The sequence below is a fragment of the Phoenix dactylifera genome, chromosome 5 (assembly GCF_051530095.1).
Source record: "Phoenix dactylifera cultivar Ajwa chromosome 5, Ajwa_hap1_PhDact_Kaust_v1.1, whole genome shotgun sequence".
Lineage (NCBI taxonomy): Eukaryota > Viridiplantae > Streptophyta > Magnoliopsida > Arecales > Arecaceae > Phoenix > Phoenix dactylifera.
Window position 1 is genome coordinate 3,285,183 of NC_143194.1, and position 56,499 is coordinate 3,341,681.

At 39.8% G+C, this 56,499-nt stretch overlaps 4 protein-coding genes across 5 annotated transcripts; all 4 read right to left on the reverse strand.

Annotated features, from left to right (window-relative positions):
* Nucleotides 1–2,420: 2,420 nt before the first annotated feature.
* On the reverse strand, nucleotides 2,421–12,068 carry ER (Leucine-rich receptor-like protein kinase family protein). 2 transcript variants are annotated; one of them, XM_008788418.4, is made up of 27 exons: nucleotides 11,342–12,068; nucleotides 10,611–10,749; nucleotides 10,404–10,475; nucleotides 10,113–10,184; nucleotides 9,704–9,775; nucleotides 9,557–9,628; nucleotides 9,403–9,474; nucleotides 9,185–9,256; nucleotides 9,032–9,103; nucleotides 8,849–8,917; nucleotides 8,659–8,730; nucleotides 8,388–8,459; nucleotides 7,662–7,733; nucleotides 7,498–7,569; nucleotides 7,309–7,380; nucleotides 7,160–7,231; nucleotides 6,308–6,379; nucleotides 6,113–6,184; nucleotides 5,965–6,036; nucleotides 5,802–5,873; nucleotides 5,592–5,660; nucleotides 5,436–5,507; nucleotides 5,070–5,143; nucleotides 4,704–4,832; nucleotides 3,959–4,306; nucleotides 3,330–3,700; nucleotides 2,421–2,970 (listed from the first exon to the last, which is right to left on the reverse strand). In XM_008788418.4, the coding sequence occupies exons 1-27, from the start codon at nucleotides 11,430–11,432 to the stop codon at nucleotides 2,599–2,601; spliced, it is 2,958 nt and encodes a 985-aa protein (XP_008786640.1). In that variant the 5' UTR covers nucleotides 11,433–12,068; the 3' UTR covers nucleotides 2,421–2,598. The 2 variants fall into 2 exon arrangements, with proteins under 2 accessions (XP_008786640.1, XP_038985416.1); XM_039129488.2 differs by lacking the exons at nucleotides 5,436–5,507; nucleotides 5,592–5,660; nucleotides 5,802–5,873; nucleotides 5,965–6,036; nucleotides 6,113–6,184 and having other exon boundaries at nucleotides 11,342–11,962.
* A 25,295-nt stretch (nucleotides 12,069–37,363) lies between these two features.
* On the reverse strand, nucleotides 37,364–39,214 carry LOC103704969 (ENTH/ANTH/VHS superfamily protein). The gene has a single exon (XM_008788512.4). The coding sequence runs from the start codon at nucleotides 39,212–39,214 to the stop codon at nucleotides 37,364–37,366; it is 1,851 nt and encodes a 616-aa protein (XP_008786734.3).
* A 5,554-nt stretch (nucleotides 39,215–44,768) lies between these two features.
* Nucleotides 44,769–46,138, reverse strand: LOC103704911 (uncharacterized). Its single transcript, XM_008788416.5, has 2 exons — nucleotides 45,747–46,138; nucleotides 44,769–45,141 (listed from the first exon to the last, which is right to left on the reverse strand). The coding sequence occupies exons 1-2, from the start codon at nucleotides 45,915–45,917 to the stop codon at nucleotides 45,064–45,066; spliced, it is 249 nt and encodes an 82-aa protein (XP_008786638.1). The 5' UTR covers nucleotides 45,918–46,138; the 3' UTR covers nucleotides 44,769–45,063.
* Nucleotides 46,139–48,161: 2,023 nt separating this feature from the next.
* LOC103704910 (F-box/LRR protein) lies at nucleotides 48,162–55,891 on the reverse strand. The gene is made up of 6 exons (XM_008788415.5): nucleotides 53,871–55,891; nucleotides 53,029–53,462; nucleotides 52,573–52,734; nucleotides 50,493–50,568; nucleotides 48,635–48,793; nucleotides 48,162–48,482 (listed from the first exon to the last, which is right to left on the reverse strand). Exons 1-6 carry the CDS (start codon nucleotides 55,797–55,799, stop codon nucleotides 48,381–48,383), a joined length of 2,862 nt encoding a protein of 953 aa, XP_008786637.4. The 5' UTR covers nucleotides 55,800–55,891; the 3' UTR covers nucleotides 48,162–48,380.
* Between the last annotated feature and the right edge of the window lie 608 nt (nucleotides 55,892–56,499).

Consider the following 56,499-nt stretch of genomic DNA (forward strand, 5'->3'; position numbering starts at 1 on the left):
TCGAGGCTGAATTTGAAAGCAGTATATAAACTGGCTCTATGCATTTGTCCCAGATCATTTAGTCTAGATCCATTGGTTGTCCAATTTAAAGGTGATAAAGATGTTTTGATGGCTCATAAAAGGTTTTAGTTTTTTTAAGCATTGAAAAATTTATTTGAAGCAAGTTTGATCCAGTTCTCCAATCTTGATCCTAAATAGTATTTGGCTGGATTGGGTCCGGACATGTCAATTTAGATTCTCTGTAGCAAGAATTAATTGTTCTCAATTTGCTCAATTTTTAGAATTATTCTCCATGGGTTAAGTTAGGCCTAGACATTACTTTGGCTAGGTTCTAGTATTTTAGATTAAACCAAAATCCCCAGACTATTTTGGGATCAACTGAAATCCTAGTTAAGCCAAAAGATCTGGTTTAAGTTGGGATATTATCTACTGAGAACTCTACAAAGAATACGGCTTAAGATTGGGTAAGCTCTCGAGCCAAATTCAAGAGGTTGGGTTCAACTTGCCTGCAATAATCCAAGTTCTCAATTCAAGAGGTTGGGTTCAACTTGCCTGCAATAATCCAAGTTCTCAATTCAAGCCTAATTGACAATCTGATTAGATATTACGCAGGGTGGGGGCCTCATCGAACGCAAATTAACTTCAAATTGGATTCAAGTTCATCAAGCCAAATTGCACCTCTACTTTTTAGGTTTTTCCTTCCTTTTTTTTTTTTTTGTGCTCAATGTTACAGATCTCGCAATTCGTTTGACCCTCGCAACACTTAGCGAAATCTCCTATGCACAAGTGAATCATCAGCCTCTTGGGTCTTCACTGTGCCCCTTGCTATTGAGAAATTATACCCTACGCTAGATGCACTATGTGGTTGTATATTCTACCAATCATAGCTGCTCACTAGAACGAGCGGCTGTGATTGGTGGCATGCTTAGAAGCAATCGCGCCTTCCCTATAGACAGACAAGCCATTGTAGCATTGTCCAACAACCACTTACAGTTATCCAAACTTAAATAATTGTATACTGTATCCAAACTTAAATAATATTGTACTGGAAGTTAGATTAAGCATCCATATTAACTTCTTAAAAGGAGATCAAGATTTTAAAATTAATGTAGGCTATTCACATTCAATATCAAAATGATTAAACAAAATTTGTATTATTAAAAAATTATAAAAATTAAAATTTATATATTTTAATGATCTCTAATCTACGCATCAAATGCATATAAAAACGAGCGGTATCAATTGCATTAGTACAATTAGATATACGATAAGGCACATACATTAAAGAATTATTTTATGAATTATGATCTATACATTTTAAAATACAGATAACACCAATTCAAATGCACTAGGTTCTGATAGTTAAATTATAATTAAACATAGTATCATACTATTAAAACTATCCATTTTGATATATACTTAAATGGATTAAATCTTCAACTTGTAAAGCCAGTCATTATTTTGGATCATCAACCCCCTCTTTTAAGAACTTCATATAAGATATATAATCTAAATTATATATTTATTATTTAATCATTAACAAATACATTTTACTATCAATATTATATTAGAATATAATAGAAATAAACATAATGTCCATTTTATAGTATATATAGTATGTTATCTATACTATTAAAAAAAAAATCAAAATCAGAAACACTCTCTCTTGATTTCATTTGACAAACTTTGTATCTAAAATACCCCTACTGTACATCTTAAAAATACTTACAAATTAGACCCTGTTCTTTCTCTAATTCAATTATTCAGTTACTCTCAGCGCCTAATCAGATTGAAATTCTCGCTCTCCGTTCTGTCCTCCCTGGAGCATCCAATGCTCAAGCCTATTTGCTACTTTTTCTAAATTTTTTTTATATTAGTGATGTTGATATACGGCACCTACCGAATAAGTAATTCCCAATGGCTGGTTTGGTCACTATCCCAATCCATCCACGGATATCATATCCTTCAGTTTTCCAACGAACCAGTAACTCATTTAGACGACATTTACTCCACCGAAGCCAAAACATGCTCTTAAATGAACCCCATTCTTCATGCCGTTCACAAGAATGGCGAGCCATACAGAGCCCATCGAACACTACTACAAAACGCACGCATCCCATCCTCAGAAATCCCCATTCCGAAGACTCGGACACAGCAATTACTTCAAGTCCCAACCAACCCAAAAATATCACGAGAACCTCCCGTGACAACGACGCATGCCAGGTCCGGACCATTCAAATCAATCATCGCTGGCCCCTCAGCTGAGCCCGGGTACAGCCAAGACCTGACCCAATTGCACCGTAAATAATTTAACTCTCCTTGGGACAAGTGACAAGGTGCTTTCCTCCTCCACAGCAAAGCAGTAATGGTGCCAGAGACAGCTCGCACAGGCCCCACGCAACTCCCCACTCCACAATGTCTTCATCTCAAACAGCACTGGCCGCCAGCTTTTCCTCATACCATCCAAAAACTATTGAAGAGCAGTTCACATGATTCCAATGCTACAACCAGAACACCAGCATCCCAATTTTTACAGTGAGGGCATTTGTACATACAATATCCGCTGCCAAAATGTCATTACACTGGTAAGCTACACAATTACTCAGTGTTCTGCGATATCACCTCGCCAAATTTGAGGAAGAGTTGAGCATCTGAAGTGCTGAGGGAGGCAGTGCAGGTCAGGGTGTTGGGGCTCTTGAGGTTGGCGTACTCGTCGATGTAGCTGGGCACCGACGGGGGCGGCGGCAGGGGAAGCGGCGGCGGGGACTGCTTCGGCGGCGGCCCGGGCTGGACGAGGCATCCCAGGACGCGGGTCACCTCGTGCATGGTTGGCCGGTCCGATGGCTGCCTCTTGGTGCAGAGTAGGGCCAGCTGAAATACTTTCTTGACCTCGCCGAGATCTTTGCATGTGGAGGTGATGTCCGGATCCACCGTCTCCATGACTGCATTGGTTGCTGCCTTTGACAGTATCTGTCGAATAGATGGAAGAATCCACGTTAGCTCCTGCAGGACACAGAAAAAGCTGGCAGAATATTATTGGTGCTCAGAATCAGTGAGTGCTGACGGGCCTTTCTGTGACAAACCACGGATGACCATATAATGGTGATGCACTGCAGCACCACGTAAAATGTACGGCGATGCCCGGAGACTTACCACCCACATGGAATGCTTCAGGTGTTATGGTCCCCAAAGGTTCTACTAATCAAAGAGCAGCATTATAGAGATTATCATTGCAATGACTACTTTTATTTTTGAGGGTTTAGATGATCGTAGTAGTTCATGAATAGTAGCAGCTTGCATGGGGAGGGGAGAAGGATGAGATTCCTTACCAACTGATGGAGATTGCACTCATTGTCCACAGCCTTTTTTCCAGTCAGAAGCTCGAGCAGGACGACTCCATAGCTGTAAACATCAGACTTCTCATTGAGGCGGGAAGTCCGAGCGTACTCGGGATCGATGTAGCCGATGGTGCCCATGACGTAGGTGGAGGTATGGGTCTTGGAGACGCATAGGCTCTTTGCTATACCAAAGTCTGTGAGATGAGACTCATAATCCTTGTCCAAGAGTATGTTTGATGACTTTACATCCCTGTGAATAATTCGAGGGCTGCAGTCATGGTGGAGATAAGCCAATCCCTGTGCCGCTCCCAGTGCAATTCGAAGTCGAGAATCCCAGTCCAGCTTTTTCTTCTTTGTCGGACCTGTAATTGGCAAGAAAAGAGTAGGCTTCTGTGGGATGTTTTGATATTCACAGTAAAAAATCATTTGGCATTGAGAGAAGTTAGGGTTATTGATGGACAGAACTACGTGACTAAATCTGCAGACCATGCAAATCAGAGATTTAACATGCAGGAGAAGTAGTTTGCGTCCAAAACTTTGGAATTTAAAAAGTTCGAAAACAAAGAATCATGAAAAATAACGTTAGGACAGGCACATCGCAACAAAGCTAGCATACAAACCGTGTAGTAGATCCCACAGGCTGCCATTCTCCATGTAGTCGTAGAAGAGTAAGTTGCCAGACGGCGACAAGGAGTAACCTTGAAGGCTAACCAGATTCCGGTGTTTGATGCTCCCAACTGTCTCCAGCTCAGTCTCAAATTCCTTCAGGTTGTGGGGGCAGTGAGAATAAAGCCGTTTGATGGCCACTGGCTTGCAGTTCTTCAGCACACATTTGTACACAGTGCTTGAGGCACCATACCCTATTATGTACTTCTCGCTTAAGTTTTCAGTCATTCTCATTATGTCTTCATATACATGAAGCGCCATGTTCATGTGGAGGATAACAAGTTTTGGCGAGATATTGTTAACTGCACCAATGGACACATGGAACTTGATCTATATCAGAAGGCAATTATGCTTCTACCAAAATAGAATGAAAAATGTGCTAGCTGATACTAGAAAGCAGAGACTACTTGGTCTGCGACGCATAAAAATACATAGCCAACATGAGCACATAATAGGTTCCATCACATGACAAAGGAAATATTTGGTTTTTCTTTTGGGGGTATTTCAGTAAGGGCATTTTCTTTAATACTTCCGACAACATTTGTTTCGAGTACAATTTATAGACAGTAATAGCTATTGTTAAAAATACTATTAGAATGATGAAAATGAACTTCAAACACAAGACGATCGTGATCCTATCTGGATAGACCGCACAGACATGTTACTGATATATTCATGGGCATATGGACCAGAGCTTACCAGGTTTGTTTATAGAGCCATCTGAAAATGGTGGTGGATGGTGTGGCCTGCATGCAGCCACTAGGATCATCAAAAGGATCACAAGTGCACCCAATGCAATGCCCAGAATGGCAGCTTTTGAGATCGAGGCTGTAAGCAAAATAAGGATGATAAGTTTACAGACTACATGCTAAAATTTGAAAACAACTGAGAGAAGTCACTGGTCAGAGTAATCTGCAATGTCACCATTCCCTGTGGATTATATTTCGAGCAACAGAGGTATGCAGCAGCTGATGAGCTTACCAATATTTTCTGGTCAGGAGGCACCAAAGACCGTAGGTTTCTTCGATAAATGCTAATGGGAAATCAAAAGGTTGAAATGCTTACCTCTCTCTGGTGGATGGGATGAATGACATAGAGAACTGATCCAATAGCCACAAAGACCCGGGTTTCCTATGAAGCTGAACACACGAGAAATATTCACTAAATCGAGGGCTGAGAGTATAATAGCTCAAAATTTAACTTTTCAAAAGCAATTCATATAATCCCTTATCATTGTGGCATTTTTTAAATCAATGAAAATTTGCAATCAGAAAAGTAATAAGTGTGATCGCCTTTTTGTTGAGAAATTAGGGTGGCTGCCAATTATCACCCCCCCCCCAAGTTAGCAGCTGGAGATTTTGGCAAGGCATGAATATTTATGGCAATGCATGAATATTTAACCATGTATGTCATTATTATTTGGTTCCCCACCTTTCTGGTGGAAAACGGGAGAAGTTGTTGGCAGTAGGAATATCACCAGCCAAACCGTTGTTCGATACATTCCTGTTCACAGTTGCAGGTTGACAGGTGGTCAGCATATATCCCTTTGTCTACTTAGTTCTGAAAACTCTGGAACAACTAACTTACAGTATAGCAAGACTGAAACAGTTAGTTAACGGCATCAAATCACCTGATAAATTGTTGTTTTCTAAATTTCTGTAAAAGAATCCCAAAACATGGGTAATTAGAAATACAGAACATACTATTAGAATATTCCCCTGTTAAATGGAATGTAGTTCAATTTATCGCTTAATATATTGAACTTTTCTAGTAATGGAGCACGTTATAAAGACTCACAGTAATGTCAGACTTTGTAGCTGGGTAAATTCAGCAGGAATTGGGCCTGAGTGGTGATTATTTGACAAATCACTGCAATACACATTTCCCCAAAAATCAATAGTTAGTCATAAAAAATGTCATCTCAAATCAGAAACCCCACTCTTGGCTATGGAATTCTTACATCTCCATAATACTCCTCAAGTTTCCAAACTCAGCAGGGATGGACCCATTAAGATGGTTGTTGCTCAAGTTTCTAGGGGAGATAACAAGCAATGATGTCAGAACTAGAAAGGAAGCCAAAAAGAAAAACAGATGTTGGCCCAACTTACAATTTCAAGAGATGCTCTAAATTGCCAATGGAAGGAGGAATGGGGCCACTAATCTTGTTACATGAGATATCGCTACAGAAAATTGCTTCATCTTGTTATAAAAGATTTAATTACAAAAAGCAAGTCTAATGACTTCCTGAAACAAAGTATTGATTTGTAAAAGCCCAAAACTTCTACAGACTGTTTAGTACTTACAGAGTATCCAAATTGCCAATTCTTGATAGTTCAATGGGGATAGGGCCTGTCAGATTGTTTGATGAAAGATTCCTGCAGACGACAGTGAGTAAACTAATTGTTACTTATCGGCATTGATAGTTATCTTGAAAGCAGTGGACCATGAGAATGTGCCATGCAATATAGAATAACATTAGAGTCAGTAAAACCATCCTGAACCAGGTGGTTCTGGCCATTTCAAGTCGTACCAGTGGCTCACCGGATATGGTTCCGGCAAGAAAAACAAAACTCATTGATGGAGCCGGAGAAGAAAAAAAGAGAGCGAGCAGGGGGAGGGAGAGGGAGTCAGCCTCCCTCCCCCTTCTCTCTTTTCCTCTCTCCCACAGTACCGTGCCCTCTTCGTCAATGCAGGCCCAGCACGGCCCGTACTGACTTCTGCCATCGGAGAACCGGAACGATGCCCGGCATCGGTTCCTCCGACCTTGAATAAGATTAATTAAAAAAAGATGTAGCATAGAAATCAGGTCCATGGATTTCCTACATGAAGCAGCATTCAATTTATGAAAGGTGATTTTTATGTTACATCTCTTTTTATGTAGGAAAAAAAATATGGTCACAGCTAGCAACTATTGTATCTTGGTGCATAAAATTGGGTGTTGTATACTGAATTGTTTGCCTTGCAGTATAGAGGCCAGCTCCATATAAACAAAATATTAAAACAAAATAATAAGACAAGTTATTTGAGGAACAAAGGGTAATACAATAAGAGCAGATAACATGTAGCAAGTCTTTCCATCACTTGAACATAATGGGTGCACCAACAAAACCACCACCAAAAGTTGGGATATATACAAAGCAGAAGAAAGAACTCACAAGTATGTCATACTTTCAAGATTTCTGAATGCCTGTGGAATGGTTCCATTTAAGTTGTTCCCAGGCGCATTGCTAAGCATAAATCAACATATTAGTAACACTTTGGAGATGGATAAAACTAGAAGGTAAAATGGAAGCAATACACTCACAAGCTAATAAGGTTCGCACATGAGCTCAAGTTCTCAGGAATTGGTCCTTGAAGATTGTTATTAGCAATGTTACTGCAAAATATCACATAATAACATTCTCACATTAACTTGCAGGTGCAGATAAAAGTTCAGCAGTATCGTGTATATTCTATGCTATTAAAAAGATGAAATACACTGGAAAATGCATACAGGTCAAATAAATCAGTGAGGTTCCCAAGCTCTGGTGGGATGTGCCCAGTGAGATTGTTATCATTCAGTTCCCTGCATGTTGAAATTAAAAGATAAAATAAAATTAGATAGCATGACTTGGACAAGACTCAGGGCCCGGAAGGTAGTAATATAATACTTCTTACAGATAACGAAGCCTTGTCATGTTACCAAGCTCTGGGGGAATGGGTCCTGTCAGTTTATTGCCTTGCAGATACCTATAAGATTTGAGGGCTTATTTCATTCCTTCCGTACAAATGTAATACTTCCAAAAAAATGTATATATACTCAGAATGTGAAAAGCCAACATTTCCCAAGAACTTCTTAAACGAACATATCAAACTAAATCAATATCTTGGCCCTTGGTAACTTCTACCATGCATGAATATTCAGATAGCATGCTTGATCGATAAAATAATTACAAATTTCTATGTTTTCCCCACAACGTATCCTCTTCTTGTCTGCCTTCTTCAGGTATAAGTTCATAGTATACAGAACAATGCACAGTGCCTTACATGCACCTAAGTTGAGAACCTTGTTGCTAATTTTGGACGCAATGCATTCAAATTTTCAGTTAATTAAGTTTGTCATTCCGCATGCAGCTTGCTCGGACTTCCGAATACAGATTCCCCAAGCAATTTGTAAGTATTAGATTGGCAGGAAAAATAAGGGCCATGCTATTCTCATTGGTTATAATGGTAAGGTAATCAAGATATATATGAAAAGGAAATAAAATAAGCCCAATTTCGGACAACTCCATGAACCTTCCGATCAATCTAACATTTCAATTTCCAAATTTAAATCACAAGCTCATTAAAACCATCCACACTAAGTTTCCATTCACAAGAAAAATGCTGCAAGTAATTACTTACAGTTTCTCTGTGTATGTCAAGTTGCCCAATATAGGAGGTATTGGCCCAGTTAAAAGATTATTGCTAAGATCTCTGCAGCATGAAAATAAAGACAATAAGCTATCCAGACCAAGCTGTGCACGTGACTTCATGGACTTTGGTCCAAGATGCATGACATCAAGAATATCTTGAATTGAATAACTGTAACCGATAGAAAGTTATATGGTTTGATACATCCACTTCACTTGCAATTGCTTGTTATGGAAAAAGGAGTAGAGGGTTAATAACTTACAGCACTGCAAGAGCCTGCATCAGACCAATCACAGATGGAATGAAACCAGTAAACTTGTTCCCTTGCAAAGATCTGATAAGCAAAGGATATGAAGTAGTCTTAATAACTCTTGTCAATATGTTTTGAATGGGCATCCCAAACCATACAATGACTCCAGATTACATCAGAGCATGAAATATAGGGCACATACAAGGTTGCAACTTGCAAAAACCCGATGTTAAAGGGGATCTCTCCGGTGAGCTGATTATAAGATAAGTCCCTACAATTTGAACAAGGGTTCATAACTACAACTGCTCATGTAGGAAGTTTTGAACACTACAGAAGTAAAAGGCTTTTATACGCTTCTTGAAAAAAATAAGGAATATATACATACAAAACTTGAAAACTGGTGCAGTTCCCAACATTCTTTGGTATGTTCCCAGTCAAGCTGTTGTTCTTCACATCACTGCAAAAAAACGTAGTTCATTATAAACTAAGTATTTGCATGACCGAATGAAGGCCAGTTAAGATAGGAGCGAGAACTCACAAGTACCACAGCCCAGTCAACTGGCACATGTCGGGTGAGAGGGTCCCTTCTAAATTATTCCCTCGCAGGCCCCTGACAAATAATTCCCATCATCAGCGAAAGATAAAGTCTGCATCTCATTCTACCAGAATTATAGTCAAGCAAGTGGAGGACGTATGAATAATCAGAAATATGAATTTATTCACACCTTGCATCATATGAAGGTTAGAATTACTCACAGGTATTGCAAAACTTCATTCCAGTAAATCAGCCTGGGTATTTCCCCACTCAGTTTGTTTTGTGCGAGGTCCCTAGAGTAGAGGTTCACAATATTGAATTGACGCAATCAAAAGTTATCGGGCAGAGAAAAACAATAGAAAGTAGAAGACTTACAAAGTCTTTAGATTGGGAATCTGAGACAGGGTTGATGGGATGGGTCCTATCAATTGGTTGCTCTTCAAAATCCTGAAATAGAAAAGTGTCATCCCTGGCGAGTTCAGCACACGATCTTTGACAATATTATGTTTACCTAACACTTACAAGCTTTCCAATCGCTTCAACTTTGATATTGAAAACGGTATATCTCCATAGATATTGTTGAAGGACAAGTCCCTGAACATTTATTTTAGAAAAAGAAAGCATGTTTAGAGAATTAAAAAGCTATTTCATTACCCCAGACCATTTACATGCTAAAAAGAAAAAAAAATCAAATTGACCTCTAAAACAAAACATGGTGCTGGCTGCATTTAACACACTGTTTTATTACTAGTGAGTCAACCAACTATTAAACAACTAGCAAAAAGAACCAGGTCAGAGCCTTATTATATTCCAGTTGCCCATTTTAAATAGAACATAACAAGAACACCACTTACATGGTTAAGCGAATCTAGATTTGAAAAAGCAAGCATGTATAGCAAAATAAATATTCACAGCTGAAAAATTCACTTACAGTACTTTCAGGGAGGAACAATCGCCAATCTCATCCGGTATCTGTCCGGACAGACGGTTCGCCTTCAAGTCGCTGTTTAAGAACATCAAAGAAACCAAACAAATTAACTGGTAAATAACATAAGCAATATGGGGCCCAAATTACAGTGCAAGGATATAAACACCTAAGCAAGGCAACATGGAACATTTATGAAAGCCATCAAACACATCCTTATCAATATTTCACCTAAAGCTAGACACCAAGAATGACAAATCAACATCTTGGAAACAGACAGAACTTGGTAAATCATACATAGATACAAGGCCTTTCAGATTTCCAAATGCCGGCGCGATCTCTCCATCAAGATTCAACCCTGATAGGTTACTAAATTTTTACAGAAGGGGAAAACCAACCAAAAAAAAAAGAAACCATTAGCTCACAAGTACCGTAAAACAGGAAACGGAAGCCATTGTCTAATCTTTCAGAGCTCAAGAAATTCTTTAGATAGGGCATCCTTACAGAGCAACGACGTTGAAGGTGATGTTGTCGCAGGTGACCCCTCGCCATGAGCAATAGTCCGAACCCGTTGCTTCGGTCCAATCGTACAACACATTCTCTACATTGCGGAACGATTTCTTGATCTCCAAGAGCGTTGCTCCTGGAGGAAGAGAACTGTCAGAGGAAAGCCACTACGCCAAAATCTCGTCTTTAATATGAAATGGGAATCATTCAGAAGCAAATCTATGCCCATGGTAAAGAATTGAAAGATCCCAGCCCCAGGATTTGAAGACGAGAGTAAAGCGTATGAATCTTTTGATAAAAATCAAATCTTTTTCAATCAAGCATGCAACAAAAATCCAGCACATATTCTAAAGCCTTTGCCGGCACATTCAGATTTTATAGCAACTACTAAACTTTCCTATGGTGGATGGAACAAGAGTTTATTGTTAAAAAAATGAAAAATTAAACAGTAAACGAAAGAAAAAAAATGATAAAAGAATGACAAAGTGGAGGAGAAATAAGAATACAAGGAGAAAAAGCGGATTTCTAAATGATACATGGAGATAAAAGATAGAGACGAGGAGCAATAGAAGCTACAAAAAATAAAAAAGCGTACTTTGCGAGCAATAAAATAATAGGAGACGAGAAGGAAATCTCTACCCACCGAACAGAGTATTACAGTCATTAGAATAGAAAAATAGGAACCGATGCGCGAATGCCGGCATCTAGAAGGAAACACGAAAGCTCACCGTCGTTGGTACCGGTATCGCCCACGACGGCGGAGCTCAAAACCCCGAAAAGAACCAAAAGCGCCAGCCATCCTCTCCAGCGACAAGCCATCGCCGCCGTCCGCTACCGTCGGAATCGAAACGGACCGAGAAGCGAGCTTAGACTCATGGAATGGAGACCGACACAAAGAGGGATCGCTGAAACCGCTGCAAGACGCGAGCTTTATCGCAGAGGCTACGTTGGAAGGCGAAGTGGAGTCGGCGGGAGAGAGATGGAGAGTTCCGTATGGTTCTAGAAGGTGGGGGAGGAGGGTGGCAGCTCGGAGCTCTTGGCTCGCCGGCGAGGAGATGAGCTCTTATCCCCGTAGTCCATCTCCCGCTCCTAGCTCCGATAGAGTGAGACTGGGAGAGAGAGAGAGAGAGGGGGGGAGAGAGAAGAAAGAAAGGGAGGGGAAGGGGAGGAGGTTTTAGGGGATGGGGAGGCCTCTCGACCGGTCACATCGGTCTGGCAGCGGCTCTAAATACAGTCCATTGCCTCTCTCTGTCCACTGCGTCGTTTGTAGACACAGAGAGAGAGAGAGAGAGAGAGAGGGGAGAGAGAGAGAGAGAGAGAGAGAGAGAGAGAGAGAGCGGTTTGCAGGTGGTGGCAGGGGGTGCTTTTCGGGCTTTATTATTTCCTTTTCTCTATAATCAAAGTTTTTTTTTTTTTCTTCTTCTCCTCTCGCCAGCTTACTGTCCTAACGGAATTACGAGTGGCCAAAAAAACAAAGGAAAGTTGGGGGGGGGGGGGGGGGGGGGGGGGGGGGACGTGGCTGGAGAAACGCCCGGTTTGGCTGCAGCACAGATGGCGGTGTTTCCATGAAATGAGACGGAGGGAGACCCACAGGTACAATAAATTTTTTATTTTTAATGCACGAGAAGATGGACGTGACCACCGAACTGAGATAAGTCTCCAGTTTACTGAAAGTCTAGCTTAGCAAAAGAATAATCTGATTTTGGATTGTGCTTTCAAGTAAATTAATAAAATCAACCTATATATATATATATATATATATATATATATATATATAAAGTTATAACAAGCCAACTAAGACCTTAGGTTAACTCGAAAATACCTTGCATCTTAGCTTGAGCTCGAGTTGGGTATCTGGTTGATTTGCAAGGCCATGGAAAAGGTTGGTGGCAAAAAGAGGGAGGTGGAGGAATGGATTTTAGATGGAGAGGCAGAAAAGGAGAAAGTCGAAAGATAGCATTGATATCGCCGGAGACAAACAATACTATTGCCACCACTATTTGATACACACAGAGAGAGAGAGAGAGAGAGAGAGAGAGAGAGAGAGGAGGAGAAGAGGAGGATGGGAAGGATGTCACTTATTATATCTAAAGTCTTCACCATTGTTGCTACAATATGGTAGATAGGGAATGAAGAAGAGAAGAGGATGTAGGAGTGGCGATTGATTATATTCAAGCCTGCACTAATTCTCCTAAGATATCTTAAACCACAAGCTTTTTATTACATCTTGGATCTAACTCGTAATAGCCGAGCTGAATGATTGTTTCTTCCTAATATGGATGTATTTTTTTTATGAGCAAGAAATATGAGTGCAATAATTGAAATTAGAATGGTATTATCATACTTTAAAGATATTGAAAATCTTTGATCAGATAGATTTAGAAGATAAAAAATAAATCATTAATTTGAAAATTAATTTTTGTTTATATGGAATTGAATCCACATGAGCTGTAGCTAGCTCACGTTTGGCCTTTTTTTTATTTTTTAATATCTAAAACTTGGTTCACGTTCAGCTAGTTTGCTAGCGGAGTGAGCTCATTTCGAGCCTAAGAATTTTGAGAGAAGATGATTAGATTTAAGCCCATAGCTTATGTAGATAGGAAACATTGCAATACTGATTTATAGAGGCTGACCACAGGCCAATCGTGGTGCTTGTGATTAGATTTGAATGAATTTCAACCTTTAGCCTGATGAAAATATCGGGATTTGAATATAGGGAGTATGTGAGGACACGTATGTGTATGTGTTTAGTCCCATATCGGTTATTTACCAAAAAAATTATGGGTAATTATACAATACTAAGGAATCCAAAAAATAAGCTTAGAGCTATGATTCGTTGGGTTAGGTATAGGACGAGTATAAAAAAGTCGGTTTAAATCAGAGTTACGCAACAAAAGTTTAGTGGAGTAGAAAAGACTAAGTATCCTTATTTATTAAAAAGTGAAGGTATGTTAAATTTCGAGAACGAAACTCTTTTAAGGAAGAAAAATATGAAGGCCTATCGGGCCAGGTCTATTTGACCGGCCCAAGCTCGGCCCAAGGGGGGAAAACCGCGTTCGCCCCGCATATGAGCCGAGGAAGACTCCTGGTCTTCTCCAACAATCTCAGTAGTCAGGAGGAGTCCTAGGGTCACGGGGATCCTAGGGACTTCCCTATAAGAGAGAGTGCCCCAACCCTCATCGAGTGCCACTGCTCCTCTTTTCTCTTATCGAGACCATGCCGCGTTCGCCCCGCGTATGAGCCGAGGAAGACTCCTGGTCTTCTCCAACAATCTCGGTAGTCAGGAGGAGTCCTAGGGTCACGGGGATCCTAGGGAATTCCCTATAAGAGAGAGTGCCCCAACCCTCATCGAGTGCCACTGCTCCTCTTTTCTCTTATCGAGACCATGGTTTTCTGTTCTTATGCCTGCTGGAGATACTGATGGAGTTGAGGTAAAGTTTTGATCTTTCTCCCTTTAGCTTCTTCTTCTTCCCAAGGTCTAAGAGCACCATCACCGGTCGAAGAATCGACTGAACCCGTTCATGCCCTCATTTTCATTTTTTTTCTCTCTTTCTAACCACCGGCGTTCGTCACCGAGGGCCTTACCCTGTCCCTGCATCAACCACAGGCCAAAGTCGGACTCTCCCAATCGTCGACGAACGAATTGGGACCCGAGATAGACCGTGCCATGACTTAGGCCTATGGCCAGCTTGAAGAGGCCAGGCCTAGGCTGATGTCACGCTGCAGCCCAGCCCATGGCCTTATGGGCCAACTCGAAGTGGCCAGGGCCCATTTGGAGCTGAGAGTGCTCTTTTGCATGCAGGAGAAGAAGAAGAAGACTCCAGTTAGGAGTCTTCTTCCTCTTTCGATTTGGACAGGATCGAAGGCCATTCGAGTTTATCTAGAACTCAGGGATCATCTATTTAATGCTCCCTACCTTTTTTTGTCCTCCACCGATGATCATCGAGCTTCCTTCTTTCTATTTTATCCCTTCTAAATCACAGCATTCTGTTATCGTGCCTGCCAAAAATTGGGGCTGCAGCGCTCACCGGAGCCGGTAAGAACCCTGAATCCTTATTCTCCAGCCTTGCCTTTCTCTATTGATCCATTTTCGGTTTGATTCTGCCAAGAAATCGATTGAAAATCGCTATGAAACCCCCTTCCAATTCACCGTCCCTTGTTTCGTTGTTTCTCTCCTTTTGTTTCCAGCCATGTCCATCGTTGGCTTGTTGCCAAAGCTTTCGACCACTCCCTCATGTTGGTCCCTAGTCGAAGCCAAACCCCAGCCACCAGTGAGCAGGTTGGGATCCGAGTACAAACGAGCCAAGGATAATCCAATTTAGCCGTATTTTTAAGATAAATTCAACCGGCCGGCCACCATCTACTGGCCACCATCACCACATGCTGTTACCTTGCTAGACCACAACCTTGGCAGCCACTAGCTCCCCTCCCTTCCTCCTCTATTTACCAAGAAAGAAAGAAAGAAAGAAAGAAAGAAATATGAAGAGAAGAAGAAGGGGAGGAGGAGAGAGAGAGAGTGCCCATCCCTCTCTTATCTTCTCTCTCTACTTTCTCTTTCTAGAAGATTTATGGATCCCAGTATAGGGTTCTGACGATCTAATATAGAAATCTGAGTTGACACCTTGAAAGATACCTTAAATTGTCTTGGTGCCTGGGCTGCCTACTGGACCGATCACCTCGACTCTGTTGAATGTCACTGAAACCCCCATTGATGAACCTTGTTGATGGATCATGGCCCTGATTGAGTCTGATACATTGAGTAAACCGTCTAGACCTGACCTACTCGAAACTACCGTATGTCCAGTCAAGTCTTCCCGTATTATTTTATTAAAATCACCAATTAAAAATTAATTTTATTGTTAATATTTCAAATAGGTTTAGCGTAGTCACCTAGTAAAGTCCGACAGTCTAAGACAAAAGAAGCAAGTAGATCTTAGACTCCTTATCATGTTTTTCAAATTATCATATTTTTCTTGCATAAGTTCACTTGTAGAAATATCATATTTTTCTTAAAATTATGAATCAGCATATGTACTATAAAATTTAGGCTTTATTATAAAAAATAATTTCATGAATATTTAAATAAAATAGCTTTCTTATGAAATATGAATATGATCATGCCTTTTAGTTTTTTTAATCTATTATGTGCATATTTTAAGAAAAAGATATAATTATTTGAAAGACTCTCAAATAGCTATGTTAAGATGGATTTAAAATTTAAATGAAACGTTTGGCTTCGTGTTATCGTAGGTTGTACCTCTCAGTAGTACGACCATGTCATGCTCCGAATCTGAGGTGTGATATTTTGAACACTCGAACAAGTCAAAATGTAACGAACCTACTCATTATATTTCTAAGCCGATCATTAATATATGATGAGAATTTCATGAATAAATTAATTAAATTTTAGCTGATAAGATAAAGTTTAGAATTTGAAGTGGCCCACTTTCAAGTGGTTCTTGGCCGCAATATTCACAACCTGGCAACATAAAAGATGAGGGGGCAAGAAGAAAGGAGAATGTGACCTAAAATAGTTGTATGCATACAAATTTTTTTAATCTATAAAACCTAACTTCAAAGACTTCTCCATGATTACTCTTTGCAAGGTTCTAATAATTGCAATATCTCCAAAACCGAACCACTTCTCAATCATTATTTACCAGTATCACACAAGTAATTACTGCGATATTTTGCCCCATCAGTCATTTAATCACATTTCTTAGGAACAAAATAATATCTGTCAGTCGATTGTTATAAATTATTTTAAGGAGGTATAACAAACTGGAGCAAAATATAAAAATGTTTGTAGATGTTTTGGAATTGAAGGAAATATTTGATATTCAAATATACTATTTTAGCTAATGAATAGTTTATAACTTAAATATTTTTTTATTATCTAACGTTCATTATAATGGGATAACATATAAAGTCATGAATTTTGCTTCTTGATCTTTGTCTAAATCATGCTCTCTTAAATGACTTCCGTAGTCTCTCGAGTGATTCAATTGTGGACTTCCTCCTCCTCCTCCTCTTTCCCTCTATCTATACAACGCTCATCGAATTAATGCAATAAAAAGATTTTATGATGCATTAATAAAGCTATTGCAGCATCGCCATGAATGCTGATTTAAACATTAAGTTGCGGCAATTTCAAAAGCTACTACTGATTCTCAAAGATGTCTAATATTTCATAAACGGCTAAGCTCAATTATTCAAGATGTTCGTCCTAGCTTGGTTGGTTAGCTTGTTTACCAACCAAATATATTTATCCTGATCTTTGTTATAAACTTGAATTTTAATAGGCTAGGTTTGGTTACCAATTTCAATATATCTCGCTAATGGTTCAACCTACAAAGCCGTTCCAAGAGTTTAGAACTGATATAATTCTTGTTCGTTTTTTAGGTGAGATTTTGAGTTATAATAAATGGTGCCATACTGATATCGTCCATCAAATATATGAACTAGGAAATATGTAGCATGAATCTATTTAGGTTGATTCGGATATATTTAAATTTTTAAATTAAAAAATATGTAGAATCTATACAGGCGCATGGTTTACGAACTAGCTCAAAAATGTAAATATAAATGAAATTAACCTCGAACATAATTGCTAACCTTGTCCCAATGTTTTAGGTTAGGACAAGCTTGTCTCAAATGAAGCAGATCAAGTTCAAACTTCCTGATTCTCCGATAGTTTGGTTTATGAAGTATATTTTCCTCCTACTACTCTTTTCTTCTCAAGATTTGGGCTAGTTTAGTTCATATAGAAAGCTGATGTTTGGGAACGGTGTTTTTTCATATTTTGTTGACATAGAATAATAGTGCATTCCGATTTCCAATTACTCATCTATTTTTTTCAGAAAAATTATAAAAAATATATCCATTATATTTTTAATAAAAAGAAAGATTTTATTCTACTCTATCAAAAAGCTTAAGCGTTTTCTTAAAAAAATAATTATCCTAATTTTCAGAAATAAAAATTAATTTTTTTTGATATCCCATATAATTTTTTTATGTAATATAAAACTCTTATTTTTAAAAAAAACATTTTTTATCTCTTTTTATAAAAAAACTCCTATCAAATATAAATATTTTTTTATTTTTCATTGGCCATATTTCTCCTTCCTGCTCTCCCCACGAACTAAGGGTCCATAATTTTTTTTTTTGTTTTTACTAAACTGGATAAATTATATCTGACGAGTACGGATGCATTCAATAAAATCAGAAAATAAAATACCTCGGAGTGCCAAAGACAACTTTTCATCTTCAATCCATAAGGTGCTACCGGTATGACTGGCTACATAAATTGCTATCTAATTCACAGTTTTGTTGGTTCCTCAAAAAAAATATATTTGATTTGAAAAGATCCTTCATTTTTCAAGATTGTCAAGATATTTTTGAGCAATGGTGGTGGCATTTGTTATCCCTTGGACCCCCCTCCATAAATTTTCTTCCCCGGACAAAGTATGCAGAAAACGTTCCCCTTGGCATCTCCTCTAAAACTCGTTTCTGAACACAGTAAAATCCAGCAGCAAGTTCTTGATAGGGTAATTAAGGAGACACAAAAGGAAAAGAAAAGAAAGGTTAAAAATGGGAGGCAAGAGAGGAAAAAAAAAGAAGAAGAAATCTCCCATGTAGAGATAAAAGTGACCCTGGCAAAACTCTGGCTTTACGTGACGTCATACCCGTCGAGTTCTGACACGAATCCATAATTGAGGCAGGGGGAAGGAAGGTGATCATATCGATAGCATTTCTCTTTATCTTTTTGCATGCATCAGCGAGAGCTCACGAAACGCAGATCGCTGGCTGCTTGGATCGATGAGGGCGCAAAGCCCACGGTACGAGTCCTTTTCAGGTTGACAGCCTCTCGGCCTCCTCCCCAACGGGTAATAAATATTAATACCCTCCCTCTCCTATCCTTTCCTTTTTTTTTTTCTTTTTTTTCTTTCCTTCTTTCTCTCTTTTCTTTTAAACTATTCCTTTTCTTTCAATTCTTTTAGTTTTCACCATCCTTTTTCTTCTTCCTTCATTAATGGATCTGGATTCTATCCCATCCACCGGACTTTTCAACCTATCAAACCAAGGCGATGCAAATCCCAGCCAGGGACCCCGCATAAAAGTAGTTATGCTGTCTTTGCCTTGGCAATGCTTTCGTTTGGTTTGAAAATTAAAGAAGAAAATGATGGAAATAACTGTGGTTATTAGAATGCAGCTTTGGAAATAATTATACGCTTGAAATATTGGGTTCGGGCCATGATTAGTAACAATAACGTTTTTTAAACCCAGTATGTTTATAGAGAGATTAATAGAGCTATAAATTACGTATTGCCGATCATAATACTCAAAAATTTATTATTTTTTGACTTTTTTAGATCCATCTATATTAGAAGTGTATGAGCCATCCACGGTAAAAAAAGGGATTTTACTATTGGTTGCAGTTTTAGGTAAAAATAAAAGAAAAAAAATAGTTATATCTATTAGAATGATTATTTTAAAATTGTTTCGCAAAAAATATTACCTATAAAATATAAAATAAATTGATAAATAAGGATATTACAGCAGAAACCACTAACAATGAATTTTTCTAGTTTGCTAATAGCTATGCTTAATTTATCCCGAAAAGATATAGCTATTCTTGATACAAGTAGTTTTAACCACAAAAAAAAAGGGAATACTTCTTATTTATATCCATTTTTGAATACTTATTGATGGGGTTATTTCTAATTTTTGGCTAAACATATAATAGCTTAGTTTTGAATCCGAAATAGAGCCATAATTAGCAGGGGATCGAAGCTTCATCACTGTTTTTTATCTAATGATTTTTCAACCAAAAATAGTTGTGGTAGCTTTGATTTTATCTATAATGATTTGATTAAATATAAATTATCCCTTTTTTTCTGTTTTAAATGGAAATTAGTTATACTCGAGGAGGCCTATGACACAGGGGAGGGGCCATAAAAATCGGTCGCCGCATGGAAATTTCTATGCGCGCGTCGTTTATTTATCGCCGTTTCCCCGCCGATTTTTAAATATATACTGCGGAAAGGCGAGGTGGGTCCACAGATCGGATGGTTGAGAAGTGGGGACGCGGGCCTACGAGCGGAGAGGATTTGTTCGAGTCTAGATGTGGGTCCCCACCGCCTCAGGTGGGCTGCGTCCGAATTGTACGGGTTTTGTCTCTGATCCGCGGATGGCGCTGACGTGTCGGCTCCACAGTAGTGCTGCGTACGATGGGGCCCATGTGAAATGAATTATTTTGGTGGGCCAGGCTGCCCCGATTCAGGCACCAAGTAAGCCGGTGGAACTGGGTGACAGAGTCCATGCCACAAGGTAACAAAATTTCTTATACAAAATTAAAAATATTTTTTAATTTTAAATTAATAAATTTATAGTATTTCTTTAATATGTAATGAGGATTTTAGTTATATGATGATACAAATTCTCTTCCAAGGAAAAATGGATATAATAGATTCAATTTAGAAAAGTAATATTGTTTTATTTAAAGGTGTGACATCTTCTATAACATTATAACATATTTTTGCCAAAAATCCATGCCATAACAACCAACCGTTGTTATTAGTTTTTTTTACGAGCAATAGTGGCACTACGAAGAAACATGTATTTAGTTCCACATCGATCATTCGTTTGATAAGTTTTAAGTACATATATAGTTTTTTGTGTGCAATTCAAAGTTATGATATAAGTAGTATCAGGGCGAATTCGGCTTATTGTCTATGTGAATTAGAGGATACTGTAACACGGAAGTTGATTGTAGTATTTATAATTGAATTTAAATGAATTTGAATCTTTAGCTCAGTAAAAATGCTGAAGCTTAAATATGGAAAGTATGTGAAGATTCGTGCGAGCGTGTCTTTGGCCATATATAGATTATTTGCTGGATAGATCTTATACAAAATCAAAAAAATTTAAAAAATATCTTCTGGATAGGTTTTTTTTGATGAAAGACTGGATTGTGGTACTAACCAAAAAAAATGGAAGTGCTGAAACCTAACATGGAGTAATCATACACTGCAGGTACCACCACTATGAAGTGTTAATTAGAAAATTTCATGAAGCCCCACCACCATCTCGTCATGTTAATTCCCATGATAAGATCATGTCACCAACTAATGGTTTATATGTGGGGCTTGCAAGTGATTGGCATGCTTACAAGAGCTTAGCATAAATGATGGACACAAATGATTGTCAAATTCAGCCATTTCGTCGTTCTCCCAAGCATGTTTGTGAAATGACTATCATAAATAAGGAGGATAGTTTCAGTGGATTTCCATCACATAACATTGGCATGTGCCTCGTACTATGTGCTTTTGCTATCAAACAGCTAAAGAAGTTTTCAGATAATGATGTTTATGTGCATCTTTTTATTTATTCACTGTCTTAATGAATGGGTGGGCAACCACCTCCCCAATTCTGAAAAAAAAGTATTTGTCTCCCAGTGATCAAATGCACATGATACCTGGGTATTCGGACAGCCGAGCTCAATTTGAGCTCGGTCAAAATCTTGGTTCCTAGTAATTTTAGGCAACTTGAAGCACAGCCAATTCTAGTACCAAGTTTAATGTGGGGACTCTGAACCCATCTCGCTGTAACCTTGGGGCTTGAGCTTGGTTGGATCCACATGTAGTTGCATGACACTCCGAATTGTTGGTGAATAGAGAGTTCTGTGCAATGGATAGTAGAAATTAGTTGTGGGGATTTATAGATGGATTGAGGCCTCCTTGAATCTTAAGTTTGATTGGCATTGTTATGTTTTTCCATAAATTAAGATTTTAAACTCAAATAACAAAATAATGTTTTAAATAAATAAAAATTAATCCAGTTCAGCCAATTGTAATAAAGTCTAGGCATGGTTTGAAAAATATGCGGCCTTTTATAATCTAAAGAGGGGAAAAAAAATTCAGCTCACTCAACTTAAAACTTTTTTTTTAAAAAAATTAGAAAATAAGAAAGTTAACAAGAGTGAAGTTTAGGTTTATTTTTTCTTTTACTCTTAAAATTGAGTTACAAATCTCTATTTATACTTGTGGAATTTGTCTTATATAATTTGGCCATATTCTTCTTTGGTGAAAAATAATTACCATTTTTTTGAAATAGGCATATCTGGTAAAAGTGATTATAAAAGAAGCTAAAATTTACAAAAAGCAGATCTCGACTTTTACATTAATTTTGTCCGTGGCCATATTATCTAATTCATTTTGAATTGGGAGATATATTCAATAAAGTCTATACCAAAAAAAAATATTTGTTTCGATCAGATTTCTTTTAAGACTTAAATGATAGAATTTAATCTTGATTGTTAGATGCGTGAAATTTTTAGACATGGATGTCATATCGTGGAGTCTGAAAAATTACTTTTTTTAAAAAAAATAAGACATTATATGGGCAAATTAGAATATGCGAAAATTTGACACAGTGAAACTGGCCCTCGAACTTTGTCTATTTCTTCTTGTAATGACCAAAATAGTTTATAATAAGTCCATCAATCCTTCTAGATCTAGAAGTTTAATCCTTCAGTCTGCAGGGCTATCAGGCTACAGGTTTCAGAGAACACTGTAGCTAATTTTCAGTCCAATTACCTCCCCACCATAAGCTATTGACTTACCGAACCAGACTGCAACAGCAGTCGTTAGTTTAAGAACGTTTTATTTATGAAGTTGACAACGACGTTATTATATTGGACACAGCAGCTTCAAAAAATATCCCATATGCTTTCGTTACTCCATGCAATTTTATAACGCTAGAAAACAACGAATTGAAATTTTTTTTGTCTGCATGGAGTTCGTAAAGCGAACTCGACGCTAAAGGAGAGAATATGCCTCTAAGTTGGCATGATGAAACGATTCCCTTCTCATAATTTTATTATAAATCCGCCAACTTGAGTCGTTGAGTGGGAATGAAGTCAGCTCATCACTGGTTAAAGTCCACTCCACCCTAGCAATTTAGCCTCCTGTAGTGCTCCATTGGTCTTCCCCTGAGCTAATATAACGGTCAAGATGCATTCATTTGCGCCTTTCTCTTTTAAACGAATAATTCTCAATTATGTTGTCGTTCTGTGTAAATACTTGCATGAAAATTTCTATGAAGGTGCAGAAAAATTCACCCTCTCGACTCAAAACTTTCATCATGCACAAGATTTTGGTTTGTATTGGTGATGATCAAACTTCCTTGAGCAATGTATAACAATCTCATTTCTATTATCTCAGTCAATATTATGCATCGATTATCAAGTAGCATCTTTCAATCACTCTTTTATTTTTATATAATTTTATAACAATAAATTTTGAAAGAGATTATTATTATCTTCAATTTATCATGCTGGCAAGGATTTTAATGTATTGACCTTGAAATATTGTTTGGGATCAGTAAAAGCTTTTAATTTTTCGTAAATTCTCTCATCTTTTATATTGGTTACGAGAAGTCGAAATCTTGATTCATGCCACTCTTAATCATTCATTGAGATTATTGTAGCTTTGATTAATTTAGTCTCCACTTCCCCCACTCGTTCCGTCTTGCACCTGACCCGCTTCATCTCACACAAGATAGTTGTTGCTCAACGAGTGTTGAATTGGGAGAGATCCGCCGCCGCCCTCCTCCTTTCTCTTTCTCGAAGCAGGAAACATACTCTACACTGTATGCACCATGTAGTTGTGCATGTAGGTAACTATAGCTACTCATTTCTACGGTGGTGCAATAAGATGAACATTTAATGAATGAATTTTATAGAAACGAGTGGCTGTAATTGACTACATGCTTGGCTACTTAGTGCATGCAGCAGTGTGGGATATAATTTCTTTTCTTAGAGGGCAAGAGGAGGTACCTAGAAAACTAAAGTTGGGTGGTCACTCTCACTCTTTGCAGTTGCCATGTACGGTGAATTGCTAGTGCAAAAATATGAGGGGGTGGCACAGAGGTTTTGGCAACAATACTATCATAATTACTCGACAGATATCGGTACGCGCAAAGGGTCCGGCCAGGTTTAGGCTAGTTTGGGTACATTTTGCAGTATGGATTGATTTATGTACGTTGGGTATGTCTTTATAAGTTTTAGCAGGTTGAGTCCATAATAATTCTAAAAAGTTAACTTATAATATTGGTTCAAGTCCATATCAACTTAGGACACAAATTATAGGACACTAATTATAATTCTAAAAAGTTGACTTGTGATTGTGCGAATAGGCACGGCTTGGTCTCATCGATCCTATTCATTGGAGGAATCTATATAAAGCCCTTCCTCTAGCATCAAGAAAGGGGGGGCTATGTTGTAAGAATAAGGAGTTTCGAACTTAGTTCCACATCGATTAGATAGTGGAGAGGTTTATTCCTTAAAATGGAGGGGGGCAACCCCTTTCTCTTCAGAGGATCCTTTTAAAAAGGACAAAGTTGTGAGGGGAATAAGCTGCCCACGACACGCATTGCACGATACGTACGCACTTCCCCAAAATGGAAAATACCTCTGAGGAAAAGAAGTCGCCTCCGCTGTCTAAGACCGGTGGGGATGAGGTCGGAGGGCGGTAGAATCCTCCGTACGTAGCGCTGGACATGCGGGCCGGAGGCCGATCTCTCTTGACCTCATCAATGGTGAGATCAGAGGACGGAAAATCCCCTCATAGCGCTGGACGCGCGGGCTGAAGCCTGACCTCCTTTGACCTCATCGATGGTGAGGTTAAAAGGCGGAAAATCCCTCCGTAGCGTTGGACGCGCGGGCCGGAGCCCAACCTCACCTTGACCTCAACAGGATGTATTGGAGATTAGAGTTTGGAAAATAATCTTGTACTCTATAATCTCTTTTTTTTTTAGAGTGAAGCTTTTGCATTGTCTCTACCAATGAACATAGATCAATAAATCAAACAACATAAATATTGTGTACTCTTGTTCTTTTTTCTTTTTTCTTCTTGTTTTGTTATTTTTTCTTTCTATCGCAACAAGTGCTATCGGGGCCTTGATCTTTTTTATTGGAGTTTTGCAATGACGACCGCAAAATTCGAAATCCAGAATTTCAATAGCGTTGTTGCTGGAAATTGGACCCGGGGGCAATCTTCGGTCGAGGAGAGGGAGCGGGAGGTGGTTACTCACGGCGGGGCGGTGGTCCGTCGACGGGCGGCGTCCTCCGTCTGGGGCGATCGGCGAGAAGGAGCGGCTGATTCCCGCGGCTGGGCGACGATCCGACAGTGGGCGGCGTCCTCCGTCTGGGTGCCCGCACACGAGCCGGTGGCCGGGTCTTCCGGCGCCGGCCCTCCGACGCTCAAGTCAGGGAGGGGGCAAATCGTGTAGAGTAGAGGTAAACAGTGCCCGTCCCCAGTATCGATTTTCCAACCCCCTTTTATAGACCGGGGGTCGGTTTACCTGCGATGTAACGGGGCGAAGCCGTAGTACGGCTCGGCATGTCGTTCAGGTCGGCGCTTGGTCAGGCGAATAATTGCACTGATGTCGGCGATGAGGGCGTTGTACAACCCGAACTAGCACGCTACCAGGCGAATTTATTGCATCAGTGTCGGAGGTATGGCCGAGATCAGAGACTTATCACAGTTGACTAGACCCTGCTGGGCTTATTTGCCGTGGAGAGCTGGGAGTCCGTAGATGACAGGAGTCACGTGCATTAATTGTTGAGTGAGCCGGAGATCCACATTTATTGTGGAGTAAACCGGAGATCCGCATTTATTGTGGAGTAAGCCGGAGATCCGCATTCATTGTGGAGTAAGCCGGAGATCCATATTTATTGTGGAGTAAGCTGGAGATCCATATTTATTGTGGAGTGTGCCGGAGGATCACAGCGGTCATGCGCCATAAATGTCAGAGAGGCGCCATAGTACGGTCTCTGGCCGGACCTCGGAGACGTATAGCCGTAGTAGGTAGCTGACAAAAGTAGGCCTCGGGCATTGGGGTTTCTCTTAGGTCGGAGATTCCGAGTTCGGGTGCCGACTTCGGCCTTCCAGGGTCGACGATTGTGCGGCTTCTTTGGGGCATTCGTGTCATTTGGGGGAAAAACCTTATCGGGCGGCTGCGTCACCCTGTCCCCCGGCCCTGCGGTTTCAAGACGAAACCCGGGCTGGAAGAAGAAACGGGAGCGGATTGTCTCCAGTTCCTCCTCTGACATATTCGACCCAACTTCTTCGGGACCGAGACTCATTCTCACAGAAGAATGGAGTAAAAATTAAGAGCAGAAAATGGAAGTTGGCAAGGAGAAGAAAAGAGGAAACTCTAGTGAAAACAGGAAGAAAACCTACTGGACATTGCCAGAAATTGCTCCGGGCACCGCCGGCAAAATTCGGTTGAGGGAGAAAACAAGGGAAAAAAAAGACGACGAAAATGAGGGGAAGCCAAACAAGACCTTTAGGGCAGACTCGTGGGGTTTATATAGACCCCCCTGACGGCCCGGATCGATGGGGTCGGTTCCCATCCCCCGATCGGGCTGCGCCACGTGGCGACCTCTGAGGCCGAGGCACTGCATCCACTCCGGATCAATAAATCGAATACGAAATCAAAGTGTTGTCCCATCGGATCTCGGGACCTCATTATGGGTCCACAGAATCCCATCGCCTCGAAGAATGAGCGGACGGCACCCCCGCTCCCCTCGTTTAATAAAATCTGGGACACGTGGAGCCCCGGTGTGGCCTCCACTCCCCCGAAATTATGACCCGGTAACACGAAATCGGAAGCGTCCGACCCCTGGTCATGCCGCGTGTCCGTTTTGAAACCCAAAATGGCACGCTCATTGATGAGCGGGAACTCTCGATTGTGGGGCCGAGGCACCGCCTCGTCGAACCCGAGGACCCTCATCCTGGGTCCGCCTCACAAACCAACCTCGGTAATCCAAGAGACACCGCCCCCGCTATAGTCGCCTCGAAAGACGTAGGGATATGGACCCCATCATTAATTCGCCGAACAAAGTAACCTCGAAACGCCCAAGGGCGCAGGTCCTGCCACGAAAATTCCAAGAAACATGAGGGTGCGGACGAAGTTCGCCCCCCAACTTTAACGATGGACTTTACTTCCTACGTCCGAGCCCACAAGCCGCTCGAACTCGGAAGTCGGGGGGTAGTGTTGGGGGAATAAGGTTTTTCCCCCAAATGACACGAATGCCCCAAAGAAGCCGCACAATCGTCGACCCTGGAAGGCCGAAGTCGGCACCCGAACTCGGAATCTCCGACCTAAGAGAAACCCCAATGCCCGAGGCCTACTTTTGTCAGCTACCTACTACGGCTATACGTCTCCGAGGTCCGGCCAGAGACCGTACTATGGCGCCCCTCCGGCATTTATGGCACATGACCGCTGTGATCCTCCGGCACACTCCACAATAAATATGGATCTCCAGCTTACTCCACAATAAATATGGATCTCCGGCTTACTCCACAATGAATGCGGATCTCCGGCTTACTCCACAATAAATGCGGATCTCCGGCTTACTCCACAATAAATGTGGATCTCCGGCTCACTCAACAATTAATGCACGTGACTCCTGTCATCTACGGACTCCCAGCTCTCCACGGCAAATAAGCCCAGCAGGGTCTAGTCAACTGTGATAAGTCTCTGATCTCGGCCATACCTCCGACACTGATGCAATAAATTCGCCTGGTAGCGTGCTAGTTCGGGTTGTACAACGCCCTCATCGCCGACATCAGTGCAATTATTCGCCTGACCAAGCGCCGACCTGAACGACATGCCGAGCCGTACTACGGCTTCGCCCCGTTACATCGCAGGTAAACCGACCCCCGGTCTATAAAAGGGGGTTGGAAAATCGATACTGGGGACGGGCACTGTTTACCTCTACTCTACACGATTTGCCCCCTCCCTGACTTGAGCGTCGGAGGGCCGGCGCCGGAAGACCCGGCCACCGGCTCGTGTGCAGGCACCCAGACGGAGGACGCCGCCCACTGTCGGATCGTCGCCCAGCCGCGGGAATCAGCCGCTCCTTCTCGCCGATCGCCCCAGACGGAGGACGCCGCCCGTCGACGGACCACCGCCCCGCCGTGAGTAACCACCTCCCGCTCCCTCTCCTCGACCGAAGATTGCCCCCGGGTCCAATTTCCAGCAACAAGCGTAAACAATTTTGGCATTTTCTAGATTAAGATGCCAACTTTTTTGGTATAGTCACTTTTTTGGATTTAAGAAATATTAGTGTTCCAATTGATGATGAATATCAAATCTTTATTCTATTATGCTCACTACCACCCTCTTATGAGAACTTCGTTGATACCATATGTATGGTATAGAATCTCTTTTAGTTAGCAACGTAAAGATGCCTTATGATTTAAAGAGTTGAACAAAAAGATGTTTCGGAGTTATGAGGAGAATCAAGGAGAAAGCTTGATTGCTAGAGATAGAAGCAGAAAAGGGGCTCAAGCAGCAAAGACAAGTTTAGATCAAAATCAAAATATAGAAACATTTGTTGTTTTCATTGTCATAGCAACCATATTAGTAAGCTTTGTCTAGAGAGAAAAGAAAAGGATGAAAAGAGAGAGCTTGTCTCTAAAGCTAACACTAGCATGACACAAGAAAATTCTGATGATGCTGGTAGTAAGGTTCTATTAGTTAGTAATTAGTAGCTCTAGGAGGGAACGGATTTTTTATTTTGTTTGTTTATTTCATATGACTCCTAATAAAAATTGGTTTTCTATATATCAAACTAGGGAAGAAAAGGTTCCTTTGGGAAACAATAAATCCGTTATAGTTGTTGGTATTGGAACAATTCAAATTGAGATGTACGATGATACGATGAGGATCTTAGAAGCTTGGCATGCTCCAGAATTAAAAAAGAACTTGATCTCCTTAGGTAATATGTATTCTCAAGGGTATAAGTATACTGGTGAAAATAATTTGCTTAAAGTCTCTAAGAGCCCTTATAGTGCTGAAAGAAAAATTGGTTAATGGCTTATATCACTTACTGGGTAAAATCATAATGGCTACTGCAGTGGTTTCTTCATTATCAGGGTTGTCTAATATGGATGCTATTTAGTTATGGCATATATATTTAGAGCATATAAGCGAGAGAGGGATGATAATTTTGTCCAAAAGAGGCCTTCTTGATGGTGTGAAGATCGAGAAATTGGACTTCTATGAACATTGTGCATTCGGCAAGCAGAGCAGGGCAAAGTTTAGCACCGATATTCACAATTCAAGGGTACGTTATATTACATTCATTTTAACCTCTAGATTTCTCTCCAGTTACACCGATGAGTGGACATCATTATTTTCTAATATTTGTTGATGATTAGAAAGGTCTGGGTGTATTTTTTGAAATACAAGAATGAAATGTTTGTCAAATTCAAACAATAAAAAGCCTTGGTTGAGAAGCATACTAGAAAAAAGATTAAGACACTGAGAACCAATAATAGCTCGGAATACTATTCAGATAAATTTGATGAGTTTTATAAGAATGAAGGTATAATAAGACATTGCGCTGTACGAGAAACACCATAATAGAATAGAGTTGCAGAACGGATGAATAAGACACTCATAGAGAGAGCTCGTTGTATACTCTCAAATGCCAAGGTGGAGATTTATTGAGTATATCTCGAGTTTACAAATTTTAGAAGGTCGAGTTCATGTTAGTTCTAAAAGGTTGACTTAGGATATTAGTTTAAGTCTATATAGATTTAGGATACCATTATATATTGGTCCAACTTGATTATTGTAGGAATACCAATTCGAGTCTAAATCGATTTGCTCTATTTTATATATCCTTTGCAATCCTAGGAAAAAGAGCAATTAAGTGCCATAGAGATAATGTATTGGAGATTAGAGTTTGTGAGGTAATCTTATACTCTATAATCTTTCATTTTTTTTTTTTAAGTAAAACTTTTGCATTATCTCTGCTTATAAATGTAGGTTAGTAGACCAAATCATATAAATAGTTTGTACTCTTTTTTTTTCTCGGTTTCCTCTTTTTTTCTTCTTGTTTCGTTATTTTTCCTTTTTGTGGCAACAATGTAGGAGTTTCGGCTCTTGACATTTTAAACCCAACCTTGTTCTTTTTTTTTGTGGTGAAAATGATAATTTATATAGCTCTAATGTGAATACATCCTGCCAAGTCAGAAGAAAGTAAAAAATACAATGAAAACGGTAAAACCCAATCTGGTTCCTTCAAGAATTAAATTGGTCAAATAACTTGAGGGCTCGTTTGGTTCGCGGGAAAAGAAGGGGGGAAAGTGTGGTCAACGGGAAAGTAATGAGATGCCTCTTGTTTGGTTGGAGTTTTCAAAGGAGAGAGAAGGGAAAGTTGTATTCCCATGGGAATGTGATTCCCACATTTCATGGAAAAGTCTTTCCCATAAGAAACATGGGAAAGTTACTTTCCCATGAGGCGGGAATCACTCCATTTTTACTTTTTCCCAAAAGGTCCCTTCAGCATTAAAGAAGCATTAAAGAGGCATTAAAAACCTAATTTTTATTAAGGGCATAATAGGAATTATATATAACTTTCCTAGGAAAGTGGATGGCCAACCAAACATAAGCACCTTAGAAATTTGTCACTTTCCTATGGTCAACCAAACATGCCAAAAGTACTTTCCTAGGCATCCTCTTCCTGGGAATTTGTTTTCCAGGAATCATATTCCTAGGAAGGAAAATGCTTCCCGCGAACCAAACGAGCCCTGATAGGGAGCCAGCAAGGTAAGTATAAGGTTGGGACCTTATCAGGTCCGCAATCAGTGTGAATTGGAACCAGCTCCGAGTCCTTGGCAAGTATAACTTTTAAACATCTACACTTAGAGAAAAATATCCACGTTCCAACTAAAAGGCAACATGCCCTAGATCAGATCTAATTTGGGTGAGGTTCGTACAGCCACAAGCTTGTACTAGATCTGATTTGTGCTCGCATAAAAAAATTATGCGGGCGTTATGGGATATAGCCGCTCCTGCGCTTCCGCGGGCCCGCGGCCATCATGGTGCAGCGCCGCGGTTGCGAACGTCGTCAACGTGGCGAGGATCGCGCAAAAGATCGCCGATCTAAAGGCGGCGTCTGACGGCTTCGGTGATAGGGCCCCGGTCGCGGTCCCATCACCCGTCGTTTTCCGACCTTTAAACCGCCCCGCAGGAGCGAAGCGAGAGAGTAAAAAAAAAAAAAACGAGAAAAAAAAAAGAAAAAGTTACCGCTACCTCGGGAAGGTAACCTGACTCGCCCCTCCCCTCAGGCCCCGACTGGGCACCTTAACGGCGTCTTCGTCCCCTGCCGTTAGTTACCGTCGTTTTTTCTTTCCTCCTCTTTCGTTTAAATCCGCCTTCCAATGATTTGTTCCCCCGATCAGGTAAGGCACCTTTCGGACCGGGAACATCTATTTATCCCCGTTTTATCCATTAGGAGATCGCCACGTGTCCAGCAAAAGCCTTTTGGTCGGTGATGTACGTGAGGGTCCACCACGTGAAGGGCTGAGATTTGGGCGGCTGACAGGATGAGCCTCTGCGTCTGACATCGCTCTGCTGCCTTATGTCCGTCTGATGTTGAAGCGACGGTATGGATTTCTCGTTGAGTGTGCTGGCGAGGTACGACTCCGGGGTGCAATTATTTGGCCGGGCCGATTGATCCGACGGTCAGCAAAAATAGGAGATAAAATGATATAAAAACAATGAACTACTGGAAAAGGCGAAAAAAAATTAAAATTTAGCGGGCGGTGCTCTGAAACTTCCTTTTCGCGGTCCCAAATTGGCTGCTCCTTTTACAGGACAAACACCAGAATCCAACGCCGTATCATTATTCAAGGACAGGTCATAGATATGAATTCGATGTATTTCTATGATCTCTAATCTATTATATATGGCTTTTTGGTCACTGCATGTCCGGGTTGGGAAGTAGTCAAGAGCTAACTGCTCAAAAAAGTGCAAGATCTTGACAAAGTAATCTGGGAGTTTGCATCAGTGCATGAGCAAACTCACTAATACAATTTTAGTATATGGTTTCAGTATCCAATTTTAAGTCTATTAAGATTGCATTTTGGCCAACATCATGGTGTGTGTAAGATAAACTGGGCATCCCATATCTGACCCTTCTGCTCAATATCTTTCATCAATACATCTTGAGATACAAGTTGATAAAATATTTATAGAGATCAACCAAAAGCTTCGTACTCTGTTCCTTTTAGCATCATGTCCAAGAAAAGTGCAATTTAAGATTTCAATACCATGGTTCCAATATGAGATTTTAGGTCACACAATAATGGTGATAGCAAGCCCATTAATGAACAGGAAGTGTGTGTGATTGCACCATTCCTCATATAAATGGGCCTAGAGGAATCCTGTGATGGCCAAGAATTTGCCATCCGTTTTTAGGGGTTGCCATTGCTTAAACCCAACCCTTTCCATGATAATTCCCTTCCCTTATTAATTAAGGGCTTATCTGGGAGAAACTCTGTTGGATCCTAGCGAGGAGAAAGTGAGCCCAGAGAAGAGGAGGCGCCCCAGAGAGGTTATTACGGGGGTTGGGTCGATTCCCTCGATACCCAAAAAAAAAATAATATTTTTTCACATAAATATTCTTCTATAAATTTAAATTTCTATAAATATACTCTAAAAATTTATATTTGTTTCTATATTCTCGTAAAATATTATTTTTTAAATATCCCTAATATATAAGGTTTCTTCTGACACCGTTAATAAAAGCCATATTTATTTTAATTAAAAATAAAATAAAAATTTGAAATTATTTTTTTATCCTCTATCATAATCGCTTTATAAAATTTTTTTTGCATATTTATCCGTTAAGGATATTTTAGTTATTTTAATTTAAAACCGTTAATTTTTTAACGGCCTTTAGTTATAAATATGGTATGGGTACATATGCAAAAATAATAATAAAAAAACAGAATAGCAAAACAAGTATTTTACGAAGGTATACATCAATTTTGAGAGGATATTTATGCAAACTTTAATATTTAAAAAGATATTATGTAAAAAAATCTCCACAAAAATACCTCTCAAGGTGTTTTATTTATGCCCATAATAAAAAAAAATCTCTCCAGCATCTCGTCTCTTCTTTTTCTTCTCGTTGCAGTCCAGCGGAATATGTACTTTAGTTAAACACCATGGAATACGTACCGCTAGTTATAGGAGACGAGGTATTACTGGAAAAAAAAATGTTATAGGAGACTAGGACTAGGAGGCTCCAAATTCCAATATTAGCAATTATTTGCACTGGTTTCAGAAATTATTAACTTAAAATTATTTAAGAAAGTCATAAGGTTGTTTGAAAAATACCTTATGAGTATTGCCGGTTCATATCAATTTCAGATAATGAGAGCCGAAATTTTCTTTACATCTTACTAAACAAACCAAATTCTCAGCTTGGATAAAATATGAAGGTCAGTATCTTACTAAACAAACATGATCATTGTAATTGTTATCATAGTCAGTAATGATTTTTTTTGATAGCTAATCCATTATAACATAATAATGCAATTATGTAAGTTTTGATGGATAAACATAATAATAGCTCGCAATATATCCATTATAACATAATAGCTAATTTCTTGTTCAAGAAATTAAGCAGCACTAAGGCCCTCTAATGTTCATGAAATATCCACATAATTGCAGTTTTCAACTCCTCGGCACTGCTGCAAACACCTCTGGTCGATGGCAAGTAAGAAGTACTCCCACTCTTTAAAGTTTTACGGAAGGGATGGATCTTTTGTCCTTGGTGTAACAACGCTTTCAAATGCAGATGGTTTTTTTTTTTTTTTTTGCTTGCTGAAAACGAATTCTTCGTACAATACGTGTGTATATATATATCCAACAAAATCAAATGCAGGTGGTTTGAACTCTAAATTCTACCAATGCTGCCAGGTGATAGCCTCTTTCAGATGGCAGGGATCAGTAGCTTGGTTGTGGCATCCCCAGTCGACTTGAGATGGAGGCTGGAGTTACGATGGATTACAACAGGGATGGAATAAAGTGTTTCACTGATTTGCCCAGGCAATCAGTCAGGAGTCAAGTTCTATGCCAGCTTGTGGAAAAAAGAGGCGAAGCACCTCAGCAAATTGCTAGCAAGATCCAAAACATCATAGGTTAAATGGATTTTGGTACTTGGGAGATTCTGAACAAGAGAGAAAAAAAAACAAAAGGAATGAGAAAAGAATAAGATATGACAATAGGTCTTTTCCACCTCTCTAGAGATGATGTGATTAGATTGTAAAGGCCTACTTGGACGAGCAAAGAATCTTCCATCAGAAGTGCAGGCCAAAAAATGAGTCTTAATATATTATGAGGCACTGATTTGGTGAAAACCATATCCATAACTAACAATCCTTGAACCGGGGGGGGGGGGGAAATTGTCCTCCCTTTGGCTCCTTCCATGTGGAAGCTACCTGCCACAGAAAAAAAATCAGAATCTTCATCTGGTTAGCCTTGAAGAATAGATTAAATATGGGAGAATTGTTAGGCAGACAAGGATGGATCTATGGTTTCTGTTGTTCACTTTGTAATGCTGGTTGTTAGAGCAGAAAAAGGGGTTGTATCTCTGCGCGAGGTATTGTCTACTTTGGGATGGTTTCAAGCTCCCCTCACGGCTTTGTCCAAAAGATACCTCGCGAGGAAAAAGAAAATGGAGACCCCTTATAAGCATAATGCTTTTCACCACTCAAGCAATATGGGACTAAAGGGTATGACCCTCCTCCACCCTCAACACTAGCCTCCCTAGTGGTAAGGATTCGTACGGAGTCATGGTGGGACGGTCCACGCACCTTTGGAGCACCCTATTTGTTAAAGCAGGAAAAGAGGTTGTATTCCTGCGCGAGGTATTGTCCGCTTTGAGATGGTTTCAAGCCCCCCTCATGGCTTTGTTCAAAAGGCGCCTCGTGAGGGAAAAAAAAATGGAGACCCCTTATAAACACAATCTTTTTCGCTACTCAAACAGTGTGGGACTAAAGGGTATGGCCCCCTCCACCCCCAACACTGGTCCTGACTTAATTGATGATCTATGGATCATCTGCCCCTAGTTTGCACATATTTTGAAGGATTTTTCTCCCTCTTCACAAGATGAACAGGCCTCCAGCACTACAAGAAACTTGGACATTAGCGACGCTTTTTTTGGCTATTAGCGACGCTTTTAAGCGTCGGTAGAAACCATCCCGACGTTTTCCAAAGCGTCGGTAAAGCGTCGCCTATGCTACAGTGGAAAAAACATTTTCCGACGTTTCTAAAAGCGTCGCTAATTCCCGACGCTTTAAAGCGTCACTCTTTATCGACGCTTTAAAGCATCGCTAATTCCTGACGCTTTAAAGCGTCGCTCTTTATCGACGCTTTAAAGCATCGCGAATTACCATTTTGCCAAGAAAATTATCATTTGCTGTTTGCATCTTTTCCTCCATTCAATACAAATAACCTCCTCGATCGGTACCTTCATTCTATCCGTGCGGAGTGGTTGGGTTTGGCTATATAAACAATTATTTTTTTTCAAATCCGCCGATGTGGGACTAAAATGAGGTGGTTTTTTGGATTCCGATGACGCTTTTAACGACGCTTTAAGTGTCGTTAAAAGTGTCGTCAATTACATATTAACTTCGACGACGCTTTTAAGCGTCATCATTGACCGACGTTTTTAAAAAGCGTCAGCAAATGTTGACGGAGAAAATTTTTTGCTGACGCTTGGAATAAGCATCGGCAAATAAGAGTCGGAAGTTTTCTTTTTTTGTGTAGTGCAGGGACTTCTTTCAAGCAATTCCTGCATATAGAGCATTGCGGCATCAATTTTGATGCCTTCATGGCCACTGTGACAAGAAAGAAACCTTCGCATATTCTCCCACAAAGCCAGCAATTCAATGGCTATGCTGAAGAAGTCTCTCTTCCTTCTATTCTCATGGAGGCTTATCATCTCAGAATATTGCAGCAGTCTTGTTTTCTCTCTCGTTAATGCGCTCATCCAAAGTATGTTGCGATCTCTTAAGATTTTTATTGTATGTATATTCTCCTAAATATATAAAATTATACAAATATCCTCGCAAAATTACTATTTACAAAAAAATCTTTCATTTTTTTTTTGCATATAAACCCATACCATTTAATGTTGTTAAAAAATAAGCGGCTTAAAATTAAAATAACTGAAATACTCTTATGGGTAGATATACAAAAAAAATTTGTAAGGGTATACACGCAAATAGCAACTTTGTAAGGGTATTCATATAATTTCTCATATTTAGAAGGATATATATTCCAAAAATCTAGTAAAAGAAATTAAAACTCAGTTGAAATTTGCCAGTTTTTTATGATTCAGTTGGCGATAAATAAAAAAAAATTAAAAATCGAGTCACATTATCAATTTTCTTTTTTAATATCTTAACTCGGTCAAGTTAGAATATTAGATGAACATTTTGGTAATACCATTTTCCATTTAATTGTGATATAATTATTATTATTAAATCTATGACGTCTATATATTCTTTATTATTTTTAAAATATTAAAACACATCGAATTAAATTAATTATAGATGTTTAGATTAGTAAAATATTTTTTATTGATTCGTAAATATTGAGTAGTTGTTTGTTTTTGAGGTGAGAATTTTGTAAAGCAACATGATTTATTCTATAAGAGTTGATATTAACATGATTTAATATTTCTTACTATTTTTATTAATAAATTATTTTTACTAAATTTTGATCATTTTTTATTGAATTTTTTTAAGTGTATACCCTCCTAAATATGCATAATTACATGAATACTCTTGCAAAGTTGCTATATATATATATATATATATATATATATATATATATATATATATATATATATATATTGCAAGTCTACCCGTAAGGGTATTTCAGTTATTTCAATTTTAAATCGTTTATTTTTTAATGGTATTAGATGGTATAGGTATACTGTACATATACAAAAAAGAAAAAAAAAAAAGGTATACATGCAAAATAAGTATTTTATGATGATATATATATAAATAGCAATTTTGTGAGGATATTTATATAATTTTATATATTTTGGAGGGTATACATGTAAAAAAAATATTAGTCTTCTGTATTGCTCCTCAGTGACACCTTCTCCCACAGAGATCACCCCTTGTAACCTCTGTTTTCACTTAATCTTCTAATGAAGTGGGTGGAGCCTGGCACCTCCCTTTTTTTCAGGAAAGGAGAGACGAGAAAAAATAATAACAAATCTTCAGTAGTGCGCCAAAAAGCAAGAAAAAAATGAGAATTGCATCCAGAACTTACATTACACCTATCGACGGATTCCATAATCACATCAACTTTCTGCTCTAAATATTACAGTACAAATCAGACATCTACTACTTCTAAATTTAGTAGTAGATTATCCATTTATGCCCAGCCAGTGTCCACACTCCTAAGAAAAAGAATTGTTTTGCTGTCTATGAACCTGTGTGTCTGATTTTATCAATTTATCATGCTTCTTGACACTTAAATGATTGGAAATCTAGGAAATTTCTAAGTCGAGAGTTATCAAGAGAGTCTACTTTCATTGCAGAAGATGAGTTAAAAGGACTTTTCCCTCTTTTTTTTCCCTTTCTTTTTTGAGGTGACTGGTGAGGTGGGATATCCGATGAGTTAAAAGCTATGGAACTCTTAGACAAGCAAAGAAATATTTGCATGAAATCGTAAATCCCTCCTACTAAAACACTGATAAAGTTACAAAATACGATGACTTGTCGGCGCGTTCAAATGAAACCAGTAGGTACCATTCTAATAACCAACAATGGATACATCCTTGAATTCAATCTTACTATAAAAAAAAATACCATCTATTCTATGACTGTGTAATCTTTACAAAGATTACAGCAAAATTATCGTTCCAAATTCTTCGCAATGATCTTTCTCTGATACTGCATCCACATCTGCTGCTCGCTGAGCAGCTGCTGCCGCTGCAGGGCAGACACACCCGACGTTTGAGTCAACGCTGGTGAATGTATTTGCGACGACGACCGCGCGGAAGGTTCTGTTTCCTCCTTAGCTGACTCCTCATTCGGCCTCGCCGCCTGGAATGTCGGCGGCGAAGGCAATGATGACCGCGGCGATGGCACAATTGCTAAATTCTTCTCTCCAAGATCATGAAGGAATGGATTGTAATAGTTGACGGGAAACCGACGGACTGATGCAGTATCCAACAGACTGTCCAGTTTCAGATTTTTGGGTTCTTTGATTGAATTGCTACTCAATTTGTTCGACAGCTTGCTTGCACTCTCAACTAAGACGAGCTCCCACGAGTCTGAATTTGGAGAGGCTGATGCCTTCGATCGGTGGTTGTCGGAAGGGACTAGATCCAGAACCACTGCATTCTCTCTATCTGAGCTTGAAGCAGTCGATGCCTTAGAATGGTTGTCGATTGGGACTAGATCCCGAACCATGACATCCTTTCGATTTGAACTCGAAACAGTCGATTGCTTCGGCTGGTAGTTGAGTGAGACTGGATCCAAGACAACACCATTCTCTCGATCTGAATCCGAAGGAGCCGATGATCTTCGTTCATCATCGAACGATAGGAGGTCCGAGAGCGTGCCATAACTCTCTCCAATGCTGTTTTTGCTGTCTGCAAAGCTTGCCCGAGCTTGTCCCTCTGGCGGCCATTCTTGGTCGGAATTCACGAATTCCCAGCCGGTTGTGGAACAGAATGATTGCCGGCCAGGTTTCGGTGTCACCGGAATCCGATCACAGACATCTGAATCCGGACGGCGAGGGGCTGGAAGGCTCAACTTGGGAGGGCTTCTTAGCTTGCCGTTGGTGGTGGAGGAGTTCTCGTGATCTTTGAGGAATTCTTCCAAGGTCTTGAGGAGTGGTTTTGAGATCATGTGGACGCTGGGGTACTCGGACAACCTCCCAATGCCGACCTTCTTGCATATGCTGTAGAAGGAGTCGAGCTCTTCGAATTGCTTCGAAGCCTTCGTGCATGCACGGAACGTCTCGCGGCACGCCGGGTACTCGAGGTGGAAGAAATTGTCGAGCAGCAGCGAGAGGGCGTCGGAGATGTCGCGGTAGAGGTCGAAGCTCTCGCGGACGACGGCGTAGAGGGAGATCTGGACCAGGCGGTTGGTCCTGGCGGGGCCGGTGGGGCGGGTGGCGACGGCGCCGTCGAGGAGGCGCTGCCAGTGGCCGATGCGGTCGAGGATGAGGGGGAGCTTCATGCCGGCGATGCGGTTGGCGGAGGCGCCGCGGCGGCGTTGGAGGTTGCTGAGCTTGCCAAGGAGGGCGGAGTCGAGGCGGGCGTCGAGGTAGAGGGCGTAGGTGCGGACGAAGGCGGTGAAGTCCCAGGAGGAGTCGTCGCAGAAGGTGGAGAGGTCGAGGAGGCGGCGGTGGCGGGGGGCGACGGAGAGGGCCTCGCGGGAGAAGTCGGGGCCGGCGTCGCGGAGGGCGCGGAAGGCGAGGATGAGGGACTTGAGGGCGACGACCCAGGTGCTGGTGCGGGCGAGGCGGCGGGAGAGGGCCTGGACGCAGGCGGCGGCGGCGAGGGGGGAGGATTTGGTGAGGAGGAGGACCTCGGTTACGTGGCGGTCGTCGACGGGGACCTCGTCGTGGGAGGTGGCCTTGAGGATGGCGACTTCGAGGTTGGAGGAGCCGTTCGCGCGGCTGGAGACCCTGGCGAGGCCGATGCTCGTCTGGTCCTTGACGGCTCCGATGGCCCTGCGGAGCTTGGAGGGCATGGTGGCTCCGCTGCAGGTTGACGCCTTTGGTTTCTCACGCTGGAGGGAGGAAAAGGAGACGACGGTTTTTTCCGCGTTTAAAGGTTGGGGGAAGGAAGGGAGCGGGAAAGCCGGAATCTAACGGTTTTCTGAATGGTTGTCGGATTACCAAGCCCAGGTTTCGAGGGAGAGTAGTTAAAGACCAAAGAAAGGGAGCGGACGGCGTCTGATTACCTTTGTTTAGAGCTTTGGGGGACATAGCTGGAATATATGATGAGTGATTTTTGATTCACTGATGAGTTCCAATTTACGCATGCTATATATATGATAGGCATTATGGTGCATAATTTGGTGAAGCCTGTGAGGATCCAATTGCATATAGGAGACAGGCTCCTCGAGATCATTTAGAAAAACATGATGCAGCTACAGATGATCTCGCACGAATAGTTGGATCCATAGACATATCAGATTCCGATTCGTATTCTAAAGCAGCTACAAGTAATCTATGACCCATACGGATATAGATGTAGATATGGTGTATCTGAGGCATCTTTCAGTGGCTACTATCTTACGCAGCCTGAAGCATCTTATGGGTCGGATTTTGCTGCCGGTTTATTCGGATGGACTCCTTCACAGCCGTTTTATCAGTCAGAAGATACTTTTTACAGTCAAAACTTCAACTAGAGATTCAAGAATACTTACAATTTGGAGTGCATTCCTTATGGATCAACATACAAGACTACAATGCCGCTCAGTTAGAGGGGCGGGCCGATGTGTTTCCTGACTATATACAAGCGGCATCGCTACTCGACGAGATTGTAGATGTCGGTATATGTTGTACTTCAAATATATATAATTAATCGTATTATTTTATATTTTTCACCTCACTACTTAATTTGAAGATATTTCATTTTGCTTCTTCTAACATGCAGCATCTCACTAATCATTTTATAATTTGTAACAATTTAAAATAATAAAATGAATCATTTAGGCTAAATCGGGATCATAGAAACACAAAAAAATATCAAAAAACATTAAATTAGACTTAAAATCTTTAAAAAAGTTCAAAAAGATTGATACCAATTAAATCAATTTGAAAAAATCCAAAAAAAAAGGGAGTGCCAGTACAGAAGTGGCACGCCCAAACGTACCGTGTGTTGGTACGGTAGCGAATCGGTACCGTTCCGATCCGTTTGCCGATCGGTATGGATCCTAATATCGGTTCGTATCGGCGGACTTTAATTTCTACGGCCAAACAGATGGTGATTAGTAGTTCAGACCGTTCGGTGCTGTACTGATCTATCCGTTGATCAATACAGGTTGGGGTACTAGTTTGGCGGACGGCAAAATTGATGGAAATTAGTAATTCAGACCAGTTGGTCGGTTCCATGAAAGCTATCCTTGAATAATTGATCAGCTAGTTGATTGATTTAAGAGTGGATACGGACAAGATGTCACGTGGTGTAGACCATGGACAATCAGCGGGTACATATAGCCCGAGTAACCATTGTGGTTTAAATTTCCTCAATCTAGAGATCGAATACGTTAATATCTCAAGCAATAGATCATATCTGCAGCAAAACTTAAAAGCACCAATTAAGCAACGATCAGCCCCTTAAGCACATCCAGCTGCATACGAGGAAGCTTGCACCATCCCATTTAGATCCACGGTCGAAAGCTTCATCACAGCTGAGCTTCAATAAATCACTGCACTGGAAATCCATAGACGAGTTTATAAATGAGCAAGTCCATTGACACCCAACATTCGAGTTTCCCACCAGCTTAGACGCTGACATCCTAACAACCCCCCCCCCCTAAACAAGCGAACTGTCCATTTACGTTGCTCCAAGCAATCATTATTTTTGCTTCACTTGAATGGCCGCTGGGGTGTTGTTGTCATGTATGCATTGGTCTTTTTCATGGGTGTCAGAAGCCAAGTATCTATATATCCAACATTACTAAATATCAAATTCTGAGATAATGATGAGGAAATTGATATCCAACATTACTATTTCTTATTTCAGGATATCAATGCTGCAGAAATGTTATTGGATATATTATTGGATATATATTCAACATTACTATATATTATTCTAAATTGATATCCAACATTATTATTTCTTATTTCAGGATATCCAACATTATGCTGCAGAAATTCTGTGCTTGGATATATTATTGATATCATTATTAGATATTGTTAGTACATAGAGACAATATTCTACATTATTCACCAAGTTTATTTCATGTCATAGCATTGCTTGAGCAAGACGAATGTTTGAGCTCTATTGCCAAGTTAAAGAAAGCCTGACCGCTGCTTTCCTTGCATCAGCCCCCTACCCAAAACTCAAAAAATAATGGAACCTACTAATTCCACAATGCTTATCTAGGAACGTCAGAACCAATGACCATGGTATTCAAAAGAGGGCTCACAGTAAAACCAGTTGTTTCTTATGCTTCAGATATTATCTCAACTCTCAATTAGTTGATGCATTTCAAATGGGACAAGGCTTGCACATTCAATCTACAACCAAAATCCTTGAGAAAACAAAGATTAGAATATGCCAGTTTTCCACTTCACTCCGCTGATCGGAGGTCTACGAGCCCGCCCAATAGCAAGAAGGCTTTTTCAACGATTGGAATGCTTCCTTGGCCCAGAGGATACTTATTCTAGCTTCATGCAGAAGATAGAAATTAAGCTTGCATGGAAGCAAACCCTAGTAATTCGTTTTATCAAAGAGAAAGGTCATCTTCACTGCATAACTTGGCTTTTTAGCAAACTACAAAAAGCAATAACCACACCAAATATGAAAACACCATGGTGCTTATGATGCATTTCTGCTGTTCATCTATACCATTGCAGAGGGCTCACTGAAATGTGATGATGAGTGAGGCGGCAGTGAAGACAATCCTTTTACCATGGCATGGTGAAAAACAGCAGAAGAGGAGAAATCTGCAACGAGGTTAGAGGTTGGAGCTTTTTCTACTATTTTGAAAGGAGAAGCCAATAAAATTTGAAGCTAAAGTCAGACAAAAACAAAACGATCGAACATTTTTAGAACTTTCAGCGGTTGAAAAATCAATTCTGTAAAGAACAAATAATCAATAATATATATATGACCACTCGATGGGCTTGCCACCAATCATATGATCAATTGTACAGACTGAGTATTGACAAAGTTTAGCCCGATAGCAGGCCACTAAGGTGCAGAGGTTATTTGTACTGAAGAAATTACAAGCAACTAAGGTTAACCTCAAGATGTGGAGACTTCAGAATTTTGTATCGTACAAGGGTGGAATGGGGTTACAAACATATTCTATTACCCTACTAAATAATCCTAATAGTTAAACGCCAGCTTTATAGATTGCTTTTAGCTGAGAATTTTGAAGCAAAGGCTCAAATATTCTGTGTGAGGTGGCTCAAGTTTAGGAGAATTCCGATGCTCAAATTAGATCATGATTAGCAGAATTCAAATGCTGTATTTTTTCTGCAAGTCTACAACCAAGTCAAGAACTCCATTTTCAAGATATGGAGGAATTTTAGATGGAAAATCACTCAGATATTTACAACAGAACTATGCTGGTTCAAGCTCCCATGCTCTACATACACCCCCCCACCCCCCAAAGATTAAACTTCAATCAACTTAAAGATATTAGTGGTGCAAGAGTAGGAGATCAACTATGTAACATTTGATCTAACCTCCAAAATAGTGCAACATTCCAACTACACCAATTACCAGAAATTGCATTTTACTAGCTGATGCAAAGCCTGCGGACATGAAACTACGAGCTATAAATTTCATCTAGGTGACCTGTGAAATTCTGAAACTTTCAAGATACACGTGCATCTGAGTTTTATGCTTGAACCAAGCATACAATTGAGAAGTCGAATATTTAGCCATTCTATACAGTCCTTATTTCCCCATTTTGACTTTTCTAGCTTATTGTGGCCTTACTGAATCCTCGTCGCAATTTCTTACGCAATGTTGGAGGATGCTTGCTCTGTTATACTAACCACTGACCATCTCTGGAAACTTTTAACTGGGATTAACATTTGGTCTTTTACACCTTTCAAAATCTCATTTGGTCCTCCAGTCTTTTTGTACTATCATTCCAACATAAAACTCTTGACCTGATTGATACATTGTGATGGGTTACTGTGGAATGTTTTACATGGAATACATCAAAATTTGAACTAGTCCCGGCTCTCCAACTGCTGAGGCTAGCTCAAAATCCAAATAGGGAACTCATTGGTAATATGTCCCCATTAGGGTATCATGGCCTTCCTGAATCCTTGTTGTACTTTCTTACGCAATGCTGGAGGATGTTTGCTCTGTTATATATTAATCACTGGCTATCTCTGGCTACCACCCTCATTACCTAAGGCCCCCCCTATCATTCAAAAGAAAATGACATTCAAGGTGGAATGCAATCATGGTCAATAAGAAAATAAAAACTACCAGAAGGCTTGGGTGACCGATATCATATGGAACTTTATGTAAAATCAATAGCAAGTTCACCTGCACTGTTTGCTGGTCAGGAATAAAAAGATCTTTATCTCAAAGATGATCCCCTGCAGCTAAGCTGGAAGGAAAAAAAAAAACCCAACGCTGCAACAACTCGGGATCCACGATCACCAAAGTTTGACTTCAATGAGAGATGCAACTCATGTTATAGACTATTTAAATGGATTGTTTAATATGTCTGCTCGAATTGCTTCAGTATACATGTATGTGCCAATACCTTTCAGATCAACAAACCAATGGACGCAATTGATTATTCTAGCTGATAATATGGACATGGCTTACTCTAGCTGAAATTATGGATATGAAGCAAAGTTTTTGCTCCAATACCTGAAATGAAACAGAACATTTAAGGATAAAAACAATGAGAGAACGCATTGTGCAAGGCTTGATACAAGTTCTGGTTGTAAACTTGTCATTGAACAAACAATGGTCATAATATCATGTCCACATTCACATAAGAGTTTCAGGACATCGATATGAAGCCAAGACCTACTAGAAGAGTAGATTGAGATAGATGAAACAAAAGCACATTGGCATATCTGTATATTAACAACCAAAGTCCTTCTTATCAAAAAAAGAAAACGACCGACATCTAATGGCTACTCAAATTTCCTTCCAACAAAAAGAGGAGATTACAGCTAAAAGGAGCTCCAAAAAAATTCAACATTCAGAACAATAAACTAAATGCCAAATGAAGCTCTAAATTCTAAGCCAAAGTAAATACTGAAAAGGCCTTCAACCACATTGACAGAAAGCAAACATCCAACTTAACCCTCTAGAAGATTATGAAAATCAACAAAACTGAGTTGCTGAACCACTATTTGAATTACTGTTGAAGTGTTGATATTGATGAGATTGAAGCCATTGAAAAAATTATTGGCTTTGTTCCACTAAAATAAAAATCCTCACATACCCACCTAACCAATTAATTCAGCTAGTGGGTCATTGACATCAGAATTTCCATCATTACTCATATTGCATTGACAAAATATCAAAAAGCATGCCCCAAAATACATTGCCGAATCACTATCCAATTTACTGATAAGCACCAATGAATCAAAATTTATAAACTTATTAGATTTACTCTGCACTACAATTTTAAAGACACCCAGCATTAAACAAATTCATCATGTGAATCATCAACATAAAATCAGGTTTTTAGTTCATACACTAAAACAGATTCCACAAACAAAATAAAAAAGGTACATAAATCATGAGAAACAATAAAACCAAAAAGGAAAAACATTATTCCAAGCAACAACTCCTAACAATTATCAACTGCATTCTAATACAACAATAATAGATTACGATTCAAAAGCCACAACAATTGCCTTCACATCCTCTTTCTCACCTTCCCTTCATCACTCTCCACAGATACCTCCCACTGGCCATATCCAGAAACACCCAGAACCCATCTCCAATCACCTGACCATGTAAAGCCAATTGACCAGAAACTCATCAGAATTCAGACAATTTCTAAACAAATGAATCGATATCCAGAAAAAGATGCTAAAGGATTTATCTTCTTTAAATGAAAATAAAAAGCCCATGAAATGTCCATACAAAACTCAATTCAACAAAAATTCCATCCTATTGTAAAATTTCTAAACAATTGGAGACGTAATCATTCATCCCTCAAAACCCAGAAAACACCGTAAAAATGGTGCACTTTCTTTAAACTAAGAAAAAATCACAAAAAATTCCATTAAGCCCAATTCACCAACAAAAAAAACATATCAAAATGCAGGAATCTAAATCATTTAACAAGTACCCATTAGTCTCCGAACCCAGTCATGGTAAACACAGAATATTTTCTTTCTTGAAATTAAAAAAAAACCATCAATCGTCCATATAAAACTAGATTCACCGGAAAAAAAACAAGATTTTTAAATTAAAATTAATAAAAAAATTCACCAGAAACCCACGAAAACGTTAAAATTCTCAATAAATAAACGACTGCTCATAAGCCCACCAATCATGGAAATGGGGAAGAAGGGTTTAATTTCGCGTAACTTAAAGAAAATCTCAACCTTTCTCGCATCGAAGCGTCGGCGTTTCTTCGAATCGCCATCGACGGAGTCCTCGATCTCGGACGAGTCGCCGAAGATCGGGTTAGGGGGAGGTGACCGGACCGTCTTCCATGCGAAGTAGCCGGCGAGGGTGGCGGAGAGGAAGACGAGGATCAGGCGCAAGGGACACATTGCCGGGAGGCTTCGCCGGCAGCCCGGCCACCGGAATTCGATGCCGGGAGCGTTCAGGTCACCGACAGTGGACGGAAGATAGCCTCGCGGAGGAAGGTTCCGATAGCCGCCCCTCTCTCCCTCTCGCCTTTTCTTGTTTTGTTTTTTTTTTTTTTCCAATTTGCCGAGAGCTCTCGGTTGGGGGGAAGAGGGAAGAAGGGCGAAACGGAAACCGAGAAATACTCGCCGGCGATTGAGAACGAATCTTGGCGAGAAAAGGTACCAGGATAGCGTTTTGATGACCGCCACGTCATCCTATCATAGAAACAGACGGCTATCAAAAATAAATCTAATATACGGTAATAAAACACGCTGTGTATGGCACCACGCAACTCCCGTCTGTTTGATAGCCATCGGATGGAGAAATTATTGCCTATACTGTGTGCATCTGTGTAGCCATACACGCAGCCAATCACAACCGTTGGTTCAAAATCACTACTCAGTTTTGACGGCTTCCCGTAAAGGCAATTACAGCACCCGGTATTCGAGGGAAAGGACGGTGGTAAGAATTCGGATAACTAAAATATATAAAAGTAAATAAAAATGTAATATATAATGTAGTAAAAAAAAAATACAGCAAAATATATGGTATCACTAGTTCATTGTGCTCTTAAATCAGCTGTGAGTAACTCATAAAAAAAATATAAAATTACTTTAAGTCATGGATAATTAATAGTTTAGGGGTCCTTTGTTTTCGGAGAATAATTTGGAGAGTCATTTGCCAAAAGTTAAAAAAGAGCAACTCAACAACTTTTATGGTAGTCAAAGAATATAATTATCTTGATTTAGTATAGCAATTAAAATAACAATATTTATTTGTATAAATAACATAATGCCTCATAATGCCAAGTGCAGAGTCTAGTTAGCTTGCCAAAGGGTTATCACCAAACTCCTCTACTACCAGGGAAGTTGCTCTTGGCACTCTGAGGCATTCTATTTTTAGCTTTATTGAGAGCATCCCTACTCGTCATGTATGATTCACCTGCCTTAGCACAAAAAAAAAAAAAAAAAAAAAAAACCTCCTCTACTGCCACACTAGGTAGACTTGTGATTACAAAAAGGTCAGGAAAGAGAGATACCAGTGGACTTCTATCCACCCATCTATCCTTCAAAAAAGTCTTCCCGGTACCAAGCTTAAATCTCTATCTACAAAGAAGAAATCCTCAGTTTTTAATACACCTTCCGGGAGGGTAGATGCCACTGCTACTCTAGGATTAATCCAAGAAGCTGGAATCCTTCGAGTATAATAATTTAAAGTGGATGTTTGGAGAACTCGAGGACCATGGGAATGAGAGGAGCTTCCATCACCATTTGCTAAGGAGGGAATAGTTAAAATTTCTCAACTCAATAACTTCCAGTCCTACTTGTCCCTTACGAAGACACACCTTGGCCTAGCTAACTCGAGGACCATGGGGATGGCTCCCTTAGATTTTCACTGAAGAATCCAAATCTGAATAGGGTTGATTCTTGTGGAGGAAATAAAGAGTTTGTTAACTCTCCCTTAGATTTTTCACTGAAGAATCCAAATTTGAATAGGGTTGATTCTTTTGGAGGAAAAGAAGAGTCCGTTGACTCAATCTAACCTAATCTCGCGTTACACTGCAGTCTGTTAAGTCTTCAAATTAGTAGCCCGTTTTAAAGAGGACTTCTTTTGAATAAGCTACAGATGTCCTCCCAAAGGGGAATAAAAAAGGCAAAGGAACCATTTTAGAGCTAGGCCCAAGACCACCACAGATATTAAAGTCGCATCCCATCAGCCTATTGAATTGCCACAGTAAACAAAAATAAAATAAAACATGCTTTACAAATATCAAAAATTTCTTTCAATATAAATAGTTGCAGGACATTCTAGATCTGGTAGCATTTTCATAATTTTATATGTGATCTTTAATAAGTTCTATTAGCAGGATTTTCAACCAAGAGTTTGAGATATTTTATTAGCGAAAACCTAAATGTAACAAAGCAGGTAAAAAGAAATCAAAGATAAGTGCTTTACACCAAGGAAACCATAGAATTCATAGGCTACAACCATTGAAAAGAAGACTGGCCATATACAGAGGGTTGCAATAAAATCTCAATGTATGTATAGATCCTCGGATGTATATCAGGACTATGACATTGATATGTGAACAAAAACAGTAGATAGGAATTCATGAACCCGAATAGATCAAAAATGATTACCTAAAAGTAAAGCTCACTTCATTCAAAAGGATCGATTCATTCTAGTCTGCAAAATATCATCCACCTTCATGTGATTTCTCTATACAAAAAAGTTCGCTATGGATCACAACCCATCTGCTTCCCTCCCCTACCAACAAAAAAAGAAGGAAACAAAAGTATACAAGATCCTGAAGGAGGACCATGTAAATGCGATTCAAGGACCCAAAATGTATACAGCTGCTGCAGAAAATAGATGCAGTTGCCTTACAAAAAATCAGGGATTTCAATTTGATCTAATATATGCCCCTTCAATCCAATGATCGAGACAAAGGGATTTGAGTGACCATCCAAGAATGTATCTGTGACCTGCATAAAAACATAATTTATCATTTCAATTTAAATGACATGTACATTGTCTACTTAATGCAACCTTAAAACAGCACTAGCTCACTTTCAACATGACAAGCATTCCAATGGCAAAGCTAACTAGAATAAGGTTATTGGATGGGTATAAATACCTGGGTGCACCCAAATAGTTTAAGAATCCTGAGATTTGAGCAATTGTCGACAATCAATCCCAGTGCTTCATCAGTCATCTTGCGGCAGAAGGAAAGATCCAGACTTTGTAAATTTGAGGAACACTTACGAGAAATGGCTACAGCTGTGTGTTGTGCAACCTGCCATAAGTGTGTAGGTCATAGTCAAAATTGGCAAGATGCAAATCCAGAGATAGAAAAAGGTAACCTGTTAGTGTTTGGAAAAAAGAATATATTCAAAGCAAGAATCTACAAACTCTCAAATTTCTTAAAATGCTCAGTCAAAATGCCAAGATATTGTTTTGATTGAAATTTTGGACGTAAGTTTCAGCTAAAACAGAACCATTTTGGGCAAGACTGAATCTGAACTGATTGAAACTAGCCATCCATGTTTTTTCAAAAAAAAAAAAAAAAAAAAAGAGAAAAGCATAGTGTTGCTATTTTCTATCAAATTGTAGCCATTTTTTTTATTACCCAAGTACAAGCATGTATTTGATTAAATAACCTCTTAACCCCAAAGAAAACTCCAAATTCAGTATATTTGCAAGTTCTGCTAAAAAAAATGACGAAAAAGATATCAATGCATCAGGCAATTAAAAGCTCCAGAATTTCTAAATATGACAACTATATGAACAAATGAAGTTCGAAGTACAAAGTATCTGTATACTTAATTTAGTTCTTTTATTTTCTGAGATTTTCAGTTTTTTCTTGATTTTTTTTGACCTAGAGTCTAACTAATAGAAAGGGGGAGCTCGTAGAGATCAGGGTTTTGATAACCTAATATCTCAGTTATCTTGGTGGTTGGGTAATATAAAGATGGACGGAGTCTCAGTTTATCAGGGCCAAGACGATAGGTCAGGAAAATTTGGAATATTCTGAGATGTTGGCATATCAGAACAAAAACTTGAAAATATAAGCCATTATTGTTAGACCAAGATTACTTTCCATTAAAAGGAATAATTGTGACATTTAATAATTTAAAAACTCAGATGAAATTGTATTGAAAATCTCTGTTGATATATTGATACCTTATCATTTGATATCTTGGGATATATTGGGTTTATATTAGCCGAGATCTAATATGTTAGCATGTTGGAGATGCCCAGTAAGGACCCAAACCATTAATTCAGCTGAAATCCCAGCCACGGGGAAAACCTTTATCGAGATAACCTCACAACACATGTTAGCCATCAACAACAAAAGACCGGATAATCTATTCCTACCAGCCATCCTACAAATATAACCTCCATCCTCCAAACCATAAATTCGTAGAAACTTCTCTTCTATCTTTTAAAGCCTCTTTATGTCCTCGCTAAATCAACAAGAAAAAGAATCTAAATCATAAACATAAACCATGAAAAAGGACAAAGGAGCAATTTGAGCAACCCACCAAACAAGATATATCTTTTCACCAAGATGCAATATATGAATGGGTTTGCTTTTGTGATTCTCTGTGCCACAATTGAATGTGTATATCATGAATGTGCGGTGCAGGATCCCAGGCCACAGTCATTCAACAAGGCACTAAGTAAGCTACTCTTATAGGAATATATAACAAATATGTCAAGTCTATAACATCACAACATCACACCTATAGATTGTGTGGCTTCCTGACCCAGTGGATTATATAATCAATGTGTCAGCACCAAATAGCAAGTTCATCTTTTTCACTCATCCAATCTTTAGCTCTATATTTCATCAACCTATTTGCACTAGGAAATAAGAGTTGACTAATAATTTCAAACATAAATCAAAATCTAGATTCAATCAAAAACTCCCATAACTTCAAAAAAAAACCCAACTATCTTACAAAGGGATAACTAAAATAAGCAAATGTGACCTTTTCTACACCGTTCAGTGAAAGTTCAGTCAATGACCCTCCAGATGCTTCCAAGAATGCAGCAACTGCTTCATCACTGTCATTTGATAGCAATAGTTAAGTTAGAAGTACAAGAATCTGAAAAAAAATCTGATAAGTACATGGAATCCAAGATAACTAAGAAAGTTCAGCAAGGCAGATTGCATGCAAGTGTAAGCAAAGCTTTGATAGAGCTTCAGGTCGTAAACAATTCCAAACAGATGATGGGGAAAGAATATAAAATGACAATCCCCTTTTGTTCTTTAGGCATGCAATCCTTCAAAACGAGTCCAATTAGCACAAGTTCATTTTCTAGAAAGGCTTTAATGCGACCATACTTGATATCAAGTTTCAACCATTTTATTTTGTTATAGAATGAAATACTACATTTGCAATGACATCTGTGGATTTTCAACATGCCGCATTGATATGAAACTGGGGAAAAAATCATTCTGATTTGCTGTAACAAGTGCATAACAAGATGATTGTCAATTGCCTTTCAGACCAGAGGGAGGTCTTAATATCACTCATTGTGGGAACAATGACAAAAACTTGGTCTTGTTAACATTAACATAGGCTTGCAACCCTTACTCCCACCAAGTACTGTTAAGTAGAATGTCAGGACCATGTTCCAATTAGTTATTACTTATTAGCTTCTAATTTTTATCTAGTTGGATTAAAGCATAACCCATGGAAAAAGCTAAGCTTAAATATTTAAATAGTAATGATGAATAATTCTGATTTCAGTCTTAGTGAAACACTAATTGGTTTCAATGCCTGCTTTTCGAGATCATGTCGGCCCAATTCGAGAGTGACCGACGATATGATTTATGCTTTAAATTTCAATACTAACCATGATCAAAGAGGACAACAATATGACTGGCATTCAGAAATAAGTTCTTAAATTCTTAGAAAATGTCTAGCTATATTAGATATTGGACACCAACAAGAGAACTAATAAAAGAGGGAGATAGGAAAGTACTTCCATGGAGAACTAAATAATCAGCTACCAAGAGGGAAGTTCCCACAGGTCTACATTACCAGGAAATATAATATTACCATCGACAGGAGTATAAAACCACTGACAAGATTTCATCAATTAGGGGAAAGCAATGCAGTTAGGGCTGCGCATACAAAGTAGCATTCTTGAACTAACATGCAATGCATAAGAGCATGGAACAAGTTTTGGCAAAAGCACCCCATTCAAGAGCAACCAAAAAGGAGACCAAATTGACTAATTTTAAGAGGTCCTGCTTGAAACCATTCGACCGGAAAAATTACAGAGATACCTCATCAAATGCTAGTTGAGTTCCATTAGTGATAACTACAGTATTTAAAAGCTTTGTTGTTTTATAATATAGAGATCAGAATAATTTGTTTTACAAGGTCATGAAAAAGGAGTGATTGGCCACTCATACAAATTATTTTCTTCAACCTAAAAAGAAGCAATCAAAATGATTTCCACTCTCTTCACTCTCAAGCATATCCCTGAAACGTTAGTTAAACTAAAACTTGAGAAAATAGTAGATTTTTTGCAAAGCCCAAACATGTGTTCCAATAGAATTAGATTGACAAAGTCCAGTATGGCACCCTATTTCTTCTACAAATTCCATAATTTCATTTTTCAAGCATTCTGGAACAAAACTCAAATCTTCTTTCATTTATATTCTCAATCCTTCATTCTGAAACTGAAAATGATATGACTAACAGGTAATATGGCACAAGTATTTCTGCCTGGTCATGCATGCCCAGCTCACTGTTGCCATCAAATAAAAATAGTAAATCATTCCCTGGACAGTTGCCAACCCTGAGCCAGTTGGAGGATATGAACTTGCAGAGAAAAGCCTAATCACTTCAATACCTTGCAGACTATTTCAACTTTCCTACTTCCTAGGTTCTAATGATGACAAAATAGTTGATAAATCGTAAAGTTACCAAACAAAAAACATAAAAGAAGGCATGATCATATGTTTCAATATAAAGGTATGAATCAATTTGATATTAAGCGGATGCCAAAGAAGTTAACAACTAAGTAATATCATCATATAGATTAGGAAGGAACCTGAATGCATTACGGCAAAGCTTAAGTTTCCGAATCAATCTGCAACCATTTGCAAGGTGTTCTATTGCAGAATCATTCAACCTGTTCAAGTTACGAAGATTGAGAGTGCATAGTCGTGAACAATTTTCCCCAATAGTTTTAATAGAAGCAGCAGTCAACTTCCTGCATTCCAAATGAAGATAAACAAGAATCAGAAGCCCATTTATAATTATTTGCAGTTTTCTTCATGAGGGAACAGATAAAGCATTAAAAAGAGACAGGAGTGCTTGATAAGTGTAAAAGTAGATACAAAACTGCAAAGCTGGCAAAAATCAATCAGGCGAATACGAAAAAAAGCAGTCAATGGTTTCAAAAATGCGATGGAGGATATGTTCTAAAAGCATAAGAGAATACATAGCAGCCTTTTCAATTACAACAGGATCACAAAGAGGTTATGAAATGAGATAAGGAACTTACTGACAGCCAGCCAAGACAAGCTCCCTCATATTTGAACCACAAACAGGAATCAACCGGTGCACAAATTTATCACAGACAGATTGAATGCCAGCCACTGATAAAACTTCCAGACACTTCAGCTTCCTTAATGCCGGAAGAATCACCATAGCATCCACATTTTGGCAATCATCAATGTACAGTTCTCTTAATACTGAAACTAATTTATCTACTAAATTAATGATTCCACTTGATGTGATAAGGGAACACTGGCTCAAATTTATAGAACACAGTAAAGGTGCTGACGAAACAATTGCATTTAGCCCATCATCTGACAGACGATACGCACCCCTCAGAGATAATGTAGTCAATGATGGCAAACTATTTGGGGACCGGGCCAAGATAGCATCCACTACATAATCCGGCATACATCGACCACACAGGTCAAGTTGTATCACCTGCTTTCACCAAAGCAAAAAAAAGGAAGAAAATACAAGATAAGATTTAAACATAGGATCGAGCAAGGATAGATAACCACAATTGAGCAAAAAGAAAATAGTTTAATCAAGAAACTAGAATATAAACAGGAGACACTAACACCTTGGAGATTGCTTTTTTTGAACCCCATACACTAAATATGATGAATTTGGCAAGCAACATTAGATTACCATCAATTGAAAAAATAGACAACATAACCAGAGTTAGAGGTGTCTGGATGAGAACATCAATAAATTTTAAACAGCAAATTAAGTTCAGATAATTATCCAAACTAGAATTCCACCAAAAAAATGCTGTCCTTTAGAAGAAGAATATTATTGTTCAAAAATCATGAAAAAAAGCTTTAAGAATAAGTAACTTCAGGATACCTTCAAGCTGTCAGTGTTACATCGAACAAAAATGCCCTCAAACTCTGCTTCTGTAGCCCATGAACAATCACTTAAATGTATCTCTGTGGGAGTTCCACTAATGAGAAGACCAAGAATACGAGAACTCATCTTCCTAGAACGACAAAGCATCAAGACAAGCTTGTGCTTGATAACATCAGGAATCCCTTCAAGCGATTCAATCTCTTCGGCATTATCTGATAGCACTTTCAGGCACAAATCCTTAAGCAGTGGAATTGGCCCACCCATGGTCTTGCATTTCCTATCCTTTGAAGGCATCCACTGGATCCTTGCTTCAGTAGACTTGTTCTTTGTGGAAGAAGAACTCAACTTCCGAGCCCTCAGTCTTTCAGCACGCTCCTCAATGATCTTCATGGCAGTAGAGAATGGGCCTGGCCAATCCTCCTGCTCAGTACCTGGCACTAACTCTTCTAGTTCCTCTTCCTCTTCTTCTTCCCCTTCAGCACCATGTTCTTCAGGTTTAAAAAATGCAAATTTAGGAGCTAAGTCTATAGCTTTCTTTCTCTCTGCTTCCCTTCGAGACCCCTTCTGTCCGACTTTTGGCCTTCCAGAAACTCTTTGCTCCACCAATCCATCCTCATTTCTTGGGTGCCCCTCAACTTCTTCTGCACCAATTGCATCCACATTCGATTCAAACTTTGTCCTAGCTGTTGACAAGAAATCATTTACCTCAACAAACTTACCCTTTCCTTTCTCCTCAGCATTATAATTTTTTACCCCTGTACCACCTGCCATCCTTTCATTCTCTTCTTTCTTTGTACACCTAACATCTACTCCCAATTTCGCTTTCCCTTTTTCTTTATAGCTGTACCTCCCCCCTTCATGAACCATCTGATTCCCATCCTTCTGAACCAAATCAGAATCAATGCCATTTACTTCTATCCTTGTCTTGGTAATCACGGAACCTGATCTCAGCTGCATGTACCTAGCCTCCACCTCCTCCTTGACGATCTCCTCACCAGTGGGCAATGGACTAGGACAATCCTCCTTGTCTTGGCCATCATCTGGCTCTTCATCTTCTTCCATGCAGCCTCTTTGTTCAGGCTTAAAAACTTCATCTTTGGGAGTCAAATCAATAGCTTCACTCCTGTCTGCTACTACTCGGAGCTGCTTCTGCCCTTTTGGCCTTCCAGGCCTTCGCCGCTTCGTTGACCCATTCCAATTCCGTGAGAGTTCCTCGACTTCCACTCCAATAATCGATCCCCCATCCGATTCAACCTCAGACCTCTCAATAAACAACATATCATCTTCCACAACCAATACTCCCTTTTCTTCCTCTTCAATACCGAATCTTACCACCTCTTTATTGGATTTTTCAACATGATCAACACCCAATACTGACTGCGCCATTTCACCAGTCGTCTGATCTCCATTCTCCTGAACCAGATTGGAATCAACACTATTCACTTCAACCCTTCTCCGGGCAATCCTGGAACCCGATCTCAACCTCATGTACCTCTCCTCCACGCCATCCGTTGCAGAGGAGTTCATAGACGGCACGAGATCAACAAGATCACCCGATGTCATCGTCCTCTCCAAAACCCTAGTTTCTCCCCCTTCCCCATTTGTCTCCGCTTCCGCACTGGAAGCCCTAGCGATCCGCTTCCTCTTGCTGCACGTCTCCCCGGAAGAGACAACGGCGCTCGCCGGAATGGGGGACATGGAGGCGAGGCGGAGGCTCCGTCTCCGTGGAGGCCCCGATCCAGAAGAACCAAAACCTAACCCTAAGACTGTCTCCATCTCTGGGGAGGGAAAGGAGGAGGCGGAGGAGAAGGGGGATCTTGCCGGAGTGGAGGGCTCCGGCGGCGGCGAAGGCAGCGGCGGCGGAGGGCATTCTAGGGTTTTCATCGGGATTTCGGGGCCCACCACTCGAGACCTCAAAACCGGCATCGGCCGTCGATTTGGGGATCGAGTTGAGCGAGAGAGAGCGAGAGATTTCCCGCGCGAATGAGAGGAGGCGGAGGGCTGGGAATAAGATCAAAGATCAGGAAGCATATGGACCCGTTTCCCGCGCACGTTCGGGTGTCTTGTGGATCACGTTATATGACAAATACGACGGAGGGAGGCAAACGGCTCGTTGGACACCTGTCGCGTTCCCTATTCTTTTGGTTTGCTGGGCACGTTAAGGAAGGTGATCCGTCGATTAGGCCGAAACCGGAGCCAACGAGCGCGGCGTTTCAGGGGAGTCGCGTCCGCGTAGTCAACGGTCAAACTTGAGAACAGCTAGGGGATACGAAACACGAACCGTGTGGTTACATCACAAGTTTGCTGACACGTAAGCCCTGAAGCGGTAGGCTCTTCTAGGTGGCATCAGAGTGGAGTTCTTCCTCGAAATAAATAGCAATGCTTCGATAAGCAACAACGTTAACCTTCCAACCACTCAAATCATTTCAAAGATGAATCCAAGATTTGGCTAATCTTCTTGCTTTCAATGAACAGTTGAACATTAAAAGTTTTCTTAATTGGACTGTTGAAGTTGATAACTTCTTAAACTTCCGGAGCCAAAGAATATATAGCAAAATTAATAATATATAGCTAATAATTCTTGGAACAATTTCATGAAAACACATTAGTGCGTGATATATATGCT

Coding starts and splice junctions, on each gene's coding strand:
- LOC103704911 (XM_008788416.5), bottom strand. CDS start 45,917: ATGTGTCCCTTGCGCCTGATCCTCGTCTTCCTCTCCGCCACCCTCGCC. Junction 45,142..45,746: donor GACGCTTCGATGCGAGAAAG/GTTGAGATTTTC, acceptor TTACATGGTCAG/GTGATTGGAGATGGGTTCTG.
- ER (XM_008788418.4), bottom strand. CDS start 11,432: ATGGCTTGTCGCTGGAGAGGATGGCTGGCGCTTTTGGTTCTTTTCGGG. Junction 7,734..8,387: donor TTGACATACACAGAGAAACT/GTAAGTAATTAC, acceptor CAAATCTTATAG/GTATCTGCAAGGCAATAAAC. Junction 7,381..7,497: donor CTCACTGATTTATTTGACCT/GTATGCATTTTC, acceptor GATATTTTGCAG/TAACATTGCTAATAACAATC.
- LOC103704910 (XM_008788415.5), bottom strand. CDS start 55,799: ATGCCGGTTTTGAGGTCTCGAGTGGTGGGCCCCGAAATCCCGATGAAA. Junction 53,463..53,870: donor GTAACACTGACAGCTTGAAG/GTATCCTGAAGT, acceptor TGGTGAAAGCAG/GTGATACAACTTGACCTGTG. Junction 52,735..53,028: donor CTTGTCTTGGCTGGCTGTCA/GTAAGTTCCTTA, acceptor TTTGGAATGCAG/GAAGTTGACTGCTGCTTCTA.
- LOC103704969 (XM_008788512.4), bottom strand. CDS start 39,214: ATGCCCTCCAAGCTCCGCAGGGCCATCGGAGCCGTCAAGGACCAGACG.